Here is a 71,736-nt window from a genome sequence, read left to right on the forward strand (position 1 = left end):
TCGCACCTAAAGTTGTCTCTGGTGTGCAGTGATTGAATGCTACTTCTTTGCGAGGGCAGCTGGGAAGTTTGTTTTTTTTTTAACCATTTTCTAGTGTGTTTTGCAAGCTCGGTTAACAGATAATTTTGCCGTGTGTGTATACCACAGATTCAAATCCCCTTCTGGAGAAAATGTAGTTGTCCACATTACACTAATGCCCACATTCTCGCTTTCAGGAAACAGCGAAATGTCGCTGCAGTTTGCATTTTATGTGGCACATAATACCATATCCGGAATTATATCTGAGGTGTCTCAAGCAATATACAGAGTTCTGAAGCCAAAAGTGCTGAAGGTATGGGCACTTTACTGTAATTGTCAACACTTTACACATTATCAAGGATGGAAACCAATGCTGAAGCGTTGTCGTTTATGTAATGCTGCAGGCAATCTGCAGATGTACACATTCAAACAAAATACTACTCGACATAAATGTATGGCACTAGAAAAGTTCATTTCCGCAAACAGTGCTTTGCAAAGGTTCCTTGACAAGCAATAAAAAAGTGCATGTATATAAATTATGGACTACACTAAAAGAAGTTGTCATGGAGAGTCACACTAATTTTTATAGTGAAATTGTGTGCATCTACTAATATACTGTTGAGCAAAGCATGCCGCAACATTGCACTTTTGGTTGTTTCCCTTTTACAGGCACCCACATGCCACGAAGAATGGCTACAAATAGCGCAAGGCTTCCAAGAACTGTGGCAGTTCCCACATTGCATAGGGGCACTGGATGGCAAGCATGTTGTCATCACGCCACCACCAGGGAGTGGAGCTGCGTACAGGAACTATAAGGGAACATTTAGTATAGTTCTCATGGCACTTATGGACGCTGACCTCAACTTCATCTTTGCTGATGTTGGCAAAAACGGACGCCTAAATAACAGTGGGGTCTGGACCGAGGCAAAGCTGCGCTTAAGAATCGATTCAGACCCAACATGCCTTCCCCCTCCTGAGCAGCGGCCCAACTCTTGTACCAGTGCTCCCTATGTAATTGTGGGAGACGAGGGATTTGGCCTCAAGCCATATCTCATGCGGCCATATCCAGTCGCCGAGCTGCAGCACAAGAAGAGGATTTTTAACTACAGGTGCGGCCTGCTTAAAATCGTACACAATATCCATTCATGCGTCTGTTTTGGTCACTTAAGTTGATTTTTTGAAGGCGTACAATTATTTTCAAAAGTAGTTTCGCGGCAAAGGTACCTTCCTGGTGTGGGAATTGTTTGGGTCTCGGGCAGAGGATGATGAGGGTCAGGGTGCGGGTTGCACAATGACGGAATTTGCTTTCATCCAGCTGATTCTCCATTTTTCCGGGTGCAGTTCGGGAGTGGTGGCCTTGCAACTTACTTAATTTGCATTGTAGCCAACTTTCTTTCACCCAGACTATCTTGTAATGCAGTAAGTCATGCTTCCGCTGTTCCTTTGGAATATTCTGTACTTAATAGGAGCATTTACTGCCCAGTCACAGTGTCATGAACGGATGAAGCAGCTATGAAACGTTTTTTTTTGTACTTTTGTCCTCATTCTCGAACCCATTCATTTCAGGCTCTCTCGTGCCAGGCGCACTTCAGAAAATGCTTTCGGCATTTTAGCCAGCCGCTGGCAGATATACAGGGTGCCGATGCGACACAAGCCCCTCAAGGCAGTGCAACTTGTGCTTGCCACAGTTGCATTGCACAATTATCTTCGGTCTCGGGAGACATCAAGACAACTGTATACTCCACCCGAGAGCCTTGATGTGGAAGATGTGCTAACAGGCAAGACACCACTTTCTCCTACTTTGCGAAATTCGTGGCAATCTTGGCTTGTGTCTTGAAGCTGTTGTACTACTAGGAACGCACGAGGCCTGCCTAGTCTGTATAACTGTGTATGCCGTTGATGACTTGACAGAACACATTCTTATAAGCAGCAGTTTATTAATGCGCTTCCAAGTATTTGGAATACTGATCATGAGAGTATGCACAGGGGCAGACATCAGTAAATGGAGCACTGTACCCTTTTGCAAGTGTGATCGTAGCTCGCCTCTTCAAACAGCACCAGCAGGCTCTGCGAGGCTATGCATCTGATACCTGCCAGTTTTAGACCATGTGTGAAAAAGGCAAGGAGGCCAATAGCCTGTCCTGTTCACCTCTGTTGAAACCTGTGCGTATCTGTAATCGTAGCTGCATACAGTGCTCTCCTTCTTTTACAAATTGTCAGGACAAAGAGCAGGAAATGCTGTACCTACAATAGTTTTATGACTTGGAATAGATGTCACGCAACATTTTCAAAGCCTATTTTTCTATTTATGCAACATACATGGGTCTGGTTTGTCAAGATTGCATATCTGAACGGCCCTCCGCTTCAGTGTTTCGGTTCCTCATGAACAACTACTTTCAACCCAGCAGATCATTCCCGCTTGTGTACTGCTGTGTGCAGTGCCTCGTTCAATATTTGCATTTGTTATACCTTTCTTCTCTACTTTGGCACGTTTATTCCTTTTGCAAGACCTTGAGAGGAGGGCCACTGCCACACATTTACTCTGCAATCAGATCAGCAGTGCCAGTCTTCAAAGTGCTGTGTGAGCTTTGCCAATGTGTAGGTTGAGTACAGTTGTGTCCTATTAATGCTACCCCAGTTAATGTGGATGATTCAAACTATGGGCAGCTTTTCTGGGGACCGAGATTTTTCAATATATTTTGTGCCTTGTTAATATGGAACCTCGTCCAGACAATGGACGGGGAGAAGTATAGCGCCCATTGCAGGTCATGTACTTTTGCCGGCTAATATAGAACTGAACTATCCATATTAACGAGCCACTGCTGTAGCAGAATGTTGACTGTTCAATCTGGAGCTTTCCAATATTTTGACCACAGGGGACTATTGAATGCAGTGAGAAAGGGGAAATGTTTCTAGTCACGGCTTCTCTTTTGTGGTTTCATGCTTTAGGGTGCCAAGAGTCCAGTTGACACCCCTTACTGTCAGCTATATTCATTGAATGGCTGCGAAGACATCTCTGTCTAATTTATATGCTGCATATAAATTAGCGTTTAACAGCTGTGAACTGACTGAGTACAGATGTGCACAGTGGTTTGAGAGATCTCAGCAGCCACAGTAGGAGGTGTATTATCACTCTGAGACACATCTCATGGACCACTAGGTGCTTCTAACTGCACCACTTTAATTAAGTGTAACAGCTCTTTCGTTACTACAATTGGTGATCTGGAGATCTTAACCATAGAAATGTTTTCTTTTTCCTGAGCTTTTTCCCTTCACAGTTCACTGGACTGGCTGCTCTATGAACAGATTTGCTCAGCAACCAAATTGTTCACATTAACAAGGCTTGACTGCATTCCTGTCCGTGCAGTGTGACAGTCTGAATTTTTTTTCAAAAGAAATTGACTGACGATTACAATGCTCGGTAATGCGAAGTTTGAGTTGTCCTTACATTGTGATGGCGTTGATGGTTCTTGTCTACGGCTCTTTTCATATTTACGTTCACCTTAATGCACTTTGCTGCCTGCTTAATCACTGCACCCTTAAACTCCCTCTAAAGAGTATGAGATCACTGCGGCACCTGCATTGGAGGAATGCGCAAGCATTGACTCCTCCTCGCACCTCTTTGCCTCTGTTTACTCAACTCGTCACCTCTTTTTCAAATTTGGCGCCACATTAGCTGTGGCCCCGCCCACTTTTTCTTATAACTCAATTTGTTCGAACGTTATCGTGATGAGAAGCTCCTGAGGGCACAAAACCGCAAACATAGCCATAAAATGCTTACGCATTCAAATTCGCTCATTCTCTTCGTACACATTATCTGAAACATACATTGAATACACTCGTAAACTAACGCACTGTGTGAAAGTCCACCTGACATAGATATAATGCTACACTTTAACTAAGCTGTCCTAATGTCCATGCATGGCCTAAGGGTTACGTGTCTGATTCGGGACCCAAAGCTGCCAGGTTCAAAAGCAGGGAGGGGATTTCCATCTCTCCAATCTACCACCTGCTCGCCGTGGCATTTCGCTTTGCTACTACCTGCCACAGCTGGCAAGTGGCGTGTTAGGCCACTGACAAGGAATCTAGAAAAAGAAGCCTGAGCTACGCTTTAAATACAGCAGGAGTTAAGGAACGGCACCTAAGAGCTGAGCTCTAAAAACAGCAGTGTGTATTTCTGACCAAATGGCCTAACATGTGTAAAGACAGAAGGATGATGCTTTCATTTAAAATGGAGATTATGCGTGTGTTGGAAATGTCATTAGTTATGCAAATAGTCACATTAACATTCCGCTCTGTAATGCCAAATGGCCCCGGGGGTATTAATAAAGGAAAAGAAATGAAAAACACTTTATGAAAGAATAACGTTGACTTGGTGCACTTAAATTGCTATTTAAGTATTGCAAAAATATTTTAAGGTGCGTCCCTTGAAACAAAGCATGCACCATCATGTGGACGTTCTTATTAGCCTTGCCTAAGGTAGTGTTGTGTTCTTATGCTACAAGAAATGCTTCATGCTGCTACCGGACATTGCATTCTTTGCTCATGCGCAGGACATGTCCATCAAGGATCCTGGCGCGACCGGGCAGACCCTTGTGGTGCCATGAAGCCGCTCTCAAAAACTGGCGGGAACTGCAACAGGAGTGCTCGGGAAACTAGAGAAGTTTTCAAGAGCTACTTCTGCAATGAAGGCCAAGTTAGCTGGCAGTGGAAACTTGTGTCCAGGTGAAATAGAAATCTGTGTTTATTCCTGCATGTTGAGGACGTTTAACATTTCAACTGGAACACTGTGCCTTCATAAATTAATTTTTACAACTGCCTGATGGGCATTTCGCCTTCTCTTTTTTGCAGGCCTTGAAGTCCCAGCTCCACTCTGCTGTGCTGGCTGACTTGGCTCTGCACAATTTTGTGGCGAACAAGGAAAATCCATTTCGGGATCTGCGGATTCGTTGTTCCAGAGCTCGCACTGCCGTTCTGTCTCCTAAAACAAAAGGACACAAAATCTTAAGTCATAACTACACAGGCTAAACTGTATCTTATTTAAGGTATGGGGCCACAATTGAAACATAGTTATGCTAGTATTAATATTCCCAAGGCGACTTAGGGACGCTACAGCGAAGGGCTTCGGAAATTTCTACGACCTTGGGTTTTTTAACGTACACTGTCACTGTAGTAAACAGGTGCCTTGCTTTTCGCCTCCATCGAAAAGCGGCCACGGCGGCTGGGATTCAGCCCGTATCCTTAAGTTCAGCAGTCGGGCACCCTAAGCACGGAGCCATCGTGGCAGTACTAGGATTTAATGACTAATTTATCCCATACAGTAATCCCCAATGCTCAAAATTGCACATTGTCACATATCATAGGGAGTTTAAAATAAAATTATGTAGGCAAGAGGTTGGCAGTAGGGATAACGTGGATTAACCGAAGACTATAGAAGATGAAGAAGAAGCATTCGGTAAGGTGGACAGAGATGACTGGTGGAGAAGAGAAGGAGAAGACGACAAGGCTTACATGGACTAACGCCAAGGCTATAAAAGGACGACGGAGAGCGAGGCACAAGAGGGAAGAACAGAGAAGCGGAGGCTCCGGCGGGTCAGGGACGCTTTGGCTTGATTAGTGCGACGCAGGCTACTGCTCCAGTGAGCTCGCGTTCTACGGATTTGCATCGTGGACTTCCTGCTGTTCCTGAGCCCGTCCTGGGGGTTAACTGAGGACGCTACCACCTGCTACGGCCAAGTGTCTCCAGCGCTGTTGCCACCCATTCGGGTGGTGCCCCCAACGCCAACAACACTGGCATCACCTCCAAGGACGCTTGGACCGGGAGCTTATACGACACAGCCAGCGACGCCAGCCTCAGCACGTCGAACGCCATCTAGAAGCTGGCTACTGGACCCATGCAACGCCGCATCCGGACAGAACCAACAGTGAGCACGAACGCCGACCGTTAACAGTAGAGTGCTAGTAGTAGACACTGGTAGCAGTGTTTCCGGGTCGTGTGTATTTATAGTCTGTTTTGTGTTAGTTTGTTAATTAGTTTTGTGTGCTAGTGTGCATGTCACGTAGGGTGTATTAAACGTGCGCCTGTGTGGGTACACCTCTCGCCTAGTCCATTCTTTCGGTCCGAGTGTTCCCCGGGGAAATTCGTGACACAAATCGAGTATGCGAAATGGTCTATTGCAGGGCTACTAATTACTTTTGACCACCCTAGCTCTTCTGCACTGGTATAACCCCGTAACATTGCCATTTTTATGTGCTGCTTTCCCCGAAATGCAGCAGCCGTGGCCAGAACTTGATCCTTCATCATTGGGCTCAGCAGCCATTTGCCACTGATAAAATTATTGAGATGAATACTGTGGATGTAGTCATGGAAAAACTGTACGATGTAAAGAAAAAAGGTTGAACAATAATGTCATCTAAGAACAATCAGTTGATAATTGATAGACATCAATGTCTTTTGTATCCATTTGTAATCCTTTGTGACGAAAGCTCTTACTATGAGTAACCTGGCTCTCTGCCACCTATTTTAATGTGCCCAGAGTACGGCCTTTGTTTCTGAAGTGAGCTACAGTATAATGCAAGACACAGTCTATTGTTAGATACGGGCGTTGAAATACTCATTTATGAATAAATTTTTTGCAAAACAGTAAGAGATTCGGTTGCCCCTCATACCTTCATGTCTTTATTTCATTACCCTTTTTTATAGTTCATAGAGTTCTTGAGTATTGACTGGTTATGCTTTGTTAAACTGTTGTTTCCTTCACTATTTTTGTTTGTGCATTTATTTTTGGGTGTAAGTTTATGCACTGTTATATCCATATTTGCTATGTTCTTTTCTTCTGCTGTAATCTTGTTCTTGAGGTGCACTGTAGTTGTTCAATCTTGATTATATAAAAAGCATCTGCTGCTCTCCTTACGCAATGTTCATTTGTAGCTTTTAATGGAGTGTCCCATTGCTGTTACAGGCTGTGGAACCCTTATCAGTACATCTTAAGGAATGTGGGCTCGGTGACTGTACAAGCGTGCACACCACTAATCCGTTTGTCTACATCATGCAGGTGTTCGCCTTCGTCGCTAATGCCCTGCTTCCGGCGTTGTTGGCCCTTCCCCCATCAAGCACGTCATCCACTGCAGTTTACTGCAGTGACGATCGCATCTTCGCATGGCCCCAACCCGACGTCATCACTTCATCATGCCCGGCAGCGCCTCCCCCTGGATACCATTTCCCCGGCCCATCCTGGAAAGCCTCATCACCAGCAACATCAGCCACGGGATATATAAGCAGCGATCGACCGCCTTCGCCGCTTTGTGGGCTCGGTGGCTGTGCAAGCGTGCACACCACTAATCCGTTTGTCTACATCATGCAGGTGTTCGCCTTCGTCGCTAATGCCCTGCTTCCGGCGTTGTTGGCCCTTCCCCCAGCAAGCACGTCATCCACTGCAGTTTACTGCAGTGACGATCGCATCTTCGCATGGCCCCAACCCGACGTCATCACTTCATCATGCCCGGCAGCGCCTCCCCCTGGATACCATTTCCCCGGCCCATCCTGGAAAGCCTCATCACCAGCAACATCAGCCACGGGATATATAAGCAGCGATCGACCGCCTTCGCCGCTTTGTGGGCTCGGTGGCTGTGCAAGCGTGCACACCACTAATCCGTTTGTCTACATCATGCAGGTTAGTTATCCGCATTCCTTGTATGCTAAAAGAAGTAGCAATTATTTCCTAGTGCAGCTGCCGAGCCCGCAATGCTGCATTTTTCTTGTGCTTGAATGCGCTCATGTTGTTCGCTGCTTGCTGATCTTGGCAGGCGATATTGAAACTAACCCAGGACCTAACAATCTCGAGGCTGTATTCGCAGAACTAAAAAAGTTATCCGCCGGTCAAACTCAACTAATATCCGAAGTGCAAGGTCTCGAAAACCAGCTTATATCCACTGACGGTGCTATAGCTGGTTTAAGTAAGCGCATGACCGATCTTGAGACACATTTGGAAGCCATGACAGCCATAAAATCTGAGTTAGATATTATAAAATCTGAAAATACTCAGCTATCTCGTCAGATTGAAACCCTTGAGACCCGCATTGACGATAGTGAAAATAGATCTCGCCGTAACAACCTCATATTTTATGGAATTCCGGATTCTACCCCCTCCGAAACGTTTGCGGACTCTGAGGGAGAGGTCATTCGTCACTGCGCTCAACACTTGAGCTTAACCATTCATCCTGAGGAAGTAGAACGTGCCCACCGACTCGGCCGCCATGAACCCAACCGCTCTCGACCAATAATAGTGAAATTTAATTCGTACAAAATAAAAGACACAATACTCTCTAACGGCCGCAAATTTAAAGGAACGAAATTCAGTGTCGGCGAAGACTTCTCCCACAGAGTTCGTAGCGCCCGCAAGCAGCTAGTCACCTTTGCTAAAGCTAATTCCGACAAATTTGCCCTACGCTACAAAACCTTGCATATCGGTCCCAGGCGCTACATTTTTGATGAGATCTCGCAAACTGCGAAAGAAATAAGAATTGCTACAGCACATTCAGATTAGCAATCATCTCTTCTCAAACAACTAAAAACCCGCCCCAAAAATATTCCCCTGTCCGCTGTGTTCACCAACATACGTAGTTTCCTTTCCAAGCGCGAACTTATCTCTAATATTGTCTTGTCATCTAGCAGCAATCTACTGATACTAACCGAAACCTGGTTGAACAGTGCCATCGCAGATAGCGAAGTACTAACTGACTTGCCAGACTTCCAAGTCTTTCGGAAAGACCGCCAGGACTCACGAGGAGGGAGAGTACTGATAGCGGTGAGCCAGCAGTTATCAATGTCGATAATTGACGACTCGTCCGACCTGGAAATCTTATGGCTCCACTGCCACGCTGTACCACACACGATTTTACTCGGTGTCAGTTATAGGGCTCCACATAACTCTCGTGATTTTTCCTGTCAGCTTAATAATTCCGTAAGTAAACTTATCACGAAGCACCCTAACGCACACATCTTCCTCTTTGGCGACTTTAATTTTCCTAATATTGATTGGCAGCACCAGCCCGCACCGACAACTAAAAATGGCGAAGCAAGGGAATTTCTAGATTTCTGCTACAATTTTAACCTTACTCAAGTAATATCCAAACCTACGCGCGTAACACAAAACTGTGCGAACATTTTAGACCTATTACTGACTAATTGCCCAGACAGCGTTCAGCCCATTACGTACCTCCTTGAGATTAGTGATCACAAAACTATGCATGTCAACATCTACCTTAAAGCAATTAGGCGCCCAAAATACAATAAAACAATCCGCCTTTACAACAAAGGTAATTATGATATAATGAATGCCGAACTGACAACGTTTTTCGTAAGTTTTTCCTCAAGTTTTCATTCACGAAGTATTCATGAGAACTGGCTAGCATTTAAGAATAAACTTGATGCCCTAGTCAATGAATTCATTCCCCAAATAACTTTCCACGCTAATCCACACAAACCATGGTTTACTAAAAGTCTTAAAAGGTTGGAAAATAAAAAGAAACGCCTGTTCCGCTCAGCAAGAGCCCATGGAGCGCAAAACGCATGGGCGAAGTACCGCGCTGCGGAAAAATCGTATCAATCTGCTATCCATAACGCCAAGCACAACTTTTTTCATCAAGACCTTCCTAATATGCTCAGCGATAACCCCAGGAAGTTCTGGCAAGCCGTTAACCCTCATCATGAACACACGATTACCCTCAAAGACGAATCAGGCATGGCTATGACCGACTCTGAGTGCGCTACTTTATTCAACGCAGCGTTCTCATCCGTCTTTACTAATGAAACCGATACGCAACTTCATACATCTAATTTACTCTTTGAGCATGCTATGCCGGTAGTCGCATTTTCCTCACTGGGTATTGCGTCCTTAATTAGACACATGGAAATCTCATCTTCATCTGGTGTAGACAATATTAACTCGAAACTTCTAAAGAACACTAATGATATTTGTGCCGAGTTCTTATGCTTACTTTTTACCCAGTCACTCTCAACAGGACAACTACCGGACGATTGGAAAACTGGAAAGGTCGTTCCAGTCTACAAATCAGGTAACAAAGATTCGCCGTTAAATTACCGACCCATTTCCCTTACTAGTGTGCCCTGCAAACTAATGGAACACGTCATCTATACTCATATTATAAACTTCCTCGACTCGAACAATTTTTTCCATTCGTCTCAACACGGTTTTCGGAAAGTTTTTTCTTGTGAAACGCAGCTAGCCCTATTCATTCATGATTTACATGCTAATCTCGATTCTAACCTACAGACCGACGCCATTTTCCTGGATTTTGCAAAAGCATTTGACAAGGTACCTCATAAACGCTTAATCCTAAAACTTTCCCGTTTGAACTTGCCCCCCGACATAGTAAAATGGATAGAAGAATTCCTGACTAATCGCTCACAGTTTGTCGTTGTTAACAATCAAAATTCCAATCCGCTACCAGTAACATCAGGCGTCCCTCAAGGTTCTGTACTAGGCCCGCTTCTATTCCTAATTTATATTAATGACTTACCGACCAATGTGTGCTCTAATATTCGCATGTTTGCGGACGACTGCGTCGTTTATCGCACAGTTACTAACTCCTCCGACCCAACATACCTTCAAGATGACCTAAACCGCATACAGGAATGGTGCGACCGTTGGCTAATGGAACTGAACCCTCATAAATGTAAACGTTTGTCCTTCCACCGCCGCCGTAACCCGCTTGATTTCCCATATGTAGTCGCTAACGTTCACCTGCAGTCCGTTTCATCATACAAATACCTAGGCGTCACACTGTGTAACAACTTATCATGGGCTACACACGTTACTAACGTCATTTCCTCGGCTAATAAAACTCTCGGATTCTTACGACGTCATCTTCGCCACGCCCCACAACAGGTAAAATTACTAGCATATAAAACTCTTGTCAGGTCAAAGTTAGATTACGCATCGCCAGTTTGGAACCCTCATCAAGTTTACCTTATCAATGCGCTCGAGTCACTTCAAAACAGAGCAGCCAGATTCATTCATTCCTCCTATTCGTACGATATCAGTGTAACATCTTTAAAAGCGGAATCCAGTTTAGCGCCCCTTTCACTTCGTCGGCGTATTTCTAGCCTCTGCCTATACCATAAATTTTTCCATAGTTCGCTGCGCTGCGCTCCCTACATTGCCCCGCCAGCCGGCATATCCCACCACATTCGTCATCCTTTCCAAGTGTTTCGCCCCCGTGCCCGTACTGTTACCTGTGCCGCTTCTTTTTTTCACAGTGTTTCTGTAGACTGGAACGCCCTCTCCAATGACATAACTACCATCTCATGCCCATCCACATTCGCCGAAGCTGTTACCAACCATTTTTCAACATAACACTTATTCATTTGACTGTATGTACCCACCCCTTATGTAATACCCCCAGTGGGTCTTTAAGGTATTAAAATGAAATGAAATGAAATGAAATGAAGTGTGCATGACTGGTACACAATAATTGCAATAAACAAAGATGAACCTTGCGCTAACGTTACTCAAGCGCAGAGAGGCAAAACACAGTGCAAAGGCTTTTAATAGTTACACAGCATGATTACTGCAGTGTCACTGGACACATGTGAAAATGTCACAGTGCAAGTGGTCACATTTGTTGAGGATGTAATGCGGTAGAGAAACACCAGTATGTGGAATATTCAAGTTCTTTCTTAAAGAAATAATGCTAAAAGGCACACTGTTTTGTTCTGTTCAACTTAACGTTTTGCAAACTTTCCATAAATTTCCGAGAGTTTTGACACATAGGTAGTGCTGACATCAGGCAATGAAGTCGTGCTTCATTAACATGTACACCTTAGTTCCCAAGCCAAGCGATCCATAAAGGAAGCCATCTGTGAAAATAGAGCCTACTGGGGTTCATGTAATCTCGTCGCATTGTAGGCAGCCATGAGAACAAAATATATACTTTATAGCCATATTTTCATTTTGTATGTTGCCATTAAGAGAGAGAGAAACAACTTGAATGGAACACTAGCCAATGAACGCCAAGAGAAGTCCATCGCCCCTAGCCATCGGCCGGAATCCCTTGGCACACAGCAGCAGCAAAGACTTGACCAATGATGTCCTGCTGGTAGTTAGGGTCTGGGCTACAGAGCAAATTCTCCCAAAGGTTCTAGAGTGCGCGAACTCTCGTACTTAGCCAGACATGTCCACACTATGTGGACCAATGTTGCTGCCTTGTCGCAAAATTTGCACTGTGATCTGAAGACTTCAGGGTGCCACTTGCTGTATAGTACTGGGTTGGAAAAAAACCCCGCCTGTAAATTTCTCCACACAACCTCCTCTTTCTTATTGAGCTTTCTGTCCACTGGCGGATGAATTTGTCGAATTAGTCGGTAGTATAGCGCGATTTCCTGGTACGAGCGCATATCCTCTCTGCTTTTTATAGTTTCGGCGACTTGGGAGGTTCCAGGGGTCAACCGGCAATTGAGACTTCGGGCGACTAAATGAGCCTCCTCGTTTCCTCTAAGTCCTTGGTGAGCTGGTGCCCAAACCAGCAGAACCAGTTCTCTGGGTCCCCCTTCCCTGTTTAATATACGGATGGCAGTCTCCATCACCGTCCCCAATTTATTTACAGCGTTTTTTGAATCACTGATGACCACCCTAAACCCCCTTAGTTCATGGCCAAGGCTATGGCCACTTCCTCTGCTTCTGCGGTCTCAACACCACAAACTGTGCAGCATGCCTCCAGGGTTCAGTCTTCCGCCACAGGCTCGTGGGCCGCTTTAATCTCGTATACTTCAGCGTCTGTATACAGGACGCCCTGTCAACCTGTATACCTAGTTTGTAATGCATCTGTTCAGTCTTTACATCTGCTTCGTGAAAGGCAGGGTGCATTTTTATGGGCAGCGGAGCGATTTTAACCTTGTCCTTGATTTGTCGCGGTATGTCTATTGAGTGCACATGCTACTGCTTAAGCTCGGAGCCCAATCTGTCTAAAATTTTCCTCTCCATTTTAGATCCGAGTAGTCTTTCATGCTGCACTGTTACGGCAGCCTCAGTCAGCTCCACGAGAGTGTTCGGGACCCCTAGCTTCACGTCTGTCAGTAGACATGTTCGGGGGGGAGTCCGAGTGCCACCTTGATGCTTTTCCTGATAATAACTTCTAGCTTGTTCCGTTCCACTGTGTTGAGATTGAAGTAGGCTGCCACATACACTATCTAACTTAATAAGAAGGCTTGTGCAAGTCTCAAGAGATTCGCCTCCTTCATCCCAGCGTGCCTGTTTGCTATTCATCTGATAAGATTACGTGCTTGATTTGTGCTGGCTTCTAACCTAGCAAGCGTTTCGTGTTTCGTCTGTTCGCCTGAATTCTAAGCCCGAGGACGTGGATACTGACGACCGCGAGGATCTCTCCGCCGTTGACATACAAGCGGATGCCTGCCTCGTGCTTTTGGTGAAGCCGTCATTTTCCGAGGGGCATGAGGAACAATGCATCCGGCTTTTCGGCTAAACATTTGACTCCTTTGGGTTTCTGGTACTCTTCAATGATGTCAATTGCTTTTTCTAGAGAGCTTTCAATTTGCCCGTCGCCTCTCTTATTTATCCATAATGTTAAGTCATCTGTGTAACTGGTGTGGTTTAGATTTCCAATTTCCGCCAACTGGTCGGGGAGTCTCAACATTACAATGTTGAAGAGGGTTGGTGATAACACCGAACCCTGTGGCGGCCCCCCTGTCACCCACTGTAATGTCCTCGCTGGAGTCTTCCCCTAGCTTGAGAGCGGCTTTCCTGTTTGTAAGAAAGTCCTTGATGTAGTTGTGCACTCTCCTCCCGACATTGAGTTCAACTTCTCCAAGACTGACACGTGCCTCACATTGTCAAATGCCTTTGCCACATCCAACACCACGACCACTCGAGTCTCGGATTTGCTTGTCTATGAATTGCTCCTTGAGCTGCAGTATCACGTTGCATGCTGAGAGCTTTGGTCTGAAAACGATCATGGTGTCCGGGTACAGCCCATTTCCGTATTTATACTTATTTAGCCGAGTCTGAATGACGTGCTCCATAAGCTTACCCATGCAGGAGGCTAGCGATATCGGTTCGAGGTTCTCGAAGCCCGGTTTCTTCCCTGACTTGGGAATTTAATAAAGTTTCTGAGTTTACACTCCTGCGGTATCGTCCCCTTCTCCCAGCAGTCCTGCATGTATGTTGAGATGTTGGCGACAGACCTGTCGTCTAAATTACGCAACATTCTGTTTCTCACTCTATCAGGCTGTGTTGCTGACTTATACCCTGTCACACAGGCACCGCAAAGGCCTTTGAGAGTCAGGTCCTTATATCCAAAGGCATAAGGAGTGCAGCTACACGGCACAAATGTTGCGCCTTTGCTGCTAAGGGCCTTGGCCCGTCCAAGACCTTTGGAGCCCAAGGGCGCGGCCTTCGAGAACCTGTGATCGCAGTGCCATCCAATGTGAAAAAGTAAAATAAATTAAAAAAGAACGTAGATGCAGCCAAAAATGTTTGAAAACATCTTCAAGAAATACGAAAGGTGTGTCTGGCTTTGCTTTTTGTACGGCTGTTTATAATTTATAAGCAGATTTCAAGACAGTGAAAGTGTTGCAGCAACACCGAGTGCCCCTGGTGGCCAAGGCAATGCACAAAACCTGCTGCTGCTGATCAGAGTAGCTGTTGCAGTCCTTTTAAGGAAGCAATCAGAATAAAAAAAATTGTCTGAGCTCAACGAATGAACAGAATACCCCACTTTAATTTTAAAATATTCACTTAAGCCGCCTCGAGCACAGCAGCGGGTGCTAAGTCTGAACGGCTGTTCCACCTTTGGGCCGCACCGTGTAGCTGCGTCACTGCTCCTTTAAGCTTTCGCTCCTTTGGTGAAAAAAGGTGCCTTTGCTGTAAAGGCCTTCGAGGAATGCCGTGTGACAGGGGTATTAGCCCAATATATGTTTCTGTGCATAGGGGACGGCAGTGAAGCGGTCATTAGTCAAAAGCTGGGAAGTTCCAAGTGTGTTATTGTGGTTGCCATTACTTTTAAAATATTTAGATACAGTTCGATGTGCTCCCGAAGGAGGCTTTGATGTAACAAAGTGTAGACATAAGTGTAGACATAATGTAATATGGCCTGCAGTAAATTTCTGTTGTCTGTGGAGCCACAACGATTCGCTTCAGGCCAGCTTGATTGAAGATCTGATGCACCGTTGATTTCAAAAGCATGCCAGTTTTCATCCTCTAACATGCTTTATCAGAATGAGTTTTGAACATTATGTCAAGATTCAGTGACATAAGACTTTATCCTGGATGCTCAAAAAACAGATGTTGTACTCAAATTGCAGCTTCAATACAACACATTTAGAAATGCCCCCGCATACTCGCCAGCTATCAAGGAATAAACACAACGTACCTCCTCTTCTTCCTGCGTGTGGAGTGTTGAAAAACTTGGCTGCGAGGAGCAGGAGCTAGCCAAGAACATCAGGCTTTTGTAATGAGCCCACTTTGGCTGGTATATCTCGTCCGGGCTTGCGCCGGAGCGGGCCTTGAACTTGCGCCTCTCGCGCATAAATTGTGCTCGCAAGTTCGCGAACCGCGTGCGCACTTGGGCAACTGAAAAGTAACGTCAGAAAAGGAAGCATGGGTACGACGTCAAGCCACATAGTTAATGCAATCGACGGTCGGGAAGTCACGACGCCACACTAACCATAAGCAGTGCTAAAAAAAAAGAGCAGACACCACAGCATCAGATATAGTCTCCGATACTCCGCGCAACGTGGTATGTTTCCGTACGTACCGGTGAATTGGCCTCCCAGTAGCTCGCATACCTCCGCGTATGCTACTTCTTTAAAGTCGCGGCGGTGGTAATGGGGATCTTTAACGTCCCATATCAGGCGACGCTCTTCGATTAGGGAGATCAGCTCCGTCTCCACTTCCAAAGAAAATGTTGCTGCAGTCATTCTCGTGCGAGGTGCCGATTGAAACGACCAGCGCACGCTTAAAATCCTGACCAAAGGAGGGTTAAAGCAATGTGGACACGATGTCAATTCGGCTGTCATAATAATTTGAACGTTTTGTGAGCGCCGAAATGTATCCGAAATTTATTCTCCGCAGGCTGGATATGGAAGCAGGGCCTTCTTTCGGCAATGTTTTTGCTCGGCGACCGATCTCGCGACGACACGGTCGGCAGACTGGTTTTGTCGGCGTCGCGGTCGTCAAATCTTGTCACACTACGAAGACATCCGGTCGTCGGCCGCGTTGGTGTCGTAGTCGCCCTAGTGTGACAGCTCGGTCTGCCACAGATAAGGTCGGCCGACCGGGTTGGCCGATTTTTGGAGTCTTTGTCGGGTCAGCCTCGGCGGCGTGTCGGGCTAGTGTGACAGGGCTCTTACGGTTTTTTTCCTTTATGACTTTGGCGAGTGTTCGTATAAAAGGATAAACTCAAGAAAATGTTTCGTGCTTACCCCTGCCTTATTCTGAAAACCAATTTCGCCACTTTCATGTACTTTATGGCGGATTGCATCAAACAGGCCATCATGTGGTACAGAATAAAAAAGATGTTGAATGTCAATAGAGAAACCAGTAGTGGCTTTAAGCACGGTTTCGTCCAAGGACGCCACTACTTCACTTGAGCTCCGAACGAGAAACGGGTCTTTTCTAACTATCATTTCCAGATTACGCTGTAGGTAGCTCCCAATCGTCCTTTGCCAAGTACCTTTTTTCGGAAACGATGGCTCGTAGAGGGAACTCCAACTTATGGGTTTTTCCACTGAAGAATACATGCAGACTACCAGTTTGTTTCTTTACTTTCTTGGCTAAAGCTTCAACATTCAAATTCCCCTCACATGCGGTAGAGTTTACTTTGGGCAGACTGGTAGGTGTTTCAATGAACGGGCACGTGAACATAACTTGGCAGTGAAGGACTTGTTGTTGAAGGAATTGTTTTAAAATGTACTACAGATACTGCAACGGCTTCAAATGTAGTTTGAAGCTTGACTTCACGAGTGGCCATGTTACTTTGAACGACTATGGCGGTACCTCCAGAGAGCCTATTTGGTTGCTGTTGGTCGTGGAGAAAGATTTTATATTTACTTAAAATATTTTTATGTTTTGAGCCCAAGTTTGTCTCTTGGAGACACAAAACAACCGGGGAATATAAAGCAAGAATATCTGTTACGTCACTTTAGTTTTTTAGTATGCCTCGACAGTTCCAGTGAATTAGGAACGCCATATCTATTATCTTTTGATGATATATTAAAGAAAACCTGTGCTCCTGGTATTGTGGGGCCTAACGCCAAGGTTATAAAACCGCGAGGGAGAGCGAGGCACGGGGGGAGAAAAGAGAACCGGAGGATGTGGTGTTTCTCTTGCGGCCACTGTTGTTGTCCAATGTGCGCAATTTTATTTCCTATTACGCAAGCAATTAAACCGGTTATATACAGGAAGCCGCTCTCGTCGTTTGTGAGCTGTAGCACGCCTGAAAGAAAAACAAGCGTCTCCAAGTGGAATTTTAGAAAGAGACGGAACATTGCCTGATGACATTGCCTTGCTAAGTCATTCACGAGAAGAATTGCAAAGTATGATCAATGATTTAGACAGGCAGAGCAAAACGGTGGGTCTAAAAATTAACACGCAGAAAACCAAAGTAATTTTCAACAGCCTAGCAAAAGAATAGCAGTTCACAATTGGAAGCGAGGTGCTGGAAGTAGTAAAGGTCTACTTAGGACAGGTAGTGACAGCTTATCCGGATCATGGGAGGGAAATAACTAGAAGTATAAGAACGGGGTGGAGCGGATATCACAGGTGCGCTCAGACCATGAGTAGCAGTTTACCAATATCCTCCCAATAGAAAAGTTTATAACAGCTATATCTTGCGGTACTCACCTACAGGTCACGAACGTGGAGGCTGACGAAAAGGGTTCAGCTTAAGTTAAGGACAACGCAGCGAGCCATGGAAATAAAAATTATAGGTGTAACATTAACGGACCGGAATCGCGCAGAGTGGGTAAGGGAACAAACGTGGGTTAATGTCATCTTGTCGAAATCAAGAAGAAGGAACAGACTTGGGCAGGGCATGCAATGCGAAGGCAAGATAACCGCTGCTCCTTACTGGTAACGAGGTGGATTCCAACAGAATGCAAGCGTAGTAGGGGCGGGAGAAGGTTGGGTGGCCGGATGAGGTTAAGAAGTCTGCCGCCATATGGTGGGCGCAGTTGGAAAATGAGAGGGTTAATTGGAGAGACATGGGAGAGCGTTTTGCCTTGGACTGGGTGCAGTCAGGCTGATGATGATTATGAAATACTAGATGACCGTGCGCTTTGCGATATCAGTGCACGTTAAATAACCCCATCATCATCATCGTCAACCTCACCGCCCACTGCTGGCCAAACGCTTCCTGCTGTATGTCCAATTAATGCTGCCATTTGCCAACTGCGGCCACCGCATCCCCACAAATTCCTTTTATCTAGACCCCGGAGCACATCGCCAACAGTGACAAATTGCTGCACAACGTACCACCTGCCCGTCTACATGATTTTTAAGGCAGCCTCGCGAAGCAGCAGAAAACAGCCTTTTTCGTTATTTCTAAACACCATGCCAAAGTACACTAGAAATGTTTGGTCAGAAGATAGCACCCAAGACTTGGAAAGATGTTTACCAAGAAAATACTGCTGAATTTCCGTACAACTTTATTTGTAAGATTTAAACGTATATGTATTGAATACTTTCTCCGACGAATAAGAAAACATAACATGAAAGCCCAGAAACCATGAATCAAAAACAAAGTCACAACATGATGCGTAAGAATGACAAGCTTTTCCCGAAAATTATCCAGTTATCAAAAGTTGGCTAAGGCGCAAAGTCCGTATTGATTCCGACGGACGGAAGGGCTGGGCATGGTGGTGCCTGCTTCTGAGGGCTTATCTCCAGGGCGCGCACATCTTGTAGTTGGACAAACCCGCGAATGACGGCTACTGCCTCTTTGAGCAGCAGTGGTGCGTGGCTATCAGCGATATCCTCGCAGTCGTGGAATAAATCGTTCCTCACGAGAACTAGCACATTGGACCGGGGTGGCACCCTTACGTCGTCGTCAACAAGACGCAAAGCATTCAAGCATGAATAATCTGTGTCAGTGTACGCACAACGGCCTGCTTCGTCGAGAACGTGACCCGTGCATCGTGGAGGCCAGTGACAGCGCCGTTCGTCTGAAGGACGTCGATACCGAGGATCAAGTCCCTCGAACACTCACGAAGGACTACAAATTCGCCCGACGTACACAAAACCACTCGAGCTGTGCACCTGCCGGCAGGGACTATCAGGTGGCCCTCAGCTGTGTGCATTCTAGTCCCCGACCAGCGCGTCAAAACGTCCTTCAGTTCTAGGTCAAGGCACATAATGGAATAATCGGCCCCAATATCCAGAAAAGCGGTCACGTCACTCCATGAACTGTAACGCACAGATCGGAAGTATACCGCGTCGGATGGTGTCGCTACTGGCTCCCAGAGAAACATCGTCTCGTGGTCGTGGCGTAGGAAGATCTTCGCAAGTCCCCGCATAAGTGGCCTTGCCTCCAGAGGCCGCTGGAATCAGTTTTTCCAGCGAAAAACAGGTATCAGAGCCTGTAGAGATACAGCGGGGGCTTAGGCAAGGATGTCCTCTGTCTCCTTTTGTTGTTCCTGTTGTACCTGCAAGGGTTGGAGACCAAGCAAGAGAGGAGCGAACTAGGCTTCAACCTTCCTTTTTCCAAGCAATGACAATTGATTAAACAGTCGTTACCGGGACTAATATACGCCGATGATATTGCCGCGAATATTTGCAGTGTGTTCGTTTTTCAAATCTGCCGCCACATCACTTTATCGCTTTGTTTGCTAAGACGCGACTAGACTTATCTCGATTGATCGCAGCCAGGCAGAGCTGATTCTACGTTGTTCCGGAATGTTCTAGTAACTTTGCGCTCTTTATCTCGAAAGTTCGCTATCAGCTTTAAATTGAGCACGGCCGACAGCGGCCGGCATTCTGTTCGACGACCGCCGAGCACGCTTGTCGCTTCGCTGCCGCCGAGTGTTTCAGACCCTTTTGTCCGTCTTCATCGCTGCTTCGACTGCCGTCACCACCACGTGACATCTGGTAGAGGTGCTGGGTAGCCTTCCATGCTCCGGACGCCCCCTTTAAGTCGTGAAGCCAGCCCTGAGCGCTTCGCACCCGAGGACGAGCCAGCAGCTCAGCGAGCCAGCCGACGTCTCCAGGGGGAGGAGCCTGAGTTCGGGAAACGGCCGGACCGCACAAGACAGCGAAAAGACGCGGCTACGAGCACCGCAACCTCGCCGAAGATGTCGACACCGATCATACTGCAGCAGCCGCGGGTGACGCAAACTTTCAATGGATCCCTAGGCGAAGACACTGAAGAATGGTTGGATCAATTTGAGCGCGAGGCGTCATTCAACAATTGGGATGATGTGGCAAAAATTGGACACGTGTTCTTCTCATTGGATGGCTCCGCGCGCACGTGGTACGAATACTACGAGTCGTCCCTTACGACATGGGAGCTATTCAAGAGAGAACTATTTATTTATTTATTTTATTCATTTACAGAAGACTGCTGGCTTTATTGCAAAGCCTTAAGCAGGAGTGGGTGTAAAATACACTTTGACAAAAAGAAAACCTCCCTGAGGTACACGCAACTCAGCACACAATACCGAAAAAATGAACGACGAAAAGAAACAACATTATACAATATTATACGACGCCTGGCGTCAAAATGAGCACTGGGGAAAAAAAAAAGGAAAATGTTGAATGCTGCAAAATTGTTACGAATTCCTAAGCGACTCCGTAAATGACTCCACAGTAGAAGCCTCTACAATATTCGCTTTGAGGACATTCCATTCCCGCACAGTACGGGGGAAGAAAGAATTCTTGTATGTTTCAGTGCGGCATGAGTATTCCTTCACTTTTAAAGAATGGTAGGATCGTGTCGAACGACCCGGGACGAGCTCAATGTACTTGCTGCTGTTAATTCCTAATTTGTTGTGAACAATCATGAACATGTATTTAAGCCTCTCGCGGTATCTCCTGAGCTGCAAAGAATCCAAATTTGCTTTCTCAAGTAGCATGGTAGGGGACGTCTGCCTGCTGTATGAATTATAAATAAATCGCACTGACTTTCTTTGAATATTTTCGAGTGTTTTAATGTTTTCTTTAGTATAAGGGTCCCACACAACAGAGGCGTATTCTAAACTAGGTCGGATAAAAGTTTTGTAAGCTAGTAACCTAATTTCCTGCGTAGAGTACCGGAGAGATCTTCTTAAAAAGCCAAGTTTTTTCATAGCTTTATTTTTAATATTAGAAATGTGTTTGTTCCACCGTAGGTCAGAGCTAATCGTTAATCCCAAGAACTTTTAGCTGTCCACGGTAGACAGGGGATGGTTATTAATAGTATAGGCAAAACTTAATGGCCGCTTCTTCCGCGTAATAGACATTGAAACTGTTTTTTTAGTATTAATACTCATCTGCCACGTTGAGAACCAATCATGAATTTTAGCCAAGGCGTCATTAAGAAGAAGCTGGTCAGCAGGAGTTCGTATTTCATGATATAATACACAATCGTCGGCAAACAGCTTGATTTTGACAGGAATTTCTTTAGCAATGTCATTTATAAAAATTAAAAAGAACAATGGCCCAAGTACTGAGCCTTGTGGGATACCGGAGCTTACCAAAGCTGGGCTCGAACATGCATTGCCGATTGATATGGACTGATATCGAGACGATAGATATGCTTGTACCCACGTCAACAGTAGATCGTTTTTAAAGATAGTATTTAGCTTTAGCAAGAACTTTCTGTGTGAGACGCGGTCAAATGCTTTTTCGAAATCTAAAAAAATGACATCAATTTGACACTGGTTATCAATGGCTGCGGCAAAATCCTGCATCGTCTCTAGAAGTTGGGTCACTGTAGAGAAGCCTTTGCGAAAACCGTGTTGCCGGTCGTCAATTACGTGATTGGTTTCCAGGAAGGCTGATATATGCCCAAAAAGTATATGTTCAAGTATTTTTGAAGAAGTATACAGTAAAGATATTGGCCTATATGAGCTAAGTAGAGATGAATTTTCAGTTTTGGGAATAGGAATAATTTTTCCGTGCTTCCAGTCCTCCGGGAGCTCGGCGTTTAACAAAGACTTCTTAAATATGAGCGTTAAGTACTTGGAACACCATTCGGCATATCTCACAAGAAACGTATTTGGTATGTCATCAATTCCCGGCGACTTTTTTGCGTCACAACTGAGAAGCAGAAAGACAACACCTTCTTCAGTTACAGAAACATCAGTAATAGGCGGACAAGCTGAGTTAAAATCAGGCTTTCTACCATCATCGTGCGTAAACACAGTACAAAAGAAACGGTTGAAAGACGAAGCAATCTGTGTCGCATCAGTAATCAGTTCGCCGTCAACGCATATCAGACAGTTTAGCAGCATCAACTGCCGACTGGCTTCGCCGAAGTTTTTTGCGAACTCACTTAATCTTTCGTCCCATGCGTACAAGTTCCCTCGTCATCCAAGGGCTGCTGGCGCGTAGGGTAATTACCCGAGTAGGCGCAAAACGCGAAATGCAATTCAGAGCAAGGTTCTTAAAGAAAACCCAGAGATTTTCTACTGAGCAGTCGCAGGATTCGTAAAGAACCACAAAATCTGAGAATGAAATATCAAGTAAGTCTAAAACTGCAACATCATCAGCACGCGAGAAGTTTGGCACAACACGCACCTCTTTTTATTTTTCGGAAGAAGCAATGGAATGTTTAAAGATACTATAACATGGTCAGATATGCCTTCGAAATATTGAAGTAGAGGACCGCGACGAAAGACACTGTTACTAACGAAGAAAAGATCAAGAATGGATTTCTTATCCTTTTGTATACGCGTTGCTTGCTTTACTAATTGAGTTAAATCGTGATCAAGTACGATGTCTACAAGAAGTTCGGCTGATGTGCAGAGCGGCTCTGGAAACTGTTTGTCCCAATTGACGAGCGGCATGTTAAAGTCTCCAGCCAATAGTACATTACTTGATTGTGCTTTCGTAGTACATAAGAATTCATTTAGTTTCTCAAAGAAAACACCGTCACCTCGTGGTGGGCGGTAAAACGCGCCAATAACAAGACTAAGTTCATTTAGAATTAGTTTACAAATGACGCATTCAATTCCTTGCACGTCAGGTAGCCTGATTACTTGGAAAGATTCTTGAAAAAGAATTGCAACACCACCACCGCGAGAAGTCCCGTCTTTGCGCATAATTCTGTATCCTGGTGGTGTAATTTCTTCATCAGTGATATCAGAGTGCAGCCAGGTTTCGGTGATTATAATGATATGCGGTTTATGCGCCACTACTATACTTTCCAAATCCTCAGACTTGTTCACAATGCTCCGGGCGTTAAACTGAATACATTTTAGCGATTTAATTTGACTGTTCTCGATTCATTGGTCACTTTGTTTTCGATTCCGGCTGCCATGCTCTAGGACTCTTTCTTTGCTAGTGTCATCCCAAACAAACAGATCGTCACCAATTTTTATCTTGTTGTAGATTAGCTTAACCTTCTGACCGGCTTTTCGAATCTCTGCGGTGCTTTCCCAGAGATTCTTCCGTATCTGCCGCGTGGTATACGAAAAGTCTTCTGAAATAGAGTAATCGGTGTCTTTTAGTTTCGAGCAGTTTTTCAGTATGTTAACTTTCTCACGATGATCCATCAGCTTGATAATAACAGGTCGATGCTTGTTAGGTTGCTTGCGACCGATTCTATGAATTCTCTCGGCTGAAACAACTTTCGTGTCCATTTTGTCACAGAACACACCTTTCAACACACTCTGTGACAGTTCTTCGTAAGTTTCATTCAATTTTTCAGGAATTCCGAACACGATTACATTATTTCGTCTGCCCCGGTCTTCTAGGTCGACAAGCTTCCTTTCTAAGCCTGCAACTCGTGATTCTAGCTCCCGGCTTAAATCTCTGAATTCATTTATAGCTGATGTGAATTCTTCCACTTTGTGCAATTTGGCCTCAATTTCGCCCAGTCTCCGCTGAATATCTTTCTGGCCTTCAAGGAGCTGGGTCAGTAGCTGTTCAGTGGGTGGCCCAGGGTTGGACTCAATGTCGCCACACAGCATAAGTAGAGACAATACGAAGTCACGACCAATAAAATAAACTTCAAGCACTCTACGTGGGCATGTCAGCTGGATAAGGCACATATTATTGGATTTGATTGTAGAAACATTGCTACTAACCTGCATGAAAAACAGGAATGGATTTGACATGGTGTCGACTGGACGCCAGCTGACATGCCCACTGAAGAAGGACGATGGCAGGAGGGCTTTTATATCGTGGTTCGTCGATGACGTCGATGAGGTAGCACGTGGCGATCCCCAGCAGTCACTCAGATTCGGAAATTCTTTTTCTTTTGCGCAGTCTCCGTGCTGGCGTAGGCGTTCAGCGAGGATGAATTCCGTGTTCACAGCGCCGGCTTCCGCAGTCGAGACGATTAGGGCAAACTGCATGAAAAACAGGAATGGATTTGACATTGTGTCGACTGGACGCCAGCTGACATGCCCACTGAAGAAGGACGATGGCAGGAGGGCTTTTATATCGTGGTTCGTCGATGACGTCGATGAGGTAGCACGTGGCGATCCCCAGTAGTCACTCACATTCGGAAATTCTTTTTCTTTTGCGCAGTCTCCGTGCTGGCGTAGGCGTTCAGCGAGGATGAATTCCGTGTTCACAGCGCCGGCTTCCGCAGTCGAGACGATTAGGGCAAACTGCATGAAAAACAGGAATGGATTTGACATGGTGTCGACTGGACGCCAGCTGACATGCCCACTGACGGTATTCACCAGTGTCGTGAGGAAAGAAAGAGCCGAACGACTCCTCGAGTCCAGGATCCAGCTTCGGAATGAGCCCGTCCACGGTTACGTCGAGGAGATGAAGCGCCTATTTCGCCGCGCCGACCTCGGTAGTAGAAAACGTTTATTCCAAAAAGGTAGGATAGAGAGGCGAAAATAAAGATTTTGGGTGGAGTCCTTATTTCAGGACCCCAATGGCCACCGCAGTTGCTCTTGCTTGGGATATCAGCTTTCGCTGCGTCGCCAAGTCAGAGCTGAGCATGGCAGACTCCCACTGTTCCTCGGAGTGATGTTTGTCTAGTTCGGGGGGCTTGGGACCGGAGCAGCCCCATGTTACATGATATGTTGTTGGAATTCCGCCACACCAGGGGCATATGCTGTCATATCTGTCGGGGAAGATGATGTGGTACTTGTGTAGGTTAGGAAAGGTGTTCGTCTGTTGTTGTCGCCATTCCCTCGCCTCTGCCGCCGTTAGCTTACGGTGTGGTGGGGGATAGACTTGTCTTTGTGTTCGGAGAAGGAGGAGGCGCTCGCAGTACGCAGAGGGGAGGTTAGTCGCTTGGTTAGTATATCCTCGAGCTAGACTGTCCGCGGCCTCGTTTCCCTCGAGCCCCTCGTGCCCAGGAGTACAAGTGCTTGCATGTGGAATTTTGAACTTGTGGGGTAGTCAGAATGGGAGCGACGGAGGGTGGAAGTCTGCCAGAGAGGAAGAGGCGACACGCGGACTGGGAGTCAGTAATAATTTTTAACCCATTTCCCGTAGCATCGCCGTGCTGCATTGCGAGGGCAATTTCAGCAGTTTGTGCTACTGTGGGAGAGCAATTTCGTAGGGAGGCGCTGGCGATTTCCTTGAAATTGGTGTTCATGACGACCGCCACCGCGTTTGTTGAATCGGGGTACGTGGCTCCGTCCACGTATACAGCATTTTGTGCCTGTCGATGTGTGCGGCGCAGATAGTCCACTCGCGCCTTTCGTCGTCCCTTTTGTGAGTCCGAGTGCATGTTCTTCGGGAGTGGAGCTACATACACGCGAGTTCGCAGAGTTGAGGGTAGGTCTCGGTTGTCCTGGACGGCGCGTATGTCAGCCGGGGAATCCACTCTTTCCAAGATTGCGCATCCAGCTTTGGTGGTGAGGAGGCGTTCCTTTTGCGATGCTAGGACGGCTTCTCGAATTTCTTCTATTGTGTTGGTCAGTCCAGGCCCTCGAGGTGGTAGTTGGCCGTGTACATCGGGAGGCCTAACGCATGTTTGTAGGCGGTACGGATGATGGCGTTTGCTTTGTCTCGCTCATTCCCCAGAAGTGGTAGGAATGGGAGACCATATGACAGGCGGCTCATAACTAGAGCCTGTATCAGTCGAATTGTATCCTCCTCTCTCATGCCTTTTCGGTTGCGAGTGATGCGCCGAACCATGCGGTAGATCTGGAGGGAAGTTGTCCGGAGACGCTGTAACGTGTGGTTGGCTTTCCTGTCGCTCTGAAGCCAAAGGCCCAGGATGCGGATAAGAGGGACTTCCTTTATTCTCGTGCCTTCGAGGTAAACCTCGATGTCGCTGGGAGATTTTTAGGCATAGCCCTGAATGCGGATAATTTCGGATTTGTCTTGTGCGCAGCGGAGGCCGCAATTTGCTGCTTGTCTTTCTACGCAATTGACTGCCTCTTGTAGGGTGTTTTCTTTGTCGGCAAGGGAACCCCAGGTGGACCAGATGATAATATCATCAGCGTAGATAGTATAGCCGATGCCTTCAATAGCCTTGTGTGCTTTTGCCATGCCGATCATAGCTATATTGAGGAGGAGAGGAGAGATGATAGAGCCTTGGGGAGTGACTTTGTTGGGTGTCTGCTCTGTGCCGGAGCGGACATCTCCCACGCCAATCGTGGTCGTGCGGTTGCTGAGAAAATTTTTGATGTAGTTGAAGGTCTTGGGTCCGCAAACGAGGGCGTTGAGGTCTTTCAAGATGGCGTCGTGAGAAACGTTGTCAAAAGCGCCTTTCAGATCAAGGGCCATAATTAGGTGCTCGCCGCCTCTCGGGATGTTACTGAGTACTTCTTCCTTGAGAAGGAGGAAAGCGTCTTGCGTAGAAAGACCTTTCCTGAAGTCGATCGTAGTGGGTGGAAAGAGGTTGTTGTCCTCTATGTAGTTTTGGAGACGGGTCTGGATAGCGCGCTCGTATAGTTTGCACAGGCAAGAGGTGAGGGAGATGGGTCGTAATGCTTCCAGGCTTGGTGGTTTGCCTGGTTTTGGGATAGTCACGATTTCGGAGTGTTTCCACTCTGCAGGGAGTTCTCCCGCCTCCCATAGGGTGTCATTTATGTAGGTAGTGAGGACCTCGATCTGCGACTTGCCCAGGTTTCGAACCATCCCATTTGTGATCTTGTCCGCGCCAGCTGCCGTGTTGCGTGTGGCAGATCGAGCCGCGGCGTAAACCTCGGCAGTGGTGATGGGGGCGTCCAGCCTCTCATTTGGGCCTCCCGTGTACAAGATTGTGCTGGGAGGATGGGGGGCACCGATGTATTTGGTTTTGAGGGCGGTGAGGAGGGCCGCGTTGTCTCCGGGGTACAGATGGGCGATTTTCTTGAGTGTACGGTTAGTGGCAGACCGCGATGTTTGCGGATCAACGAGGCTGCGGAGGATCGCCCAGGTGCGGAAGGTCCCCAGCGTGCCGCGTAGTGACTCGCAAAATTCCTGCCAATTCTGTTGAGAGAGGTGTTGTGTATACTCTTGTGCTTCTGCCGTGATCTGTGATATGCGGAGTCGCAAGGGACGATTGAGGCGTTGGCGTTTCCATCTGCGAACCAGAGTCCGTCGGGTCTGCCACAACTTCAGAAGGTGACGATCTACCGCCGGGTGTGCATTGTACTTCGGTGGTGGCCTCCTTGTGTGCTTTCCGAATCTGTTCACTCCATTCACTGATTGATTGAATGGGGTCTTCCGGAACGGGCTGTGCACGGTATTTAGTCCAGTCCGTGATTTTGGCTGTTCCCATGGTGCGACGAATGTTTGCGGAGGTGATAGACGTGCTTACGATGTAGTGGTCGCTATCTAAGCTCTCTCCGAGATTTGTCCACGAAGCGTTATGGATGTTCTTGACGATTGTGAGGTCAGGGCATGAATCGCGCGTGACGCTGTTTCCTTCGCGAGTTGGGTATAAAGGATCAGTAAGTATTTCCAGGCCCAGGGCATCCTGAGCTCGTACCACCCTCAGACCACGAAGCGAGTTCGTTTTGTAGCCCCATTCCCTGTGGGGGGGGGGGGGGGGGGTTAAAGTCACCGAGTGCTATAAGCTGATGCGAAACAGCTAGCTGATCTGCCTCTTGAAGTATGTCAGAGAAATCGGCCTTGGTTGCTCGTGGGGGGTGATACACGTTAAGAACGAAGGTGCTCTTGCGGCCCCTCTTGTTGGGAATGACCTCGATCATGTTGTAGTTGATCTCCTGTTCTCTCAAGGAGTGTTCGACCACCGTGATGTCCTTAGAAACAAGGGTAGCAACTTTTGGCGAGCTCGCGTTGTGGACTGTGTAATATCCTGGGAGAGTCGGCGCCGGGTCGGCTCCTACCTCTTGCAGGCAGATTATATCGGGTCGAATGGGGGTGACATTGATGTATTGTTTCAAAAGGCTTTGTTTTCTCCTGAAACTTTGGCAATTCCATTGCCATATCTCTAGGCGGTCAGGAGTTTCTGATTTAGAGAGCGGAGCCATCCTGGTGGCTGGTAAAGCTCCTGACAGATTCGTTGTGGCTACTCATAGCGACCGCCGCGGTCGCGGAACGGTAGGTTTTTGCTCGAGGGTTGTCAGAGCTGGTAACACGTTTCTGCTAGGGGCTTTGGTGTTATCAGTGCTTGTAGGGTAAAAAATTGGGCGTCATGTGCGTCCAGGCGCGCGCCTATTTGTGCGATTTGGGCTGAGAGCTGGGAGGTGAATCTTGTGAGAAGGGGGTTTATGTTGTTAATTATGTTATTCAAGAGACGTCCCTCTATTTCTTCATATGTGTTGGGGAGGGGGGTGGTTGTCGGTTGGCGAGGTGTGGGAGTTGGTGTCGCCACTGGTGGTAGCAGTGGTTTGGGGGAAGTCTCAACATCCCGGGCGCAGGCGGTGGGGTAGGTTGAACGTGGGGGGTGGTGAGAGGAGTGCACTTGCGGGCTAGCTCCGCTACCTGGGATCGTAGCTTGTCGATAGTGCGTGCCATTTTTGTACAATCTGAGCATTTGGATGGAGTGGGTGTGTTTGAAGGAACAGTGGGAGAGTTCTTAACGAGCTCTGCCCAGCTCACCTTTTTGTCCGTGGCCTTGGCTTACCCCTGTTGTGGCCGGCTAATTTCCTTTTTTTGCTTGGGTGCAGGGGGAGGAGGGGTTGACCGGTTGGTGGAGACGGATCTCGATCTGCTCCTACTGCTGCAGCTTTGGCTGGATGACTCGTAGTCCGCGCTGAACCAGCGCGGCGTCCGAGTTCGGGCCTGGTTGTCTTTCCTGGACCGGTGTTGTTCCTTGATGGGTGGGGTGGAGGATCGGATGGATGGTGGCTTTTGCTTGAGTGGTTTGAACCGATTGGGGCACTCCTTGCTGCCGGTTTCGTGTGTTCCTCCGCACAGAGCACACTTCGGCAGGCACTGATGTCCGTCAGGAGGATTTTGGGCCCCGCATTTCCTGAAGGCCGAAAGGTCTGATGTGGGGCACACATCGTAGCGATGACGCGGCTGCATGCACACATAGCAGAATTGTCGTGCTGGGCGGTACAGATGGCAACGAAACTCCGCGCTCTTGAAGTACACAACTTTGGGGGTGGTAGGGCCGTTGAAAGTGATCAGCATCGACGATGTTTTGCCCATGCATCGTACGTCGAGTACGGTGGTCCCGCGTGAGCGGATGTATAAGCCCGTCCGGAATTCCGTGGATTACGCCCCGTCTGTCGTGCTCTGTGAAAGGTATGTAGGCGTTCACGTCATGAGCGAGGTCTCCAAGGGACAGTGTCTTGATTTGTCGAAGTTCGTTGGCAACTTCTGCGTGCGGAGTGCTCGCTACGATGATATTTGATCCGTAGTGGGGGCGGGGGAGGTACATTCCTTCCACCTGCTGCGGTTCTGGACAGGCGTTGCTTACTGCTTGGGCAAGATCGAGATTTGAGAAACTCTTTAAAGCGAGTCCTCGGCGAGGTCGAATCACGATTTTGATGCCCGTTGGCGGTAGAGGCGGGAGGCGGACTCGAGGGCCGCGTTTCTTTGGCGTAGGATGTTTGTGATTTGGTGGGGGGTCCTGGGAGTCGGTGCTGCCCTGCACTTGGCTGTTGGTTTCAGTCCGGGCTGCTTTGCGAAGCTTCCTTTCTTGATAACTGCTCAAGGATATCTTCCAGCCGTTGGGCAGAGGGTTAGTAGGTGGTGGCGAGGCCGGGGACGAACTGGTCGTCGGACCGTTTTCCGCTCGGTGTTGAGAGTCGGTTAAGTCCATGTCGGAATCCAAGCCTTCATTTGTTGTGGGTAGCAGGGACGCCTCCGAGCTCATTTTCAGCGCCGCGCAGTGTGGCGCGGGGCGAGGCATGGGCTGGAGGACCGCCCTTGTTGTGCTAGGCACAACGCGAGGCCTAGCGTTCCGCGCCTGGCTCGGAGCGTTAGAGTCTTTTTCGGGCAAAAGTGGTCGGAATTGCACAAACAATGGTGGGAACGGGTGCCGAACACCTTCACTGACCGATTGTGAGTGGTATCAATCCATTTCAGGTCGCAAATTCGCCGTCCTGAGTAAAAATCCACGGAGCCGAGGTGAAGTGCGTCCGCTCACGGCGGTCATTCGTTGGCAACCCGCCGACCCCGAGATGACCGAGGAAAAGAAAGTTCAGTTTTTAATGCGTGGCGTAAAAGAACAACTCTTTGCAAGCCTCGTCCGCCAGCCGCCAAAAACAGTCGAGGAATTTATGCAAGAAGCCTGCACGATTGAGAAGACCCTCGACGTCCGAGCTCGGCAGTACAATCATCCTTCCTCTGCCTGTGCAATCCGTTCGGACACGCCGGCCACCACCAGCGACAGCTTGCGGGAAGTTATCCACGAAATCGTCCGAGAGGAGCTACGCCGTTTACTGCCATCCTCCCCACAGCCACAAGAAGCGACTATGATGGACGTGGTACGGGAAGAAGTGCAACAGGCACTTGGCACCCCGACGGCCACAGAACCCCAGGCCATGACCTACACCGCTGCAGCAAGGACTGCCAAGCCCCAACGACAACCCCCACGTCCTCCACGAGATGAGCCACTTGTTCCACAACGCCGCCTCCCACCCCCGCCCGCCCAGCCTATGACCGACGCTCAAGCCCCAGGAAATGCGACACCTGGAGGTGTCGCATGACCGTTGTGCTTCCATTGCGGTGAGGCCGGCCATATTGTTCGTCACTGCCCGTACGAACGTATCGGTCTTCGAGGATTTGCCATTAACGCCCCACGACCACGCTTCGGGCAACGTCCGCAGGAAATCGACGAGTACCTGCGTCGAAAAGAGTACACGCCGAACCGCTTTTCGCGCTCACCATCGCCGTCAACCTCGTGCTTTGCGTTGCCACGCCGCAGCTACGCAGCTGCGGTACGAGGAAGGTCTCCCAGGCCCCGTAGGGGAAACTGAAGGCAGCAACCTCTGGAGGTGAGGTTGCTCAAGAGCGGAACGCAGAAGATCCTCCACCGACCACGCCCCATGAAGACGCTGCACTCGCGACGCCGCATGAAGAACCGGCACTCGCTGCACCAACGCCGCACACAATAACAACCCCGACCACGACGCAGGCTGCCTTGAAAACGACGCCGCCACCCTGAAGAGCTTCGACCACACGCCCCACCGGCGACTCGCATACGCGACGAAGCCGTGACCCGACGCCAAGAGCGAAGTGCAATGCAAAAGCCAGGACCTCTAACTTAGAAGTGACTATCGACGGCCGGAATGTTACCGCTCTAGTCGACACAGGAGCCGATTACTCGGTGATGAATGGAACATTCGCTGCGCAACTGAGAAAAGTCACAACGGCTTGGGACAGCCCACAAATTCGCACCGCAGGGGGCCACCTCATTACGCCATCAGGACGATGCACAGCGCAAGTGACTGTCAAAGGACATACCTATCCTGCGACCTTTGTTTTGCTACCGCAATGCTCCCGCGAAGTGATCTTGGGTATGGATTTCCTTAATGAGCATCATGCGATCATCGACCTGCGATCCAAGCTGATCACGCTTTCGACGGACGAAGCCATCGCTTCGATGAAACCTCGGGAAAATCACGTTGCCCTGAGTGTCCTGGAGGAAGAAGTGAGCGTCCCACCCCGATCAACCGTTATACTGACCGTAGGCGCCACGAAAGCCATTAACGCTGAAGCCATCATCGAGGGCAACATGCAGTTGCTCCTAGACCGAGGAATCAGCATCGCAAGAGGCATCGCACATTTGCGCAATGGCCAGGCCGAAGTACTGCTGACTAACTTCATCGAAGAATACCGGCACATTAGCAGAGGAACGACGATTATTTTCTTCGACGAAATATCTGACGTACGAGACTCCTTCCCCCTCTCCGATCCCTCCGCAGAAGATTCGCCTGACCAAGAGAACTCGCCCACTTTCGACATCAACCCAGCCCTGCACCGGAACAGACAAGACCAGATCCGCAATCTGCTTCATAGCTACAGTGAGTGTTTTTTGACATCGCCGAAGGTGCGACAGACGCTAATTGCCAAGCATCGCATTATAACGGATCAACACGTCCGACCTCTCCGTCAAAGCCCCTACCGTGTGTCACCGCGAGAACGACAAGCCATCCGGGACCAAGTCGAAGAAATGCTTCGCGACGACGTCATCCAGCCTTCAAACAGCCCATGGGCGGCACCGGTTGTTCTAGTGAGAACGAGAGACGGCTCACTTCGATTCTGCGTGGATTACCGCCGCTTGAACAACATAACAAAGAAGGACGTCTACCCCCTCCCCCGCATCGACGACACACTGGACCGCCTCTGCTACGCCAAATATTTCTCATCGATGGAGCTCAAGAGCGGCTACTGGCAAATTGAGGTCGACGAAAGAGATCGCGAGAAGACAGCATTCATCACTCCGGATGGGCTGTTTGAGTTCAAGGTGATGCCATTTGGTCTCTGTTCCGCACCAGCGACGTTTCAGCGAGTAATGGATACAGTGCTGGCAGGCCTGAAGTGGCAAATTTGTCTGGTATATTTAGATGACGTCGTTGTCTTCGCCTCGAACTTTGAAGAGCACCTCAAAAAACTTCGAACAGTACTAGACGCAATCAAGTCGTCTGGCCTAACCTTGAAAGCAGAGAAATGCCACTTTGCTTACGAAGAGCTGCTGTTTCTAGGCCACATCGTTAGCAAGGAAGGAGTACGCCCAGACCCGCAGAAAACAGCTGCTACTGAACAGTTTCCACCGCCGGCCGATAAGAAAGCAGTGCGCAGATTTCTCGGACTGTGCGCATTCTACCGACGATTTGTGAAAAACTTTTAGCGCATCGCCAAGCCCCTGACCCAACTGACGAAGGCAGACGTGCCGTTTAAATGGGAAGCGCCGCAAGCAGACGCCTTCAAGGAATTCAGCGTCGATTACAATCTCCACCGATCCTTGAGCATTTTGATGAAAACGCCGATACTGAAGTTCATACCGACGCAAGCAGCGTGGGACTAGGCGCCGTCCTCGGTCAAAAAAGCAACAGGCTGGAGAAAGTCATCGCATACGCTAGCCGTTCCCTTTCCAAGGCAGGGGCTAACTATTCCACAACTGAGAAGGAGTGTCTTGCCATCATCTGGGCTACGTCAAAATTCCGCCCCTACCTCTACGGACGGCCGTTCAAGGTGGTCAGCGACCACCACGCGTTCTACTGGCTTGCCAATTTGAAGGGCCTCTCTGGCCGACTCGCTCGATGGAGTCTGCGTCTCCAGGAGTTTGACGTCACCGTCGTTTACAAGTCCGGACGCAAGCACTCTGACGCCGATTGCCTCTCACGAGCCCCTGTAGATGCACCGCCGCCGGACGATGATGACGACGCCTTCCTGGGACCCATCAGCCCCAGCTCCTTTGTTCAGCAGCAACGCTCGGACCCCGACCTAAATGGCCTCATCGAGTACCTGGAAGGCAAGGTTTCTTCACCCCCCGCTTCATTCAAGCGAGGGCTGTCTTCCTTCTGTATGCAGAATGAGGTCCTTGTGAAGAAGAACTTTACAGCGAACAAAACAGCCTACCTCCTTGTTTTACCTACTTGCCTCCGCGAAGAAGTTCTACAGGCTTCACACGACGAGCCGACAGCTGGACATCTCGGGTTTACTCGCACCCTCCGCCGCATTCAAGACAAATATTACTGGCCCCAACTGTCTGCCGATGTCGCACACTATGTGAAAACCTGCAGAGATTGTCAGCGAGGAAAGACTCCTCCCACATGACCAGCAGGAATTCTGAGCCTCATTGAACCTCCTTCAAGGCCCTTTCAGCGGATTGGCATGGACTTGCTTTGCCCTTTTCCAACGTCAACATCTGGAAATAAGTGGATCATCATAGCGACCGACTACCTGACCCACTACGCCGAGGCGAAAGCCCTACAAAACGGAACAGCAGCAGAAGTCGCCAAATTTTTGGTGGAGTGCATTCTTCTTCGACACGGCGCCCCCGATGTGCTCATCACGGACAGAGGAACAGCATTCACGGCGGAACTAACGCAAGCCATCCTGCGCTACAGCCAAACCAGCCACCGGAGGACAACTGCATACCATCCGCAGACCAACGGACTGACCGAGCGCCTGAACAAAACCATCGCCGATATGCTCGCTATGTATGTCGATGCCGAACACAAAACCTGGGATGTCATCCTGCCTTACGTAGTCTTCGCCTACAACACCGCAGTGCAGGAGACCACCCAGATGACGCCTTTTAGGCTCGTCCATGGCAGGGAGGCCACGACCACGCTAGACGCCATGCTGCCCAACGTTACAGAAGAAGAGAACGTCGACGTTGCCGCCTACCTTCAACGCGCAGAAGCCGCTCGAAGGTTTGCCCGATTACGGATCAAAGATCAGCAGCGGTCCGACACCAGACGCTACAACCTACGAAGACGCAATGCGGAATACAAGCCAGGAGACCAAGTCTGGGTGTGGACGCCCATTCGCCGCCGTGTATTGAGTGAAAAGCTTTTGCGCCGCTATTTCGGCCCGTACAAGGTTCTTCGTCGGCTGGGTGAACTGGATTATGAAGTCATCCCTGACGCAATGACTGCATCCCAGCGACGCCGGGTACGAACAGAAGTTGTCCATGTAGTCCCTCTGAAGCCGTATTATGCGCGCTAAAGGCCGCTGCATTTCCATTCTCTATTTTCGCTAGTTCCTTTTTGTTTCTTTTACTAGTCACACTATCTGTTTTAATGCATCGGGTCGATGCTTCTTTGAGAGGGGAGTAATGCCGCGAATATTTGCAGTGTGTTCGTTTTTCCAATCTGCCGCCACATTACTTTATCGCTTTGTTTGCTACGCAAGATGCGACTAGATTTATCTCGATTGATCGCAGCCATGCAGGCAGAGCTGATTCTACGTTGTTCCTGAATGTTCTAGTAACTTTGCGCTCTTTATCTCGAAAGTTCGCTATCAGCTTTAAATTGAGCACGGCCGACAACGGCCGGCATTCTGTTCGACGACCGCCGAGCACGCTTGTCGCTTCGCCGCCGCCGAGTGATTCAGTCCATTTTGGGTGCAAGTAAGCCCAATAAACAGTTCTTTTAGAAGACCCTTTCGTCCGTCTTCATCGCTGCTTCGACTGCCGTCACCACCACGTGACAATATAGTGGTAATGGCTGACAGCAAGGAAGATTTGCAGAAGTTGATAGACATAAGTGGTACAGAGGGAGATAGATTAGGTTTCAAGTTTAGTAAAGAAAAATCTGCAGTCATGATATTTAATGATGAAGTCGGCGAGCATAGAATACAGGAGTTCACGCTAGAAGTAGTGGATGAGTACAAATATGTTGGGGTGTGGATAAATAACGGCGGTGAGTATCTGACAGAGCATGAAAAATATGTAATGAGTAAAAGTAGTAGGAATACAGCTGTCATGAAAAATAGGGCACTGTGGAATTACAATAGGCATGAAGTGGTAAGAGGGATCTCGAAAGGGGTGATGGTTCCTAGCCTGACTTTCGGTAATGCGGTCCTGTGCATGCGACCAGATGTTCAAGCAAGGTTAGAAATTAAACAACGTGGCGTAGGGAGGCCAGCTTTGGTAGCACATGACAATACACCGAATCAGGGGGTACAAGGTGATATGGGATGGGCGTCGTTCGAGAGCAGAGAAGCTAAATGTAAGGGTAAAATTCATAGCGCAGAAAAAAAAAGGCAGGGACACAGAAAGACGACACCACAGAGCGCTAACTTCCAAGAAAGATTTATTTCGTAAAAGAAGGGTGGTTTTTATATACTAACTTATCATACAATTACTATCAAACCACAGCTAGCAAAGCATATCAGACAGATATAAGAGCTCCTTTGGCAACAGAGCTACTGAAGGGCTACTCACACAGTCATCTTCCAACAAGGAAATCCATTCCGCTTCAATTATCTCTCGTGTTAAGCGGTTTTTGTGCATTTTCAAGACCGCACGTTTCTTTAGGAGTGGCATACAATGACACACACGGAAATGGGCTGACAAACCTTTCCCACGTATGTCACTAACGTCACGCCCATGTTCCCGAAGCCTATCATTAAGGCATCTGCCTGCTTGGCCTAAATACGGTTTGCCACAGGAAAGAGGTATCTGGTAAACGACATTTTCAATGCAATCAACAAATTTATTTTTATCTTTCTTAATACAGCCAACCGCCTTTTTGGATTTTGTCAAATTTTCAGGGGCTGAAAAACTACTCTGGCTCCCGAAAGCTCCGCTATATATTTTATGATTATGGGAAAGCCGATGAAAGTAAGGGGTGACAGCAACTTTTTCTCTCTTATGCGTAGCCTCTGGAATTTCTTGCGTTTTTTTCTGGCAGAACTTTTTAGAACGCCTTCCGCTACAGAGACCAGAACATGGGAAGGGTAACCAGCGTTCTCCAACCGCTTGCACTGCTGAGAAAAACTTGCATGCATGAGGTGCGAACAGGACTTCATTAGAGAATTAACAAAAGAAAGGCGAACAATGGATCGTTTTACGAGTTTAGGGTGTGCTGAATGAAAAGGCAATAATGGTTTTTCGCCTCGAGGTTTGAAGATCCAGCATGTGCGATCATGATGCAGTACGATGTTGATGTCTAGGAACTTGAATACGCCCTTTTCAGGTAGTTGAAACGTTAGATTTAGAGCACAGAAATGGTTACGAAACGAAATGCGGACATTAAGAACATCATTCTTGAAGGAACCGTCATTGTTGCCGGAACAATGTGCTTCCGGATGAAGTGAGGCGTCTGTTCGGTGGGTTTATCCCACACGAGGTCATGGTGTCAGAGTGTGCAAGATTTTAAAGGCTAAGTCGTTTCGACTAGCTCGCCTATGCAGGGAATATCTCCACATTTTGGTTGGCCAGAGTTCAAACCCATCCACAGCAGGGAAGACGCTACGAGAGTGCCAGCGGCTTGTCAGCTATACTACGGACTTCATTCGGCAGCGACAACTGGACTACCTCAGAAGACAGCTTGACATTAAGCCACGCTCACCTCGGCGTGTTATCCATACACCGCAAGGACTGGATCTTCCTCAACATGTGAGATCTGTTCTGTCGTTGGGACCTAAGTTTGCCCTGGAGCCAAAATCGTCTTCTGCGGAGCGGCTCATCTTCGTTCACCAGATTTCTCGTATCATCCCCGAGCAAGAGGCAGACCGATGTGTTTCTGCAGGTGTCGACACCTTACGGCGATGTAAGTTGCATCCTTCAAGACTTCCCGTAAATCGAGCTAAGTCTTACCTAGAACATCATTCATTGTGCCTCCTTCCCGCAGACAAATAAGGAGGATTTGCTGTATTTCCTTCTGGACTCTTTCATAAGAAAGCATGTGAAGCTGTTTCCTCCGCCTTTAACTGCTATCCAAATGTAAAAATTTCAAAGATAAAAGCTGAAGCGAAGAGACTATGTACTAGGTTGAACATTTTGTCGGTTCTTAAAGGAATTACCGATTGTAAAAAAGACTTCCTTCAGATATTCTTCAACGCAAAGACCCATAAAACTGATGTTCCGTTCAGAGTTATTGTATCAGAGAATGGTACATGGCAAAAATCTGTTGCCCTTTTGTTACAAGAAAACCTGAATTTCTTATCCATTCAAGACCATTCCTTGTCCGAAATTCTGAGCAGGTTATAGATTTTATCAAGTCATATGCGGAACATGGACTATCTTTTTTTTCGGTTGATATAAAAGATCTATATTATTCCATTCCACATGAGGCTTCGTTATCTTGTGTTGGAGATTGTATTGACCGGTACGGACCTATTGACTTTCAAAATGCATCTGGCATCTCGGTAAATGTTTTTCTAGAAATTTCAAAATTTTACCTTAAGTCTACATTCATAGAGAGGGGCGAAAAACCACATCTTGAAAAACAAGGCATTTGTATAGGTTTTTGCATAGCACCCATTCTGAGCCACTTGTTTTTAGCCCAGTTGGACAGGTCTTTTGCGGATATAGTAAAAGATACCAATGTCATCAAGATTTTTAGATATGTTGATGATTTTCTTATTGCACTTAACAGAAATGACGGTTCCTTCAAGGATGATGTTCTTAATGTCCGCACTTCGTTTCGTAGCCATTTCTGTCCTCTAAATCTAATGTTTGAACTACCTGAAAAGGGGGTAATCAAGTTCCGAGACATCAACATCATACTGCATCATGATCGCACATGCTGGATGTTCAAACCTCGAGGCGAAAAACCATTATTGCCTTTTCATTCAGCACACCCTGAACTCGTAAAACGATCCATTGTTCGCCTTTCTTTTGTTAATTCTCTAATGAAGTCCTTTTCTCACCTCATGCATGCAAGTTTTTCTCAGCAGTGCAAGCGGTTGGAGAACGCTGGTTACGCTTCCCATGTTCTGGTCTCTGTAGCGGAAGGCGTTCTAAAAAGTTCTGCCAGAAAAAAACGCAAGAAATTCCAGAGGCTACGCATAAGAGAGAAAAAGTTGCTGTCATCCCTTACTTTCATCGGCTTTCCCATAATCTTAAAATATATAGCGGAGCTTTCGGGAGCCAGAGTAGTTTTTCAGCCCCTGAAAAGTTGTGCTATTTGTGGACGAAAAATTTGACAAAATCCAAAAAGGCGGTTGGCTGTATTAAGAAAGATAAAAATAAATTTGTTGATTGCATTGAAAATGTCGTTTACCAGATACCTCTTTCCTGTGGCAAACAGTATTTAGGCCAAACAGGCAGATGCCTGAATGATAGGCTTCGGGAACATGGGCGTGACGTTAGTGACATGCGTGGGAAAGGTTTGTCAGCCCATTTCCGTGTGTGTCATTGTATACCACTCCTAAAAAAATGTGTGGTCTTGAAAATGCACAAAAACAGCTTAACACGAGAGATAATTGAAGCGGAATGGATTTCTTTGTTGGAAGATGACTGTGCGAGCCGCCCTGCAGTAGCTCTGTTGCAAAGGAGCTCTTATATCTGTCTGATATGCTTTGTTAGCTGTAGTTTGATAGTAATTGTATGATAAGTCAGTATATAAAAACCACCCTTCTTTTACGAAATAAATCTTTGTTGGAAGTTAGCGCTCTGTGGTGTCGTCTTTCTGTGTCCCTGTCTTTTTTTTTTTTTTGCGGGATGAATTCTGCTCTTGAAATGAACCATTAAGCCCAAGTATCTACCCCTCTAGAAGTAAGATAGCATTTGAGGTGCGATTGAGAAAAATAGGGGAAAAGCAGTGGGCTAGCAAAGCTTTCAGATACCTGTATATAAGGAATGTTGATAGGAAATAGAGAAAGCGAACTAGAAAATTGACACGTAAATATCTGAAAGCAGTAGGGGCGCATATCAGCAATGATCGGTTGAGAAAAAGGTTAAAGAAAAACAGAGAGCTCTGTTGAAAACTGCGATGCTGACGAAATCAGCACTAGAACATACAGGTCTTTTAAGCAAGAAATTGCCAAAGAAAATATCTATGATAATTGTAGGGGAAGCTCTTTGTTGTTTGAGGCCAGGACGGGAGTTTTGCGGACTAAAACGTATAGAGTCAGGTACCACGAGATAGACACGTTGTGCGTTGCGTGCGGAGAGGAGGAGGAGACGGCTGAACACTTGATACTTTTCTGTAAAGGGCTTCACTCTACAGTGGAAAGCAGTGGGGCTGATTTATCCAAGGCATTGGGGTTAGAGGAGAGTGAAGGGAAAGTAGATTTTAAGCAGGCAGAAGTAGCCAAGCGATGGTTATCTGATTGGAGGCTAAAATGAAGACAAGAGTAAAATTTAATAAGTCATGGCTGAGCGGCTTGAGCCACCGCCTGATTTAAAGGGTTCAGCTGTATCCATCCATCCTTCCATCCATCCATCCGTCCGTCCGTCCGTCCGTCCGTCCGTCCGTCCGTCCATCCATCCATCCATCCATCCATCCATCCATCCATCCATCCATCCATCCATTCATTCATTCATTCATTCATTCATTCATTCATTCATTCATTCATTCATCCATCCATCCATCCATCCATACATACATACATACATACATACATACATACATACATACATACATACATACATACATACATACATACATACATACATACATACATACATACATACATACATACATACATACATACATACATCAATTTGTGTCAATCAGGGCTGTAGTTACGCCGGTAGAGGAGGTTATCGCGAATGGCAAAGGGTGAAGCTTGACGGAGAAAGGTGCGGGATGGCGGAACGTATACATATATTTAGGTCGGAGATAAAGTCGCGAACAGGGGAAATCCACTGATCTTTACGCCGCGCTGAAGGCATGTCGCTGATGGTGAGTGAAGGCGCAGTGGCTTCGGGAGCGGAGAGGCTGGCAATCTCGGCCGGTAGCGGGGAACGGGACAAGGCATCGGCGTCCTGATGCTTGCGGCCCGACTGGTAGACGACGCGTTTGTTATATTCTTCGAAACGAAGAGCCCAACGAGCCATGCGGCCGGAGGGATTTTGGAACAAAGAAAGCGAACAAAGGGTATGGCGGTCTGGGAACACGTCAAAAAGGCGCCCATAGATATAAGTGCGAAACTTGTCGATGGGGGTCAAACGATGGCCAAGCACTCTTTTTTCGTGACAGAGTAGTTGGGCTCGGCTTAAGTCAGGGTGCGGCTTGCATAACCAACTACATATTCGTCGTATCTAGACGTTCCGCGGGTTCTGCGGTTTCTTGACTTGACGCTAGCCTTTCTAGGCGCTCACATATGCTGGCGGTACGGACCACGAAGCAAGAAGGGACTGCACCACTACACATATGCGCATTCTAAGATCATCAAGCGGGGAATGCAAAAGCAGGAATGAGAGCCGCATTGACGAGATTCTGTCATGATGAAGTTCAGGGCAATTTTGATGCCCAGGACCGTCGGCTGAGGTTACCCGACGAGTCTGCTCTCCATTGTCGCAGAAGGGATTCTTCAAGCACTCAGAGGCAGGAAGTAGATCACAACCACATCATAAGAAAGGAAGCCGTACGCGGTCATCCCTTACATTAATGGCATTTCCCACAGTCTCAAAAAGGTAGGAGCAAGAGCTGCTGTAAATGTGCTCATGTCAGCACCCAGCAAGTTAAGAATCCTGTGCGCCAAAGTCAACAGCGACCAAAGAAAAAATCAGTAGAAGAAAAAGCACCGGACGAAGCATGTGAATTGTGTGAATAACGTTGTGTATGAAATACCTCTGTCATGCGCACGCACCTACATTGGTCAAACTGGGCGCTGTTTAAATGAACGGCTTCAAGAGCACTAAATATCGCTAAAGGGTGCCATCAGCAAAGAATTAGCAAAGCATTGCAGAGAGCACGGATGTGCTCCGCAGCTTAACAACGCAAAGGTCATCGCGTCATATTTTGATCAACGGACCAGGGAGATCGAAGAAGCCTTCAACATCCGAAAAAAGAGCGAAGTATGCGTCAGCATACCTTCGATAGTGCTTTGTGACAGCGAAACTGTTTATCTGTGTGCGTTGTCATAATCTTTTTACCACGTGTACATCTTATGTGTTTTTTGCTTATGTCTTTTGCTTGTTGCACGAGCTAGATGTATATATTCGAAGAAAGTGCGTTATAAATCTGGCTGTTGGTCAGCGTCATGTCTCGGCTGTCTCTTCTTTGTGTCGTGCTACGCTGTTCCTGCCACAAGATCATGCACCAATCAGCCCAACTTTTCACCTTGATAAATAATATATATAGACGGAAAAATAAAGCCATATCAGTTAGGCTGCAGTGTCATTTACCGTACTCCTTCCTGACAAGATGCCTCGGTGATGAAATTTCATTCAAGATGTCAAAATATTCCCTAATGAAATTGTTACTGCTAAGCATGGCATCATTATCCCGTACTAAGTACGATGAAAAACTATTTTTAACACGAAACATAATGTTGCTCTTAGCCGTAAAATTGAGGTTTAAATATTTGTCTGTCCCGGTATAATGATCAACTTAGATTTTTTTTCATTATGCGACTCGTCCTGTTCCTTCTTTATTTTTAATGTCCTTCGCTGTTTGCCGTTGGCGGAAACGTTCGCTATAAAATCGCATGTTGCTGCAGCGGGAGCTAATATTTTTTTTCCTAGAGCCAGCAACAACATCTGTGTTTTGCATTTCTCGGCAGTTTCATAAAGACCATTGCAGGTAGACCAGGCGGGGGGGGGGGGGGGGGGGGGGCACTTTGCTTGCCGTATGCCACCACACCGAAAGAATTCGCAGTGGGCCATGCTAGTTTGTCCGGTGGACGCCGGCCCAGACCGCATTCCAGCGTATCTCTCGCCAACAGATACGCCGGCCCTTTTCTAGGCCCGCATCAAACATCCATAATACGCCAGCCGACAAAGCTCGACGCGTCCCTTCTCTCCGGGCGACACTCGAAGGCCGCGGCGGCAGCTGCAGATAATCGCGGCGGCAATTTTTTTTTTGTGTGTGGGCTGCGGCACACACAAAAGACGGCTCGAGCGAGCCAATTATGACGGTAATGAGCACAGTTTCTACCCCACGGCACGGCTGGAAGGAGCCCACGCGCTCTGTCCTTCTTTTTGTTTCATTCTCGCACCAGTTATTTCTTTCCCTGGGGCGGGCAAGGCCCAACCTTGTTACCTAGCACTAGAGGCGGCCAAGGCGACAAAAGTTCGTGCCCAGTCGAACCCGCTCTTTCCGAGAAAAGCTCCGCGCATTGTGCTTCAGCCGCGAAAGAGTATAGTACACGCTACATTCACTGAAAACCGGCACAAACCGAAACATCCACTCCCGTCGCATCTCAGTAGATGCTCCTGCATCTACTGCACCAAGTGAAGTTCCGCCACAAGTAGATCCAAAATGCGCCTTCTAAACTGGAGTCCCTTGGAAAGCACATTACTATCTGAAGCAAGGAAAAAAGAGGAAGATATTAAAAGGCATGGGTATCATCAGTGATGAATCGATTATCCTGCGTCCTCCTCTCCTGGCTTTAATCCGAAAGCCTTATATGGCTCTCATCTGCAACGAATTCTGATGTTGCCCTGCAGCGGTGTTCACCAAAGCCCCAGATAACATCACTATGCTCTCATATCAAGTCTTCAGTAGACCATTAGGTTGAGGCCTATGTTGTTGAGCACATCCCCGCCGCAAGACTACAGCAGCTACTTCTGACGCATCTGTCACCATAACTAGAGGTTAGCGGACGTCGTTCGGTCAAACGAAACTTTTCTTTTTAGCAACCTAAGGAGCGTTATAACAAACGCGACACCGTGTCTACATCGGTCGACACATATACCGCTGACGTCGTGATTATTATGGAAACTTGGCTGTCCACAAAATTCAATGATAAAGAAATCTTGAATTTCTCGCGAAAATACAAATTCTACAGGTGTGATTGTGGAGCGCGAGCTAGAGGGTGCGTCCTGATAGCAGTCTCTGGCGGGCCTGGTTTCCTTCAATGTTCTGTTTCTTTGCACCCTCGAACTGGTTTGCGTGAACATCCAGCTCAATTAAAAAGATTAGATTTTAGTCGCATGTTACCGCCCTCTAAATTCATCAAAAGGTTTTTCTTGGGGCTTGCACGATGTTCTTAATAAATTTCACACCAGATTTCGCTCGTCGCCCATGTTTGTCCTATAGGCGATTTTAGCTTCCTCAACATTTCTTGGGTCACGCCACTTCCGATTGCAACTGGTAGCTCCTCCGAATGCATATCCTTTCTTGACACATGCCCCGATTTTATTCTTTGTGAACTAGTCAATAGTCCAACGCATATTACTCGTCTAGCACTGTGTAGTATTCTTGACCTAGTACTTATCAATCATCCAGGCCTTGTTCACTGAATTTCACTTTTGGCTGGCTTTAGTGATCATTCCGTTATTCATTTTAATATATCAAACTTATCACCTCGCAAAGAAGTTACTACAAACTTTTTTAAGGCTGTTGGAAAGCCGACAATGCTTATATTAATGATGAACTAGCGGAATTTTCAAGCGAATTCTGTTTCGGCGTTCTTGACGCTTTGCAGGAAAAATGGCTCGCCCTAAAATCAAAATATTCCAACTTACAAAGCAATTTATGCCTCTGAGAAAAATAAAAAAATAGCTCCAGTACTCCTCGGTTTGCACCATCAATAAAACGTCTACTCAAGAAAACAAAACGTATCTTCCGAAGAGCCAATTCATCCAAGCGCGAAGAAAGACGGGAGGCTCATCATCACGCGGCCGTGGCATATGCTGACGCACTTTTAGTTGCTAAGCACACATTTTTCGAACAAACGCTACCGTCGATGCTTGTTTCAAACACGCAAAAATTTTGGAACATTGTTCGCGGTGATGATAGGAAGCATATGGAATTACTTGCTACAGACAAAACTGTTGGCCCTGTAGAGCGGTTTATTGGCACGATGGAAGCGCCGGCTACGAAGACCTTGGCACAGGCAATCTACGAGGCAGAGAGCCCAGAGACCAGACACAAGCGGCAGTGTTCCATCCAGCACGAGCATCCAACCGGCGGCGCGAGCGCTTCGTCGTCGTTGGCTTCGGGGCTGGTTCATCTTCTTCATTCCAAGTGCCCGGCGGAAAGAGGGAGCCATCCTGGCGACTGAAGGAGAGGAGACTACGAGGGGTCTATAATACGGCTTCAAGCGGCTGACGCGAACGACGTTGCGGCCACGGCGGCGATGGTCCGAAGAAGGTGTCACCGGTTCGATAATGTAGTTGACCGGTGACGTACGCTCCAAGATGCGGTAAGGGCCGATGTGCTTGGCCGAAAATTTGGACGTATTCGGAACAGAGAGCAAGACTAGTGAGCCAGTGGAGAAGTGAACCGCGGGCGTGTCTTGATCGGAAGCATGGGTACGGAGACCTTGACGTTCGGCGGTGAAGGAGCGAGCCAACTGGCGGCACTGCTGAGCATGGCGGGTGATGTCAGAGAGGGAAGCATATTCCGAGCTGTCGGGGTTGTAGGGAAGGATTGTATCCAACATACAAGAAGGTTCGCGTCCGAATAAAAGAAAGAATGGAGAAAAGCCGGTGGTTGCTTGAGAGGCGGTGTTATATGCATAGGTGACGAACGGAAGAACCTGATCCCAATTGGAGCTGTCGGAGTGAATATACATGGCGATCATGTCCCCAAGAGTACGGTTGAACCGTTCGGTGAGGCCGTTGGTTTGAGGGTGGTAAGCAGTAGCGGTGCGGTGGACTGTGTGGCACGCAGCGAGAAGCTCGTGAAGAACTTCAGACAAGAAAACACGGCCGCGGTCACTGAGAAGTTCGCGAGGAGCGCCGTGACGCAGGACAAAGTGATGAAGAAGGAAGAAGGCTACATCGCGAGCAGTAGCCGCAGGTAGGGCAGCGGTCTCAGCATACCGAGTGAGGTGGTCCACGGCGACTATGATCCAGCGATTCCCAGAGGTCGTGAAGGGAAGTGGCCCATATAGGTCGATGCCCACACGATCAAAAGGGCGAGCCGGACACGGTATTGGCTGTAACGGGGCAGTCGAAGGACGAGGTGTCGACTTCCGCTGCTGACAGGCCGTGCAGGAGCGAACGTAGCGACGAACGAGGTTGTACATGCCCCGCCAATAGTACCTCTGGCGTAGTCGCTCGTACGTTTTCAGCGAGCCAGCGTGAGCGCTCTGAGGATCGGCATGGTGGTGTTCACAAATCTCAGTGCGGAGATGTCGGGAATCACGAGAATCCACTTGCGGCCATCTGGACGATAGTTGCGCCGGTACAGAAGACCGTCGCGAAGGGCAAAATGGGAAGCCTGGCGACGAAGTGCTCGAGAGAAGGAGGCCGTAGAGGGTGCACGAAGTACGTCGAGCAACGATGAAATCCATGAATCTTGGCGTTGTTGATGGGGCATGTCCATGGTAGTGAGCGCTGCGAGTAGGGATGCAGATATTGGCGAAGAGGGCGCAAGAGAGGGCAGTGGGGAGCGGGACAAGGCGTCGGCGTCGGAGTGCTTGCGGCCCGATCGGTAACCTACGGTGATATCGAATTCCTGAAGACGGAGGGCCCAGCGGCCTAGGCGCCCTGAGGGATCTTTGAGTGAAGCCAACCAGCACAAAGCGTGATGATCGGTGACGACGGTGAACGGGCGACCATATAAGTATGGGCGGAATTTTTTTAGAGCCCACACTACGGCGAGACACTCCTTTTCCGTCACGGTGTAGTTCGACTCAGCCTTGGTGAGGGCATGGCTGGCGTACGCAACGACGTATTCAGGAAATTCGGGCTCTCGCTGGGCAAGGACAGCCCCGAGGCCGATTCCGCTTGCTTCGGTGTGCACTTCAGTAGGGGCACTGGGGTCGTAGTGTCGAAGGATAGGTGGAGAGGTGAGAAAACGACGGAGCGCAGCAAAAGCGTCGTCTCAGGCCGAGTCCCACGTAGACAGGTCGGCGGGACCATTAAGAAGTTTCGTCAGGGGTGCGACGATGGAGGCGAAATTGGGAACAAATCGCCGAAAATAGGAGCAGAGACCCACAAATCGGCGCACTTGTTTTGTAGAAGTCGGTTTAGGGAAGTCAGCGACAGCACGGAGTTTGTCAGGATCGGGCAGGACGCCGTCTTTGGAGACGAGGCGGCCGAGTATTGTCAGCTGCCGGGCACCAAAGTGACATTTTTTGAGATTACCAGCATTGGTGAGGCAGCTCAGTATCTGGCGCAAGCGCTTGAGATGCGTCGGAAAATCGGGCGAAAACACGACAACATCATCTAAATAGCAGAGACAAACAGTCCACTTCAGGCCGCGCAAGATGTTGTCCAAAATTCGTTCAAACGTTGCGGGAGCGTTACAGAGGCCGAATGGCATCACGTTGAACTCAGAGTCCGTCAGCGGTGACGAACGCCGTTTTAGGAGGTCGGACTCAGCCATCGGGACTTGCCAATAGCCGGAACGGAGATCCAGGGAGGAGAAGAACTCGGCGCCTTGCAAGCAGTCAAGGGCGTCGTCAATACGTGGTAGCGGGTAGACGTCCTTGCGCGTAATTTTGTTGAGCCGGCGATAGTCCATGCAAAATAGTATCGAGCCGTCCTTCTTTTTAACCAGGACGACTGGGGACGACCAAGGACTGGCGGAAGGTTGAATAATGCCGCGTTGTAGCATGTCGTCAACTTGCTCAGTTATGACGCGGCGCTCGGGAGGCGACACACGGTAGGGGCGCTGACGGAGAGGAGCATGGGTTCCGGTGTCAATGTGGTGCTCGACAGTGGTCGCACGGCCCAAAGAAGTCGACTGGTGGTCAAACGATGAGCGAAACTGGTTGAGCAGGGCAAGGAGCTGCGCGCGGTGAGCAGTGTCGAGAGCGCGGTCAATGCAGCAGTCGAAAATGTCCGATGACAAAGCTGGAGTAGCACCACGTGGGGTGAGGGCAGCGACTTCGGCACTGGAGGAGGTTACATCAGTGTCGAAGGAAGAGATCAAAGCAGCGGTTTCAAAATGGCCGAGGCACTCGCCACGGAGCAGGGAGAGCGCGGAGAATGAGGTGTTAGAAACGAGGATGGCGGCAGCACCGTGGTGAATGTCGATGACGGCGAAGGGAAGACATAGGTGTCGGCGAGAGGCAAGTACAGGGGAAGGCATGAAGAGAACGGTGGCGTCAAAAACTGAGGCGGCGCAAACAGGGACAAGCACGGCACTGTCAGGGGGAATGTCAGTGTCCTCGGCGACAACAAGCTTAGCAGCACAACGAATCGGAGGCTCGTCGAGGAGCGCATCGCAGAGTGGAGAGAAGACGACGTGCGCACGGGCACAGTCAATGACGGCACTGTGCAGGGAGAGAAAATCCCATCCAAGGATGACGTCATGAGAGCTGGCACGGAGGACTAAAAATTCGACAACATACAAAACATCGGCGATGACGACGCGTGCTGTGCAAGCGGCAGAGGGATGAACGGTATCGGCGCTGGCGGTACGGAGTGAGAGTCCAGAAGATGGGGTTGTAACTTTGCGAAGCGAGCGGTAGAAGTTTTCGTGAATAACAGAAACGGTGGCCCCAGTGTCCACAAGCGCGAGTGTCGACTCCGTCGACAAAAACGTCAAGAAGGTTCGGCGGGGAAAGGCGAGGACTTAAGCAGGGCGATGAGTGCGTAGTTCGTGCCCCCGGAACTGCGGCTGCTAGTTTTCCGAATCAGCGCGGACGCTGCGACGCCTCATGGGCGACAATGAGCGGCGGCGGTGCGAAGGCGAGCGGTGGGAAACGTAGGGCTGGTGACCGTGCTCGCGGTCAGAAGAGGTCTCCTGAGGTGGTGGTCCGAAACGTGGGCGAAAGGTACGGTCTGCATCAGGGTAGTCTGGCAGAGGGTGGACAGGCGCATGCAGAGTACGTCGACAGAGGCGCGCGACGTGGCCCGGAAGACCGCAGGCGTAGCATATCGGTCGATTGTCAGCCGTGCGCCAAGGGTTGTAGGTAGGGGGCGTGAAGCGGGTCCGTGGAGCAGCAGGCGCAGGCACCACTTGAGGAACGTACGTATAAGCCTGCGGTCGCGGAGGTCGCGCGACAGCCTCGGCATATGTGAGAGGCACGGGAGTGGGGGCAGGCGGCACTTCAACTGGAGGACCGTAGCTCAACGGAGCAGCAACAGGCGGTGGCGGGGTCGGGGGAAGGCCGACCTGGGGATCCAAGGAGGCTGGTTGTGGAAGAGGAGGGAGGGCGTCAGCGACCGCCTGCGTGATGGCGTGCCGGATCTCAGCGCTGAGGGGGGTCGGTGTCTGATGTTGGCGAGATAGGAGCGAGAGCTGCCGGCCGACCTCGTCCCGCACAAAGTCCTTGATGGTAGCAAGTAGATCTGGATTGATGGCCAGGCCGGAGATGGAGTCGGCAGGCGCAGGAGGCCGACGAGCGCAAAGACGTTGCTTGCGCAACTCATCGAAACTCTGGCAAATGGTATACACCGAGGTAACGGTGGTGGGACCCTTCGCTAACAACAGCTGAAAAGCATCGTCATCGATACCCTTCATGATGTGTTTGAGCTTGTCAGCCTCGGACATAGCCGGATCAACACGCTTGCAGAGGTCTACTACGTCTTCAATGTAGCTGGTGAAAGTCTCAACCGTGTGCTGAGCTCGGACGCGCAGGCTTTGCTCAGCGCGCAGTTTCCGCACTGCAGGACGGCCGAAAACCTCCGCAAGGGTGCTCTTTAGAACGGGAATGTCGGCCTCGTGGTTGCGGAACCAGAGGATCGCGACATCGCTGAGGTAGAAGATGACGTTGGTAAGCTTGACGCGGTCGTCCCAGTTGTGGCGGCTCACCCATTCGTATGATTCCAGCCAATCTTCCACGTCCTGGTCGCTATGGCCGCTAAAGACAGCGGGGTCGCGCTGCCGAACGGCACCGGAGCAGATGACTGGCTGCGACGTGGCGGCGGGCTGTTGACTGGCCTTGGTAGTGGACATCGGGATGGTGCGGCTGCGAAGGTCCACGGTGATGGTGAAAAGGGGAACACAGCCACCTCCACCAAATATAGAGCGGTTTATTGGCACGATAGAAGCGCCGGCTACGAAGACCTTGGCACAAGCAATCTACGAGGCAGAGAGCCGAGAGACCAGACTCAAGCGGCAGTGTTCCATCCAGCACGAGCATCCAACCGGCGGCGCGAGCGCTTCGTCGTCGTTGGCTTCGGGGCTGGTTCATCTTCTTCATTCCAGCCCCAATGAAAGTTGTACTTTGTCGTATGAGACATCTGCATCGTCCTTTTCGAAAAATATTTCTTCCACCCTTTCTATCGTTTCCCATTTCGAATACCCGTCTAGGGATCCTGCCATAATAGATTGTACTGTAATATAGATATTAATACATTCCATTAAACTCTCTTCTTCACCGGGCGATGATGTAATAAGCCCAAAGTTTTGGTAAGACGCTGAAGCATATTCATCAATTCTGTTATCAAAACTTTTTTTCGCAGTCCTTTGAATGCAGTGAACTTCCAAACGACTGGAAAGTCGGGATCATGGTTGCTGTTTTCAAGCAACCAAGTGTGCTGAATTACTTTGAGTATTGCGTTGATTTTTTTTTCATGGTTCTGACGTTGATGAATTATGGGAAGGGTTTAAAAAAATTTGCTTCCACTGCATAGACAATTTGGTCCCTACGAAAGGGAAGAAAACACGCCAGATAAATCTTTGGACCAGTCGAAACATAGTGCATCTGCATCTTGCGAGGAAAATTAAGCGGTTGAAAGGATGAGGATCTACTCGATCCATAATTCAAACTCACAAATCAAACCTTACTGAAGAAATTCCGAAAACAAAACGGTACTACTTTGAGCACACACTACCGGACTTTAATCATGACTCCCCCCAAAAGCTCTGGAACTATTTAGCAAACATTAAAAAGCCCATTAACCAAATTATTCATGTGGGTGCAATCCTTGTTGAGAAAACTACCATTGCCGAGCACTTTAATAGTGTATTCTCAAGTCCAAATCCATGTAGGTTTTTTAGTGATGCATTTTGTTTTTCCTGATCCAGGCATTGTATCACTGCCAGGATTAACTTCACTGTTGTTAAATCTTAACACTGGAGCCGCCGCGGTGGCTGAGTGGTTACGTCGCTCGGCTGCCGGCCCGACAGACGGGGGTTCGATCCAGGCCGCGGCATTCGAATTTCGATGAAGGCGAAATTCTAGAGGCCCGTGTACTGTGCGATGTCAGTGCACGTTAAAGAACACCAGGTGGTCGAAATTTCCGGAGCCCTTCACTACGGCGTCTCTCATAGCCTCAGACGCTTTGGGACGTTAAACCCACATAAACCAAACCAAACCAAATGTTAAAACTATGTCGACTTCTGGTCCGGATAAAATCCCGAACGTATTTTTGCGTCGTTATGCAGAAGTTATTTCTAAATTTCTTTCAATAATATTTCGCACGTCGTTTGCAACAGGAATACTGCCTTCATACTGGAGGACAGCTTGTGTTGTGCCTACGCCTAAAAAGGGTGACATGCACTTCTTGCCAACTGTCGTCCCATTTCACTCACTTCCACTGGTTGTAAATTGGCAGAACATATTTTAGCTAACTACATAAGCAAATTTCTAGATGACAATGGTGTAAATTCTTCCGTTCAACATGGTTTTAGGAAAGGCTTATCCGCTGTGACCCAATTAACATCGGTTGTTCATAGCTTTGCAACCGTCCTTAACCACTCGGGGCAGGTCGATGCCATTTTTTTTACATTTTCAAAAAGCTTTTGATGTTGAAATGAACGGCTGCGCAAATCAAGACAATAAAGGCCAAGTTTGGGCGAGTTGGTTTACCATGCTGAATGTATAGCGCAAAAAACGAGGACGTAGAAAAAGACACACAACACGAGCGCTCGTGTTGTGTGTCTTATTCTACGTCCTTGTTTTTTGCGCTTTTACGTTCAGCAAATCAGGACACAGACAAGAAAGAGTCACGACATGCGCACACTACCATCTGTTTATTCTATGGAAAAGTGGCCTATTTAAACAGTTCCGCTCAAGCATGATACTCATCCCATTATCACTTCTAACGCAGCACGTGGAATGAAAAGCCGCTACATCACGTTAACAGACTATATACTGCAGGTTAGACTAACAGATATCTCTGATCAAAGGAATAAAAAACGAAAAAACGAAAAAAAAACGAAAAAAGGCCATCTCTTTGCAAAAGCAATGTCAAACAATCGTAGCAAACAGCAGAGTCATACAGAAGAAGCAAAAGCTGTCAGGAACCCAAACAAAACAAAATATAAAAAAGTAAAAAACCAATATCAATCGTAGCAAAAGCAGTCAAACATATGAAGCAAAAGCAGCCAAAAAAAGAAAGATAAAAACAAAAAAAATTCACAGGCCAACTAAACAAACAACAGACGCCGCTAGAAATGCTAGGCTGCAAAGTAGCACAGAACATGACGTCACAAAAAACTCTCTAGGAAGGAAACTTCATTTCTACGGAGGAATACCGAGGCGTCGCTGACAAATGTGCTTCCTTTCTTTTTTATTATAAAGGCCTCAAGTATTTCACGCGCCACCTGATCGCGACTCCTGCCCAGAATCCTTATTCCGTTAAGCACCGGATCACATTTGCAGTCTTACAATAGGGAGGCAAACTTGACCCGCCTCCGCTTTATAGCGTTTTCTCATACTCCCGTGCCCTGTCGTTAATGCAGCGACCAGTCTGGCCTATATAGACCCTTCCACACGTCAGTGGGATTTCATAAACCACTCCGACTGCACAGGATAGGAATTGCTTGCCGTGCCTCTTTTCGCACAGGGCTTTCTTCTTCTGGCCGATCCGCGAGCATAACCCGCTCAGCTTTTTGGGTGCGGAGAAAACGACAGGAACGTCAAACCGGCCAGCAACCTTCTTCAAACTGTGCGCCACTCGGTGTATATAGAAGACCACTTGTGGTCTTCTTGATCCCGGCTTAACAAGGGATGTTTTTTTCTTGCCTTTCATTTTTTGAAGGAGGGTCTCTACTACGCTGCAAACGACAGAACACGGGAAGCCAGCCATTTGAATCCTTTCGATCTGATGGTTGAAGCTAGCTTCAGCCATGTGAGCACAGGACTTAAGCAATGCAGTCTCGAGGCAAAGAGAAGCGATAGCCCTTTTAACTGTCTTCGAGTGCGCTGATCCGTACGGAAGCAGTTCCTTTTTTTCTCGGGAGGAATACATCCAACACACTCGCCCATCTGAAAACTTGATATTAATATCTAAAAACTGCAAGCTGCAAGCTTGAATACTCCCGTGTGACCGGATTGTGGGTCAGCGTGGAAATAGGCGCATATGTTCTTGCGCAGGTGGCGAGGAATAATGAGTAACCACTTGCGGCCGTCGGTGCTGTAGTTCCGGCGAAAGAGAAGGTTATCGCGAATCACGAAGTGGGAAGCATGGCGGCGGAGTGCACGGGATGGAGAAGCAGCCGTGGGGTTGGAGAGAAAGTCGAGAAGAGAAGCGATCCAGGGGTCAGTACGTTGCGCTGAGGGCATGTCGCTAATGTGAAGGGTCGACGGGGAGACGTGAGAGGTGGAAAGGCTGGCGATCTCGGCTGGAAGTGGGCAGCGGGACAGGGCATCAGCGTCTTGATGCTTGCGGCCGGAACGATAGACCACGCGGATGTCATACTCTTGCAGACGAAGAGCCCACCTGGCAAGGCGGCCGGATGGGTCTTTCAAGGAAGAAAGCCAACAAAGCGTATGATGGTCAGTCACAACGTCAAAAAAGCGGCCATAGAGGTACGGGCGGAATTTCGCAAGGGCCCATACGATAGCCAAACACCCTTTTTCGCTTACGGAGTAATTAGTTTCAGCCTTCGTAAGTGTGCGCCTTGCTTGATCAACAACGTATTCATCAAAACCACAGATGCGCAGGGCGAGTACGGCGCCGAGGCCGACACCGCTGGCGTCCGTGTGGACCTCGGTAGGAGCGGTCGAGTCGAAATGGCGCAGTATGGGCGGCGCTGTGAGGAGGCGGCGCAAGGTGTTATACGCATCGTCGCATGCCGGAGACCACATCGATAAGTCGGAACGGCCGGACAGTTGTGTTAAAGGAGCAGCAATCGAAGCAAAGTTGCGAATAAACCCCCTAAAGTAAGAGCACAGACCTAAGAAGCTGCGCAAGTCTTTGATAGAAGTGGGTTTGGGAAAGTCTGCGATAGCGCAGAGTTTAGCTGGGTCAGGACGAACGCCTTGCTTAGAGACAACGTGTCCTAAAATTGTCAGCTGACGCGCAGCAAAAAGGCATTTCTTCAAGTTGAGCTGCAGGCCAGTGTCAGAAAGGCAGGTCAAAACGTGCTTCAGGCGGGATAGATGGGTTTCAAAGTCGGGGGAAAAGACGACAATGTCGTCGAGATAGCATAGACACATTTTCCACTTGAGTCCATGCAAAATGGCGTCCATCATCCGTTCGAAGGTTGCAGGGGCATTACAAAGGCCGAATGGCATCACAGTAAATTCATACAATCCGTCGGGTGTCACAAAAGCAGTTTTGGGGACGATCGCCTTTCATGGGTACCTGCCAGTACCCAGACCGTAAATCGAGGGAGGAAAAGAGCTCCGCCCCTTGCAAACAGTCCAGAGCGTCATCTATGCGGGGGATCGGATACACATCCTTACGCGTTATCTTATTAAGGGGGCGGTAATCGACACAGAAGCGTATGGAGCCATCTTTCTTTTTCACAAGGACAACAGGCGATGCCCAAGGGCTACTTGAGGGCTGAATGACGCCGTTTTGAAGCGTTTGGTCGACTTGCTCTGTAATAGTCTGGCGCTCGGTTGGAGACGGACGATAGGGGCGCTGCCGCAGCGGCGCGTGGGCACCAGTGTCGATGCGATGGGTGACGGTGGAAGTTCGGCCCAAGGAAGTCTGGTGAGCGTCGAAGGAGGAGCGAAATTGATGAAGGAGGTCGAGAAGCTGTGTTCTGTGCGGCGGGGGAAGATCGGCGTCGATGGAGCGCAAAAACAATTCGTTAGAAGAGCGATCTGGCGTAGAGGCAGGAGGGCTGAGCGCGTTCATGGCGAGGAGCGGTGTATCGTCGGTCTCCTTGAGGATGAGCAGAGATGCGATGGGCTGCACACTGTCGAGGCATTCACCAAGGCGCAGAGCGGTAGGGCAGGAAAACAGGTTAGAAACCAAAAGTATCGAAAGGCCAGCGGACACAGTCATTACGGCGTATGGCAGAGGGAGACACTTGTGGTGCAGAAAAGTATGGCCTGGAGTAAAGAGGACAGTGTCGTCACCGATAGAGTCGCAAGACAAGTGTACAAGAACGGAAGAGCACGGGGGAATGTCGATGTCTTTGGCGGTGAGGGCTTTAACACATGCAACAGGAGGAGTAGCGTCCAGAAAGGGATTGGGCAGAGAAGAAAACCCAACTTCCGCTCGAGCACAGTCGATGATAGCTTCATGGACGGAAAGGAAATCCCAGCCCGGAATAACAGGATGGGGACAGGAAGGCAGAACAACGAATTCTATCGTGTAGAGGGAGTCCTGAATCACAGCTCAAGCGGTAGGCGCTGCGGACAGCTTGATGTGCTCCGCGCTGGCTGTACGCAGCGACAGTCCAGCAATCGGCGTCTGTACCTTCTTCAACGAACTACAAAACATTTCGTCCATAACAGAAATCGCAGCACCGGTGTCCACAAGGGCCAAGACAGTAATGCCCTCGACCGAAATTTCGATCAGATTAGTAGGGGATATGTGAGGCCTGGAAAGTTCGACGGGGACGCAGTTCTCGCCTCAGGAACTGCGGCACCTAGTTTTCCTCCTGAGGGAGATTGGGGCGACGTCGCATAGGAGAAACGGAGCGGCACCTCGGTGAAGGTGAACGGCGTCTAGAAAGGGCTGAACGCTCAGGAGAAAAAGGACGACTAGACGGCGGCTCAGCAGATCCGGAGTACTGACTCGTGGAAGGCCAGTACACGGGAGCTGGAGGAGTTTGCGCGTAGACTGGGAGACGGCGGCGGCAAAGCTGGGCCACATGACCAGGCAAGCCGCAATTGTAGCAGACAGGCCGGTTGTCGATGGTGCGCCAGGGATTGCTGAGTCGCGGAGCCGGCCGAAGAGAAGGAGCCACCGCTCGCGTAGGTGTTGTAGGCAAAGCATAGGTAGGCGGTCGAGGTCTGGCGACGACATCCGCGTATGTCAGCGGAGCGGCCATAGGGGGCGGCGTCTGGGCGACAACGTCTGCGTATAACAGCGGAGCGGCGACAGGTGGTGGCGGATGGGCGGGCGGAAGAGCCTCGGCAACCTGCTCGTGGATGGCGTGTCGAAGGGCCGGAGCCAAATCTGCAGCTTGCCCTGTAGGGTTCGGCAGAAGAAAAAGCTGACGCGCCACTTCTTCCCGAACAAAGTCTTTGATTTGTTGCAGCAGCGATGACGTGTCAGGTGCTGGTGTCAGTCCAGAAAGCGACTCAACCTGTCGAGGGGGCTGTCGAGTCAAGAGCCTCTGCTTCCGCAGCTCCTCGAAGCTTTGGCAGAGGGCGACGACTTCAGCAACGATGCTCAAGTCGCGCGCTACCAGCATCTGAAAGGCGTCGTCGTCAACACCCTTAAAAATGTGTTTAATCTTGTCAGCTTCTGACATGTTGAGGTTGACACGCTTGCATAGGTCAATGACGTCTTCGATGTAACTGGTAAAGCTTTCGCCGACCTGCTGAGACCGTTCGCGCAAGCGTTGTTCGGCGCGGAGTTTCCGAACAGCAGGAAGACCAAACACTTCGGAGAAGGTTGTCTTGAAAACAGACCAGGTGCGAATGTCCACCTCGTGCTTCCGATACCACAGGTTAGCCACACCGGTGAGATAAAAACTTACGTTATTCAGTTTGGTGGCATCGTCCCATTTGTTGTAAAGGCTCACCCTCTCGTAAGACGTGAGCCAATCTTCGACATCCTGCTCATCGGTGCCGCTGAAGATGGCCGGGTCACGTTGGCGAAGGGAGCCGCCGCAGGTAACAGCTGGGCCCACTTGCACGGCTTGATGTTGAACGTCGTGAGGCATCGCAGGTGGCGGGAGACTACGGTTGCGCAATTCCAGGGCTCTACCCTGCACCTCCACCAAATGTAAGGCGGGGGTTTATTTAAAAGAGCTGGGAGAAAGGGAGCAGCGGCGAGAGCAATCCGGGGGCAACCAGGTCGGGCACAGACACACGTGGCAATAGCAATACGGCTGACGCGCAGGGTCATCTTCGTTTTCACGAGCCATCTGCTTTGTATGGGTCATCATCTTCTACACAAAATAAATAAATAAATATTTTGTGGAAAGTACAGAAGGTCTGCAGAGTGCAGCTAGCCGCAGCGGCTGATGGCAAACGTCGGCGTAGCCTTTGGATGCAGCCTTTTAAGCAAGGCTGGGGCCCCTCGATGCTCCGGAAAATGACAATCTGGTGGCCAAGTCAACAGTCCTTATCAAGCGAGCTGGAGAGAAACTAAGATCAATCAAAATCCGGCGAAGGTGAGATCGAAACGGGCGTTTCCGCAAGAAGATAGTGTGGCACTTACAGAAGGGCTGCAGAGTGCTGCCTGTCGCCGCTGCGGTGTGCAAATTTAAGCGCGGCCTGTGGTTTCAGCCTTTTTAAGCAAAGCTAGGGCACCTGGATGCACCGGAAGACGACAAACTGGGGGCCAAGTCAGCAGTCCCTATCACGCGAGCGGGGAGAAAGTAAGGTTCAACAAAAATCTGGCGAAGGTGAGATCTAAAACGGCGTGTCCGCAAGAATATAGCGTGGCGGATACAGAAGGTCTACAAAGTGCGGCCTGTCGCCACTTTTTAGTGGAAATGTCGGCGCAGCCTGTGGATGCAGCCCTTTTAAGCAAAGCCGGGACACCTCAATGCACGTGAGGACGAAAAACTGGTGGCCAAGTCAGCAGTCCTTATCAGGCGAGCGGGGGGAAGGTAAAGTTCAGCCAAAATCCTGCGAAAGCGAGATGGAAACAGGCGTATCCGAGAGAATGTAGCGTGGCAGTTACGGAATGTCTGCAGCGTGCTGCCTGTCGCCGATGCTGTGTCGAAATGTCGGCGCAGCCTATGGATGCAGCTTTTTAAGCAAGGCTGGGGTACCTCAATGCTTCATAAGACGAAAGACTTGTGCACCATTGAGCAGAATTTAACAGGCGAGCGGGGGGAAAGGAAAGTTCTGCCAAAATTCGTTAACGGCGAGGTCGAAACAGGCATATCTGCTAAAACATAGCATGGCCGTTAAAGGTCTACAGCGTGCAGCAAGTCGCTGCTGCTGTGTGCAAATGTCGGCGCAGCCTGTAGATGCAGATTTTAAGAGAGGCTGGGGCACCTCGATGCTTCAGAAGACGAACGTCTTGTGTACCAGTGAGCAGTATTTATCATACGAGCGGGGAGAAGTAAGATTCAACCTAAATCCGGCGAAGGCGAGGTCGAAACAGACGTGTACGCAAGAATATGGCGTGGCTCTCAGAGAAGGTCAGCAGCGTGCTGCCTGCCGCCCCTACTGTGTGCAAATGTCGGCGCAGCCTGTGGATGCAGACTGTTTAAGCAACGCTAGGGCACTGCGATTCTCCGGAAGGCGACAAACTACTAGGCAGGTCAGCAGTCCTTATCAGGCGAGCGGAGGGGATAGTAAGGTACAACCAAAATCCGGCGAAGGCGAGATAGTAGCGTTCGTTTCCGCAAGAATATAGCGTGGCCGTTACAGAAGGCCTACAAAGGGCGGCCTCTCGCCACTGCTGTGTGCAAATGTCGGCGCGGCCTGTGGGTGCAGCCCTTTTAAGCAAGGCCGGGACCCCTCGATGCTCGTTAGGACGCAAACGGTGGCCAGGTAAGCAGTCCTTCTCAGGCGAGCGGATGGAAAGCAAAGTTCAGCCAAAATCATGCGAAGGCGAGACAGAAACAGGCGTATCCGAGAGAATATAGCGTGGCAGTTACGGAACGTCTGAAACGTGCTGCCTGTCGCCGATGCTGTGTGCAAATGTCGGCGCAGCCTATGGATGCAGCTTTTTAAGCAAGGCTGGGGCACCTCGATGCTTCAGAAGACGAAAGAAGTGTGTGCCAGTGAGCAGAATTTATCAGGCGAGCGGGGGGAAAGTAAAGTTCTGCCAAAATCCGATAAAGGCGAGGTCGAAACATGCATAACTGCAAAAAAATAGCATGGCCGTTAAAGGTCTACAGCGCGCAGCCAGTCAACGCTGTTGTGTGCAAATGTCGGCGCAGCCTGTGGATGCAGCTTTTTAACCAAGGCTGGTGCACCTCGATGCTTCAGAAGACGAAAGACTTGTGTACCAGTGAGCAGTATTTATCATACGAGCGGGGAGAAGAAAGATTCAACCTAAATCCGGCGAAGGCGAGATCGAAACAGCCGTGTACGAGAGAATATGGCGTGGCTCTTAGAGAAGGTCAGCAGCGTGCTGCCTGCCGCCCCTACTGTGTGCAAATGTCGGCGCAGCCTGTGGATGCAGACTGTTTAAGCAACGCCAGGGCACTGCGATTATCCGGAAGACGACAAACTACTATGCAAGTCAACAGTCCTTATCAGGCGAGCGGAGGGGAATTAAGGTTCAACAAAATGCAGCGAACGCGAGGTCGAAACAGGTGTATCTGCAAAAATATAACGTGGCAGTTAAAGGTCTTCTGCGTGAAGCCTGTCGCCGCTGGTGTGTGCAAATTTCGGAGCATCCTGTGGATTGAGCCTTTTAAAGCAAAGGCAGGGCACCTGGATGCTCCGGAAGACGACAAACTGGTGGCCAAGACGCAGTCCTTGTCAGGCGAGGGGGGAGAATGTAAGGTTCTACCACAATCCGGCGAAGACGAGATCGAAACGGGTATTTCCGCAAGAATATAGTGTGGCAGTTACAGAAGGTCTGCAGAGTGCTGCCTGTCGCCGCTGCAGTGTGCTAATGTCGGCGCAGCCTGTGCATACCGCTTTTTATGCAAGTGCAGGGAACCTGGATGCTCTGGAGGACGACAATCTCGTGGCCAAGTAAGCAGTCCTTATCAGTCGAGCAGGGAGAATGTAACTTTCAACCAAAATCCGGCGACGGCGAGACAGTAACGGGTGTTTCCGCAAGTATATAGTGTGGCAGTTACAGAAAATCTGCAGGGTGCTGCCTGTCTCCGCTGCTGGGTGCAAATGTCGGCGCAGCCTGTGAATACCGATTTTTTAAGCAACGGCAGGGCACCTGGATGCTCCGGAAGACGACAAACGGGGGGCGATGTCAGCAGTCCTTATCAGACGAGGGGGGAGAATGTAAATATCAACCATAATCCGGCGAAGGCGAGATCGAAACGGGTGTTTCTGTAAGAACAGAGCGTTGCAGTTACAGAAGGTCTGGTGAGTCATGCCTGTCGCCGCTGCTGTGTGCAAATTTCGGCGCAGCCTGTGGATTCAGCCTTTTTAAGGAAAAGCAGGGCACCTGGCTGCTCCGGAAGACGACAAACTGGGGGCCAAGTCAGCAGTCCTTTTCAGGCGAGCAGGGCTCATCCGAAATCCGTCAAAGGCGAGATCGAAACTGGTGTTTCCGCAAGAATATAGCGTGGCAGTTACAGAAGGTCTGCAGGGTGCTGCCTGTCGCCGCTGCTGTGTGCAAATTTCGGAGCAGTCTGTGGACACCGCTTTTTTATGCAAGTGCAGGGCACCTGGATGCTCCGGAAGACGACCAACTGGGGGACAAGTCACCAGTCCTTATCAGGCGAGCGGGGGGAGTGTGGCGAGATCGAAACGGGCGTTTCCGCAAGAAACTGTGGCAGTTACAGAAGGTCTGCAGAGAGCTGCCTGTCGCCGCTCCTGGGAGCAAATGTCGGCGCAGCGTGTGAATACCGATTTTTTAAGCAAAGGCAGGGCCCCTGGATGCTCCGGAAGACGACAAACTGGGGGCCAAGTAAGCAGTCCTTCTCAGGCTAGCAGGGTTCATCCGAAATCCGGCAAAGGCGAGATCGAAACTGGTGTTTCCGCAAGAATATAGCGTGGCAGTTACAGAAGGTCTGCAGGGTGCTGCCTGTTGCCGCTGCTGTGTGCAAATTTCGGCGCAGTCTGTGGATACCGCTTTATTATGCAAGTGCAGGGCACCTGCATGCTCCGGAGGACGACAAACTGGGGGCCAAGTCAGCAGTCCTTATCAGGCGACCGAGGAGAATGTAAGGTTCAACCAAAATCCGGCGAAGGCGAGATCGAAACGGGTGTTTCCGCAAGAATATAGTGTGGCAGTTACAGAAGGTCTGCAGAGTGCTGCCTGTCGCCGCTGCTGAGTGCAAATTTCGGCACAGCCTGTGGATTCAGCCTTTTTAAGCAAAGGCAGGGCACCTGGATGCTACGGAGGACGACAAACTGGGGGCCAAGTCAGCAGTCCTGATCAGGCGAGCAAAGACAATGTCCAAAATCCGGCGAAGGCGAGATCGAAAGTGGTGTTTCCGCAAGAATATAGCGCGAAAGTTACACAACGTCTGCAGAGTGCTGCCTGTTGCCGCTGCTGTGTGCAAATTTCGGCGCAGTCTGTGGATACCGCTTTTTTATGCAAGTGCAGGGCACCTGGATGCCCCGGAAGACGACAAACTGGGGGACAAGTCAGCAGTCCTTATCAGGCGAGCGAAGAGAATGTAAGGCTCAACCAAAATCCGCCGAAGGCGAGATCAAAACGGGTGTTTCTGCAAGAATATAGTGTTGCAGTTGCAGAAGGTCTGCAGAGTGCTGCCTGTCGCCGCTTCTGTGTGCAAATTTCGGCGCAGCCTGTGGATTCAGCCTTTTTAAGCAAAGGCAGGGCACCTGCATGCTCCGGAGGACGACAAACTGGGGGCCAAGTCAGCAGTCCTTATCAGATGAACGGGGAGAAATTAAGGTTCAAACGAATTCCGGCGAAGGCGAGATAGTAACGGGTGTTTCCGCAGAATATAGCGTGGAAGTTACAGAAAGTCTGCAGGGTGCTGCCTGTCGCCGCTGCTGTGTGCAAATTTCGGCGCAGCCTGTGGACACAGCCTTTTTAAGCAAAGCCAGGGCACCTGGATGCTCCGGAGGATGACAAACTGGGGGCCAAGACAGCATTCCTTATCAGGCAAGCGAGGACAATTTAAGGTTCGACCGAAATCCGGCGAAGGCGAGATCGAAACTGGTTTTTCCGCAAGAATATAGCTTGGCAGTCGCAGAAGGTCTGCAGAGTGCTGCCTGCTGCTGCTGCTGTGTGCAAATTTCGGCGCAGCCTGCGGACTCAGCCTTTTTAAGAAGAGGCCGGGCACCTAGATGCTCCGGAAGACGAAAAACTGGGGGACAAGTCAGCAGTCTTTATCAGGCGAGCGAAGAGAATGTAAGGTTCAACGAAAATCTGGCGAAGGCGAGATCGAAACGGGTGTTTCTACAAGTATATAGTGTTGCTGTTACAGAATGTCTGCAGAGTGCTGCCTGTCGCCGCTGCTGTGTGCAAATTTCGGCGCAGCCTGTGGACACAGCCTTTTTAAGCAAAGCCAGGGCACCTGGATGCTCCGGAGGATGACAAACTGGGGGCCAAGACAGCATTCCTTATCAGGCAAGCGAGGACAATTTAAGGTTCGACCGAAATCCGGCGAAGGCGAGATCGAAACTGGTGTTTCCGCACGAATATAGCGTGGCAGTTACAGAAGGTCTGCAGAGTGCTGCCTGTTGCCGCTATTGTGTGCAAATTTCGGCGCAGCCTCTGCATGCCTCGTTTTTAAGCTAAGGCAGGACACCTGGATGCTGTAGAAGACGACAAACACGGGGCAAGTCAGCAGTCCTTATTAGACTAGCGGGGAGAAAGTGAGGTTCAACAGCTATCCGGCCAAGGCGAGATCAAAACTGGTGTTTCCACAAGAATATAGCATTGCAGTTACAGAAGGTCTGCAGAGTGCTGCCTGTCGCCGCTGCTGTGTGCAAATTCCGGCGCAGTCTGTGTATTCAGCCTTTTTAGCAAAGGCAGGGCACCTGGCCGCTCCGGAAGACGACAAACTGGGGGCCAAGTCACCAGTCCTTCTCAGGCGAACAGGGTTCATCCGAAATCCGGCGAAGGAGAAATCGAAACTGGTGTTTCTGAAAGAATATACTGTTGCAGTTACAGAAGGTCTGCAGAGTGCTGAGTGTCACCGCTGCTGTGTGCAAATTTCGGCGCAGTCAGTGGATACCGCTTTTTTATGCAAGTGCAGGTCACCTGGATGCTCTGGAAGACGACAAACTCGGGGCCAAGTCAGCAGTCCTTATCAGACGAACGGGGAGAAATTAAGGTTCAAACGAATTCCGGCGAAGGCGAGATAGTAACGGGTGTTTCCGCAAGAATATAGCGTGGAAGTTACAGAAAGTCTGCAGGGTGCTGCCTGTTGCCGCTACTCTGTGCAAATTTCGGCGCAGTCTGTGGATGCCGCTTTTTTATGCAAGTGCAGGTCACCTGGATGCCCTAGAGGACGACAAACTCGGGGCCAAGTCAGCAGTCCTTATCAGACGAGCGGGGAGAAATTAAGGTTCAAACGAATTCCGGCGAAAGCGAGAGAGTATCGAATGTTTCCGCAAGAATATAGCGTGGCAGTTACAGAAGGTCTGCAGGGTGCTGCCTGTCGCCGCGGCTAGGTGCAAATGTCGGCGCACTCTGTGAATTCCGATTTTTTAAGCAAAGGCTGGCCACCTGGATGCTCCGGAAGACAACAAACTGGGGGCTAAGTCCGCAGTCCTTAAGAGGCGAGCGAGGAGAATGTAAGGCTCAAACAAAATCCGGCGAAGGCGAGATCGAAACGGGTGTTTCTGAAAAATAGAATGTTGCAGTTACAGAATGTCTGCAGAGTGCAGCCTGTCGCCGCTTCTGTGTGCAAATTTCGGCGCAGCCTGTGAATACCGCTTTTTTATTTATGCGCAGGACACCTGGATGCTCCAGAAGACGACACTCTCGGGGCCAAGTCAGCAGTCTTTATCAGGCGAGCGGAGAGAAAGTAAGGTTCCACCGAAATCCGGCGAAGGCGAGATCGAAACTGGTGTTTCCGCAAGAATATAGCGTGGCAGTTACAGAACGTCTGCAGAGTGCTGCTTGTTGCCGCTGCTGTGTGCAAATTTCTGCGCAGTATGTGGATACCGCTTTTTGATGCAAGTGCAGGTCACCTGGATGCTCAGGAGGACGGCAAACTCGGGGCCAAGTTAGCAGTCCTTATCAGACGAGCGGGGAGAAATTAAGGTTAAAACGAATTCCGGCGAAGGCGAGATAGTAACGGGTTTTTGCGCAAGAATATCGCGTGGCAGTTACAGAAGGCCGGCAGGGTGCTACCTGTCGCCGCTGCTGGGTGCAAATGTCGGCGCAGCCTGTGGATTCAGCCTGTTTTAGCAAAGGCAGGGCACCTGGCTGCTCCGGAAGACGTCAAACTGGGGGCCAAGTCAGCAGTCCTTCTCAGGCGAGCAGGGTTCATCCGAAATCCGGCAAAGGCGAGATCGAAACTGATATTTCCGCAAGAATATAGCGTGGCAGTTACAGAAGGTCTGCAGGGTGCTGCCTGTTGCCGCTGCGGTGTGCAAATTTCGGCGCAGTCTGTGGATACCGCTTTTTTAAGCATGTGCAGGTCACCTGGATGCTCTTTAGGACGACAAACTGGGGGCCAAGTCAGCAGTCCTTATTAGACTAGCGGGGAGAATTTAAGGTTCAAACGAATTCCGGCGAAGGCGAGATAGTAACGGGTTTTTGCGCAAGAATATCGCGTGGCAGTTACAGAAGGTCTACAGGGTGCTGCCTGTTGCCGCTGCTCTGTGCAAATTTCGGCGCAGTCGGTGGATACCACAATTTTATGCAAGTGCAGGGCACCTGGATGCTCCGGAGGACGACAAACTCGCGGCCAAGTCAGCAGTCCTTATCAGACGAGTGGGAAGGAAGTAAGGTTCAACCGAAATCCGGCGAAGGCGAGATCGAAATGGGTGTTTCCGCAAGAATATAGCTTGGCAGTTACAGAAGGTCTGCTGAGTGCTGCCTGTTGCTGGTGCTTTGTGCAAATTTTGGCGCAGCCTGTGGATTCAGCCTTTTTAAGAAGAGGCAGGGCACCTGGATGCTCCGGAAGACGACAAACAGGGGGCCAAGTCAGCAGTCCTTATCAGGCGAGCGAGAAGAATGTAAGGTTCAACCAAAATCCGGCGAAGGCGTGATAGTAACGGGCGTTTCCGCAATTGTGCTAGGCCGCAAGTGGGCTTGGCAGCACGGGCGCGATGACATCGCCTCACCGTACGCCGTTGTTGTTTGCGCAGGTAACCATCTGTTGTTATTTATTAACTAGGCGCACGCGCTACCGCGGTCTTTTTGTGCTGCTAAGTCCACATGCAGCTTTTGTCATTCTTTGTGACTGTGGACATGTAATACAGGCGCTTCTGCAACTGTCCGGGGATGTCGAGCAAAACCCGGGTCCCATTATTCGCGCCGCTGCTGGCGATGAACTATCTGCTTTGTTAGAAGCTCTGGATGACCTAAATAATGGACAGGCAACGTTATTAGATGAAGTTAGAAATATCCGGGAAAAGCAGACTGAGAACGATAAAATGCTGCAAAATATCAAAGAAAGAATAACTAACATTGAAGAAGAGTGCCAATCACTAACGACAATCAAGGCAGCTATAAAAAGTATTCAGAGGCTCGCAGAGGCAAACGCTTGTCAGAATGAACATTTAACTGCTCGAGCAGACGATGCCGAAGATAGGGCGCGGCGAAACGAGCTGGTGTTTTACGGGGTGGACGATGAGTGCGACGAAAGTAGGCCGAGCTCTGAGGAAAAGGTGATCGCCTTTTCAAAGGAACACTTGAAATTATGGATTGAAGCGAGGGACATAGAGCGTGCCCATAAGCTTGGGTCCTTTTCTCCTAACAAAACGAGACCAATTCTAGTGAAGTTTGCCCATTTTAAGGACAAAGAAAAACTGCTGACCACTAGAAGGGCAAACAAGCACTCTAAAATTAGTGTTGCCCAAGACCTTTCTCGAGCCACTCGATTAGCCCGGAAAGCCCTAATTGAATTTCAAAATAAACAAAGCTTTCGCAGCACTCTTCGCCACAACAGACTAGAAGCAGGAAAGGACACATACACTGCAGCTGTGACAGGCAGCACTCTGCAGGCCTTCTGTAACTGCCACGCTATATTCTTGCGGAAACACCCGTTCCGATCTCGCCTTCGCCGGATTTTTGTTGAACCTTACATTCTCCTCGCTCGCCTGATAAGGCCTGCTGACTTGGCCTCCAGTTTGTCGTCTTCCGGAGCATCCAGGTGCCCTGCCTTTGCTTTAAAAGGCTGAATCCACAGGCTGCGCCGAAATTTGCACACTGCAGCGGAGACAGGCAGCACTCTGCAGACCTTCTGTAACTACCACACTATATTCTTGCGGAAACACACGTTTCGATCTCGCCTTCGCCGGATTTCGGTCGAACCTTAGATTCTCCGCCCTCGCCTGATAAAGACTGCTGATTTGGCCCCGAGTTTGTCGTCCTCCGGAGCATCCACATGCCCTGCACTTAAATAAAAAAGCGGTATCCACAGGCTTCGGCGAAATTTGCACACAGCAGCTTTAACAGGCAGCACCCTGCAGAGCTTCTATAACTGCCACACTATATTCTTGCGGAAACACCCGTTTCGATCTCGCCTTCGCAGGATTTTTGTTGAACCTTACATTCTGCTCGCTCGCCTGATAAGGACTGCTTACTTGGCCGCCAGTTTGTTGTCTTCCGGAGCATCCAGGAGCCCTGCCTTTGCTTAAAAAGGCTGAATCCACAGGCTGCGCCAAAATTTGCACACTGCAGCTGCGACAGGCAGCACTCTGCAGGCCTTCTTTAACTGCCACGCTAAATTCTTGCGGATACATTTGTTTCGATTTTGCCTTCGCAGGGCTTTGGTTGAAACTTACGTTCTCCCCGCTCGCCTGATACGGACCGCTGACTTGGCCCCGAGTTTGTCGTCCTCCGGAGCATCAAGGTGCCCTGCCTTTGCTTAAAAAGGCTGAATCCACAGGCTGCGCCGAAATTAGCACACTGCAGCGGTGACAGGCAGCACTCTGCAGACCTTCTGTAACTGTCACGCTATATTCTTGCGGAAACAACCGTTTCGATCTCGCCTTCGCCGGATTTTGGTTGCACCTTACATTCTCCTCGCTCGCCTGATAAGGACTGCTGACTTGGCCGCCAGTTTGTCGTCCTCCGGAGCATCAAGGTGCCCTGCCTTCGCTTAAAAAGGCTGAATCCACAGGCTGCGCCGAAATTAGCACTCTGCAGTGGCGACATGCAGCACTCTGCAGAGCTTCTGTAACTCCCACTCTATATTCTTGCGGAAACACCCGTTTCGATCTCGCCTTTGGCAGATTTCGGTTGAACCGTACATTCTCCCCCCTCGCCTGATAAAGACTGCTGATTAGGCCCCGAGATTGTCGTCCTCCGGAGCATCCAGGTGCCCTGCACTTAAATAAAAATCGGTATCCACAGGCTGCGCCGAAGTTTGCACACAGCAGCGGCGACATGCAGCGCCCTGCAGAGCTTCTGTAACTGCCAAACTATACTCTTGCGGAAACACCCGTTGCGGTCTCGCCTTCGCAGGATTTTTGTTGAACCTTACATTCTCCTCGCTCGCCTGGTAAGGACTGCTGACTTGGCCCCCAGTTTGTTGTCTTCCGGAGCTGCCAGTTGCCCTGCCTTTGCTTAAAAAGGCTGAATCCACAGGCTGCGCCGAAATTTGCACAATGCAGCTGCGACAGGCAGCACTCTTAAGGCCTACTGGAACTGCCACGCTAAATTCTTACGGATACATTCGTTTCGATTTCGCCTTCGCTGGATTTTGGTTGAAACTTACGTTTTCCCCGCTCGCCTGATAAGGACCGCTGACTTGGCCCCGAGTTTGTCGTCCTCCGGAGCATCCAGGTGCCCTGCACTTAAATAAGAAAGCGGTATCCACATGCTGCGCCGAAATTTGCAAACAGCAGCTGCGACAGGCAGAAATCTGCAGGCCTTCTGTAACTGCCAAGCTATATTCTTGCGGATACACCCGTTTCGATCTCGCCTTCGCCGGATTTTGGTTGAAGCTTACGTTCTCCCCACTCGCGTGATAAGGACTGCTGACTTGGTCCCGAGTTTGTCGTCCTCCAGAGCATCCAGGTGCCCTGCAATCAAATAAAAAAGCGGTATCCAAAGGCTGCGCTGAAATTTGCACACAGCAGCGGCGACAGGCAGCACCCTGCAGACCTTCTGTACCTGCCACGCTATATTCCTGCGGAAACACACATTTCCATCTCGCCTTCGCCGGATTTTGGTTGACCCTTACATTCTCCTCGCTCGCCTGATCAGGACTGCTGATTTCGCCCCCAGTTTGTCGTCTTCCGGACCATCCGCAAGAATATAGCGTGGCAGTTTAAGAAGGCCTGCAGAGTGCTGCCTGTCGCAGGTGCTGTGTGCAAATTTCGGCGCAGCCTGTGGATACCGCTTTTTTATGCAAGTGCAGGGCACCTGGATCCTCCGGAGGACGACAAACTCGGAGCCAAGTCAGCAGTCCTTATCAGGCGAGCGAGGACAATGTATGGTTCAACCAAAATCCTGCGAAGCCGAGATAGAAACGGGTGTATCCGCAAGAACATAGTGTGGCAGTTACAGAAGGCCAGCAGAGTGCTGCCTGTCGCAGCTGCTTTGTGCAAATTTCGGCGCAGCCTGTGGATTCAGCCTTTTTAAGCAAAGGCAGGGCACCTGGATGATCCGAAAGACGACAAACTGAGGGCCAAGTCAGCAGTCCTGATCAGGCGAGCGAGGAGAATGTAAGGTTTAACCAAAATCCGGCGAAGGCGAGATCGAAACGGGTGTTTCTGCAAGAATATAGCGTGGCAGTTACAGAAGCCCTGCGGAGTGCTGCCTCTTGCAGCTGCTGTGTGCAAATTTCGGTGCAGCCTGTGGATTCAGCTATTTTAAGGAAAAAGCAGGGCACCTGGATGCTCCGGAAGACGACAAACTGTGGGGCCAAGTCAGCAGTCCTGATCAGGCGAGCAAGGAGAATTTAACGTGCAACCAAAATCCGGCGAAGGCGAGATCGAAACGGGTGTTTCCGCAAGAATATAACGTGGCAGTTACAGAAGCTCTTCAGGGTGCTGCCTGTCGCCGCTGCTGTGTGCAAGTTTCGGCGCAGCCTGTGGATACTGCTTTTTATTTAAGTGCAGGACACTTGGATGCTCCGGAAGACGACGAACTGGCAGCCAAGTCAGCAGTCCTTATAAGGCGAGCGGGGAGAATGTAAGGTTCAACCAAAATGCGGCGAAGGCGAGATCGAAACGGGCGTTTCCGCAAGAAGTGTGACAGTTACAGAACGTCTGCAGAGTGCTGCCTGTCGCCGCTGCTGGGTGCATATGTCGGCGCAGCCTATGGATGCAGCCTTTTTAAGGAAGGCCGGGGCACGTCATAGCTCCTGAGGACGACAAATTGTTGCCCCTGTCAGCAGTCCTTATCAGACGAGCGGGGAGAATGTAAGGTTCAACCAAAATCCGACGAAGGCGAGAAAGAAACGGGCGGTTTCGCAAGAAGATTGTCTGGCAGTTACAGAAGGTCTGCAGAGGTCTGCCTGTCGCCGCTGCTGTGTGCAAATTTCGGCGCAGACGGTAGATTCAGCCTTTTTAAGCAAAGGCAGGAAGACGACAAACTTAAGGCCAAGTCAGCAGTCCTTATCAGGCGAGCGGGGAGAATGTAAGGTTCAACCAAGATCCGGCGAAGGCGACATCGAAAGGAGTGTTTCCGCAATAATATAGCGTGGCAGTTACAGAAGATCTGCAGAGTGCTGCCTGTCGCCGCTGCTGTGTGCAAATTTCGGCGCAGCTGGTGGATTCAGCCTTTTTAAGCAAAGGCAGGAAGACGACAAACTTAAGGCCAAGTCAGCAGTCCTTATCAGGCGAGCGGGAATTATGTAAGGTTCAACCAAAATCCGGCGAAGGCGAGATCTAAACGGTCGTTTCCGCAAGAAAATAGTGTGGGAGTTACAGAAGGTCTGCAGAGTGCTGCCTTTCGCCGCTGCTCTGTGCAAATTTCGGCGCAGCCTGTGGATTCAGCTTTTTTAAGCAAAGGAAGGACTCCTGGATGCTCCGGAAGAGGACAAACTAGGAGCCAAGTCAGCAGTCCTTATCAGGCGAGCGAAGAGAATGTAAGGTTTAACCAAAATCTGGGGAAGGTGAGATCGACACGGGTGTTTCCGCAAGAATATATCGTGGCAGTTACAGAAGGCCTGCAGAGTGCTACCTGTCGCTGCTGCTGTGTGCAAATTTCAGCGCAGCCTGTGGATTCAGCCTTTTTGGGCAAAGGCAGGGCACCTGGATGCTCCGGAAGACGACAAACTGGGGCCAAGTCAGCAGTCCTTATCAGGTGAGCGAGGAGAATGTAAGGTTCAACCAAAATCCGGCGAAGGCGAGATGGAAACGGGTGTTTCCGCAAGAATACAGTGTGGCAGTTACAAGAGGCCTCCAGAGTGCTGCCTGTCGCCGCTGCTGTGTGCAAATTTCGGCGCAGCCTGTGGATTCAGCCTTTTTAAGCAAAGGCGGGGCACCTGGATGCTCCGGAAGACGACAAACTGGGAGCCAAGTCAGCAGTCCTTATCAGGCGAGTGAAGAGAATGTAAGGTTCAACCAAAATCCGGCGAAGGCGAGATCAAAATTGGTGCTTCCGCAATAATATAGCGTGGCAGTTACAGAAGGTCTGCAGAGTGCTGCCTGTCGCCGCTGCTGTGTGCAAATTTCGGCACAGCCTGTGGATTCAGCCTTTTTCAACAAAGGCAGGGTACCTCCTTATGTGATGCCTTCAGGCCTTTCAGGATGAAATAAATGAAAAAAAATGAAAACCTGGATGATCCGGAGGGCGGCAAACTGGGGGCCAAGTCAGCAGTCCTTACAAGGCGAGCGGGGAGGAGGAGGAGGAAAAACATTTATTCAGAGCACAAAAACTGGGTGGGTTCAGTACGAGAACCCATTGGTCGCCATCATAATCCGGCCCCTCTCAACCAGCAATTTCTGGTCGAGTGGGCTGTGGCTATGAAGGGTTGCCTCCCAGCGCTCATGAGTCGGATCGGGATTGCTGTCCAAGTCTGGGTTTTCTTGACATTCCCAAACCGCGTGAAAGAGTGTGCCAACTGCTCCACAGAAGGGGCAGGAAGAATTGTAGGTTTCTGGGTACCATTTACTCATTAGGTAAGGATTGGGCAGAGTATTAGTTTGTAGTCGCCTGATTATGTGCTCTTCATATTTACTTAGGGTTTTGTGAGGAAGAGGATATTCCCTTCTTGTGATCTTATAGTACTCCGTAATTTCTGCGTAGCTTAGTAATGGTGAGGGGTTGTCAACTATGTCAGAGAGAGGTTGCGTGCCAGATGCTCGGAGGAGGAGAGCTCGAGCAGCTGTGTTGGCCGCCTCATTTCCCGTCGTTGAGAGGTGCCCTGGCGTCCAGAAGATCTGGATGTTGGAAGGATTAGACCTTTCAAAAATTTCCCAACACGGAGCGCCAACGCGGCCTCTGAGGTAATTGCGTACCGCTGCTTGTGAGTCGGACATAACCGTTGCCTCGCTGTTCTTTGATATCGGTAGTGGGATAGCTGCTTCTTCAGCCGATGTGGTATCCACCGCTTGGATAAGGCTGCTTGCAATGATATCTCCCCGGGGTGAAACCGCTGCAATTGCCGCGACTCCGTTAGCGGGTCCAGCCGCATCGACGTAGATCGTGTCCTTGTTTCCATCCCAGCGCTTAGAGAGGTGTCTAGCTCTGGCTAGTCTCCGTCCTCTGTTATATTCCTCATCCATGCGTTTTGGTATGGGGTGAGTCGTAATGTGTGATCTCATCTGCATGGGCATGTAGATCTTGTCAGCGACTTCCCGG

General features: G+C 49.4%; 1 protein-coding gene across 1 annotated transcript; it reads right to left on the minus strand.

Annotated features, from left to right (window-relative positions):
• Positions 1–23,330: 23,330 nt before the first annotated feature.
• On the minus strand, positions 23,331–56,947 carry LOC144102811 (uncharacterized). Its single transcript, XM_077635969.1, has 3 exons — positions 56,031–56,947; positions 24,695–24,866; positions 23,331–24,541 (listed from the first exon to the last, which is right to left on the minus strand). Exons 1-3 carry the CDS (start codon positions 56,945–56,947, stop codon positions 23,474–23,476), a joined length of 2,157 nt encoding a protein of 718 aa, XP_077492095.1. The 3' UTR covers positions 23,331–23,473.
• Positions 56,948–71,736: the final 14,789 nt, after the last annotated feature.

This window comes from Amblyomma americanum, chromosome 8 (genome assembly GCF_052857255.1).
Source record: "Amblyomma americanum isolate KBUSLIRL-KWMA chromosome 8, ASM5285725v1, whole genome shotgun sequence".
Lineage (NCBI taxonomy): Eukaryota > Metazoa > Arthropoda > Arachnida > Ixodida > Ixodidae > Amblyomma > Amblyomma americanum.

Coding starts and splice junctions, on each gene's coding strand:
- LOC144102811 (XM_077635969.1), bottom strand. CDS start 56,947: ATGCCTCACGACGTTCAACATCAAGCCGTGCAAGTGGGCCCAGCTGTT. Junction 24,867..56,030: donor GCTTTGCCTACAACACCTAC/GCGAGCGGTGGC, acceptor GAATACCGTCAG/TGGGCATGTCAGCTGGCGTC. Junction 24,542..24,694: donor AAGAAAAAGAATTTCCGAAT/GTGAGTGACTAC, acceptor TTTTTCATGCAG/TTTGCCCTAATCGTCTCGAC.